At 35.6% G+C, this 72,089-nt stretch overlaps 5 protein-coding genes across 11 annotated transcripts in view; 2 read left to right on the top strand and 3 right to left on the bottom strand.

The window, feature by feature from the left end:
- LOC104085954 (uncharacterized) overlaps positions 1–703 on the bottom strand; it is a 3,136-nt gene extending 2,433 nt beyond the window's left edge. The window contains exon 1 of the mRNA XM_070196065.1: positions 1–703. This exon is cut by the window's left edge and continues 2,433 nt beyond it. Within this exon, the coding sequence (XP_070052166.1) occupies positions 1–391 (391 nt within the window). The 5' untranslated portion in view covers positions 392–703.
- Positions 704–19,186: 18,483 nt separating this feature from the next.
- On the top strand, positions 19,187–19,645 carry LOC138905535 (uncharacterized). The gene has a single exon (XM_070194059.1). It carries the CDS (start codon positions 19,187–19,189, stop codon positions 19,643–19,645), a length of 459 nt encoding a protein of 152 aa, XP_070050160.1.
- Positions 19,646–40,804: 21,159 nt separating this feature from the next.
- Positions 40,805–44,099, bottom strand: LOC104085956 (senescence-associated carboxylesterase 101-like). 2 transcript variants are annotated; one of them, XM_009590076.4, is made up of 4 exons: positions 43,915–44,099; positions 43,422–43,791; positions 41,972–42,535; positions 40,805–41,873 (listed from the first exon to the last, which is right to left on the bottom strand). In XM_009590076.4, exons 1-4 carry the CDS (start codon positions 43,929–43,931, stop codon positions 41,067–41,069), a joined length of 1,758 nt encoding a protein of 585 aa, XP_009588371.1. In that variant the 5' UTR covers positions 43,932–44,099; the 3' UTR covers positions 40,805–41,066. The 2 variants fall into 2 exon arrangements, with proteins under 2 accessions (XP_009588371.1, XP_009588372.1); XM_009590077.4 differs by having other exon boundaries at positions 40,805–41,867.
- A 4,587-nt stretch (positions 44,100–48,686) lies between these two features.
- On the bottom strand, positions 48,687–55,620 carry LOC104085957 (uncharacterized). 5 transcript variants are annotated; one of them, XM_070196064.1, is made up of 10 exons: positions 55,477–55,620; positions 54,825–54,975; positions 54,248–54,406; positions 53,182–53,241; positions 52,367–52,465; positions 51,106–51,198; positions 50,879–51,022; positions 49,650–49,757; positions 49,187–49,238; positions 48,687–49,093 (listed from the first exon to the last, which is right to left on the bottom strand). In XM_070196064.1, exons 2-10 carry the CDS (start codon positions 54,921–54,923, stop codon positions 49,059–49,061), a joined length of 849 nt encoding a protein of 282 aa, XP_070052165.1. In that variant the 5' UTR covers positions 54,924–54,975; positions 55,477–55,620; the 3' UTR covers positions 48,687–49,058. The 5 variants fall into 5 exon arrangements, with proteins under 5 accessions (XP_070052165.1, XP_009588376.1, XP_009588375.1 ...); XM_009590081.4 differs by having other exon boundaries at positions 54,825–54,978; positions 55,477–55,617; XM_009590080.4 differs by having other exon boundaries at positions 51,106–51,213; positions 54,825–54,967; positions 55,477–55,611.
- Positions 55,621–57,733: 2,113 nt separating this feature from the next.
- On the top strand, positions 57,734–68,175 carry LOC104085958 (DNA repair protein UVH3). 2 transcript variants are annotated; one of them, XM_009590082.4, is made up of 15 exons: positions 57,734–57,958; positions 58,056–58,306; positions 58,805–58,974; positions 59,106–59,223; positions 59,749–59,826; positions 59,946–59,999; positions 60,455–60,639; positions 60,739–62,419; positions 64,308–64,502; positions 64,870–64,955; positions 65,158–65,434; positions 65,529–65,665; positions 65,753–65,837; positions 66,095–66,622; positions 67,321–68,175. In XM_009590082.4, exons 1-15 carry the CDS (start codon positions 57,871–57,873, stop codon positions 68,014–68,016), a joined length of 4,629 nt encoding a protein of 1,542 aa, XP_009588377.1. In that variant the 5' UTR covers positions 57,734–57,870; the 3' UTR covers positions 68,017–68,175. The 2 variants fall into 2 exon arrangements, with proteins under 2 accessions (XP_009588377.1, XP_009588378.1); XM_009590083.4 differs by lacking the exon at positions 57,734–57,958 and having other exon boundaries at positions 58,169–58,306; positions 59,114–59,223.
- Positions 68,176–72,089: the final 3,914 nt, after the last annotated feature.

Below are 72,089 nucleotides of genomic sequence, written 5' to 3'. Positions count from 1 at the left end.
GAAAAGGGTGTTTGGAAGTGAAGAAGGAGAAAGAAAAAGTGAGGAGAAAAGAGAGGAGGGAAACGAGGAAAGAGAAAGGGAAGAGAGAGAAAGAGGAAGGAGAAGAACGGAGGAAAGGGAGGAGAGAGTAAAGAGAGCGGAGAGAGAAGAGGAAGAGGAAGAGAAATGGTAAAGATGAGGTTTTTGTTGAAGATTTGGGAGTGGGGAAATAGGAGGGAATTCGGTGTTTGGATGGAGTTGGAGTTGGAGTTGAAGGTGGGTAGTTGTTGAAAAGAGGGTAGGGGGTTCTTGTGGTAGTAGGGGTGGCGGCGGTGGTGGAAATGGTGGTGCGTGGTGGGAGCGAGAGACGATGGGGCCGGTGATGGCGGTGGTGGTGGTTGTTTTCAGCCATTGTCGAAGAGTCCAATGGAAGAATTTCCCAACGTTAATGATCAACAATGTCGGAATTACGGAATGATCAAGTCATTGACTTCCATTGGGTTGGGCCTAGCTCCGGAATTGTTTCTTGGACCAATGGGCTATTTGTAAAAATAACGGGGGCTGGCTAGATTTGTAATTGAGAAATAGTCAATATTTGCAAATGGGATTGGCCATGACAACTAGGTCCAACAATTGGCATAAAAAAATGGGGTTCGGCCTTGTATGTTAACCCAACCTAATAAATGGCATAAAAAAAGCACAACTTATTATTATTGGCATCTTATGGCCCGCATTTATATTTTAATTTAAAAAATTAATTTTGTATAAAAAAATAGGTTAGACCTTCTTCCCCTATGTCTCTCTCTTCGTATCTCTTCTCCATATCTCCTCATTCTCTCTCTTCACACCAGAAAATTTTAGAGCAATTAGCATAAATAAATGCCTAAAGGAATGGATCAACCATGAAACTGAATTCTCATGGCCCGTTTTCGAAGTTGGACAAGTTTTTTCATTCTCACTTAGCATTAATGGATGAAATCAAGAAAACTTTCCACAAATTTGCATAAAAAATTTGTTCAGAAAATAAATAGGAATGAATTTAGGTGACTATACACTTTTCAAGTTTATTGAACTTTCAAATTTAGGTGAATACACATCTCAATCGACTTTTATATATATATATATATATATATATATATATATATATATATATATATATATATCAATAAAAATATTATGTGATATACACTAACATATAATATGATATACATGTCTATGTATAAATCTTGTGTGATATACACACTGATATATGACAGCCAAAATACATATTGGTGATTATTTGCGAAATGTCTATCACAATTTTATTTTCATTCTTTGTGTATATCAAAATGAATATTAAAATTTTATTTTCATTATTTGTATATCCAAACTATGAATTTATAAATATAGTTATCCAAAATTTATTATTGTCTCTATACCAATATATATCATAATAAAAATAATTATATTATTTGTATATCGCAGTGTATAATATATTAAATAATGTGTGTATGTGTGTGTATGTGTGTATATATATATATATCATAAATTTATTTTTCTTCTTTGTGTGTATCAAAAAATTATTTTCTATCTTGGTATATCAAAATGTATATTAAAAATTTATTTACTCCCACAATTATATTTATGTCTTAGAACTTGCTCTAAACTTATATACATTGCTACAGTGGGAAGAAAATCAGAAAAGGATATAAAGAGGTTTTGGAGAAATTTTCAGATACTTTTGAAAGGAAATAAAACCTAATTTTTAGGAAGATGGGTGAAACCAATTAGAAGAGACAAGAGATTTTTTAATAAAAAAAACTAAAGAGATTAAATGAATAAGGCACCATTTGTGGAAAGGGGAGATACGAGTACTGAGTGCATTTTGGAAGAAGCTGTGGAACGTAGAAGACGGAAAACAATTGCTTTATTTACGTGATGCACAACGAAGAATTGGAGAGAAGAGAGAGCGGTTCTATAAATTCTTTTGCTATTTTTAAGGAAAATAACTTTGGTTATTTGGTGTCAATTGTTTTGGGATCCTTTTGACAAACCTAATATAAGGCCAAAAATTTGCCAATTCTCCTTATGTGTTGTCATACCATGCCATTATTTCTAAAAAAATTCTACATTTTAGAATTTGGCATATGGTAGCCTAAAATTATTCTCTCTCTTCTAATGGTTCAACCAGTGTTTTAAAAGGCGTGGCTGTAAGGCGAGACGTTTTACATATGCCTCAGCGGGGCATAAGCCCCATATGTATTTAATTTTTAATATTTTATAAAATAATATAATGATATTTAATATTTATAAACAGGTAAAATTGCATAAAAATTAAAAAAAAAAACTATATATATGTGTGCTCCATCCCATAAAAAAACTAATCAAAACAATCTATTATACGTTACTTACAAGCACAAGTAATTTGAGTCTAAAAGAATAAAGTTTTATATATGCAGGAACAAAAAGGATGATCAATCTGCAATTTGAACTTTGAATTTGCTGCTATGAAGAAAAATGTAGTTCTCTTCCTATTTGTAAAAATAATTAAATATTCGTTACTTTTGGGAGATATTAGCAGACTAGCGGACAAGATAAAAAATTAGAAAAACCATGAATTAGGGCTTAAATCAATTTAAAAAAAAAATTACTTTTAAATTTAATACTTTTGAGTTCCTTTTTAAACCTTTTGAGTTATTACCAAACTGACTTTTGAGAATTTGGGTATTATATGAAGGACTAATTCAACAAATTTTATTTTAATTTGAAAAAGTCTCTAGGGCTTACTCCTTACTAAAAATATGTTCTCCGAACGCCCGGCGTACGCCCCGAACGCCCGGGCGTACGCCCCAAATTTCGGGGCATATGCCTCTTGAGACGTTCGCCCCACACCATCGCCCCGGGGCGTTTTTGGTACGCCTCACCCCGGGGCGAGCCCCAGAAACGGCTTTTAAAACAGAGGGTTCAACCACCATCCTAAAAATAAGCTCCATCAAAATTATTTTCCTTAAAAAATAGCAAAAAATATTTAAAACCCTCTCTCTCTTCTCTCATAGCAACCATCATCCTAGAAATTAGGTTCCATTTCCTTGAATAACATCCGAAAAATCTTTCAAATTTTCTAAATTATGTTTCTTGTTTTTTTAATATGTATATCCAAATATATATATAACACCGAAATAATTATATTATTTGTCTACTAAGTATAACATAATAATAATGTATATATCAAAAAGTATATCAAAATTTTATTTTCCTTCTTTGCATAACACATTTCAGATTGAAAACACAAGTTTCAAGATGACTTCACATGTGTATCCTCATTGTATCCCGTGTATATCTCTATGTATATCAGTGATATCTCATATATATCATGTGTATCTGTGTATATCCATAAATATTTTTGTTATATACATGATATACAATATGATATGCACATGCGTCCATAAAATATTTGTGTTATATACACGATATATAAAGTGATATACACACACGTCCATAAAAATCTCTGTATGATATACACTGATGTACACGATATACAACGTGATATACACATGTCGTAATTGAATTTTTAGGTCTGACTTTCTTATCTGAAGCCAATCTAAATCACTTCTAATCTTGCTCAAATTTTGTATATAGCCCCAATTAGGTATTTTCAACCAAACTTTATTTTTCTTTTCTCTCTTGCTTTTTGCTTCTGATTTTCTCTGGTGTAGGATCAACCTTACATTTTCATCCCACTGATTTTTCTACATAATTTGCAATAATTTTCCTAAATCATGAGAGAGAAAGAGGTTAGATAGAAGAAGAAATATAAGGATAGAAATGGAGAGAGAAAAGCAAAAGATATGTAGGTTATAGAGAGATAGGGAGGGGGTTATAGAGAGAGAGAATAAATAGGAGGTATGTTTTTTAAAATTTGGCTATACAATGCCAATTTTTGGGGGGCTGCCTTTGCCAAAATAAATTATGGCCAATAATTTACCAATTCCTCTTGTTTGTGTTACCGAGTGTCAATTTCTCATATGCAAAGAAGTAGAAAAACAGTCATTTGTAAGTCAAACTCCAATATACTGTTTTGGAGTTGGAAAAAAGCGGACAAGATGAAGAAAATCTGCTTTTTAAATCAGGGGTAATTTTCTTTCATATTATTCTGTTTGAAAAAATAACTAGATTTCGATTAGTTTTAAAATTGTAACTTGTTTTTATATAGCAGTGGTAAAGTTGCTTTTTGTGAATTTCCTCCTATTTGATTAGAATAGATTGTAGGATGATGGGTTGGGACTAACATGCCTTTTAATGTGGCAAGCTACGAGCCTGAGGGGCTTCTATGACCCACCAACTAAAGAAAAATTACCAGTTATGTCTATTTATAAGTAACCTATTATAAAAATTAGTCAATTTATAAAATATTATTAATATTAGCCAAAAATTACTAATATTATCCAACTAGTTATGTGTATCTAAAAAAGGTCAATCTTTTACTTTCTTTTAAGTGGGTGTTATTAGAATAGATTGGTATATCTTACGGAGCTTTAATCTTAGTCTTGGGACGATTTGGTGAAGTTTTGAAGTGATTTGAATTGAAAATTCGAAGTAGAAGATGAACATGAAAAAAACGATATGTGTATTACACTGTGTATCACATATGTATCATATTTGTCTCAAATGTGTATCACATGTATATCCATGTATACATGTGTGTGAGATACATGCGTGATACATGTTTCATAGAAGAATTTTTTGAACTTGATTTTAACTACAGATAGTGATACCATCAGTCTGAATCACCTCCAATCGTCCTCAAATTTTGTATAGTGACTCATCTATATATTTTCAATAGATTTCAACCATACCCATTTGTAAAAAGTCCCTTTTTGCTAAATTTTTTGGAATCTTGAATATATATATATTTTTGTATTTTATCATCTTGTTTGCTACCTCATCCTTGAAATTATCTTTTCGTCTTGCATCTAGTATTGCTGATCACGCTAAAAATGTGAAAGGAGATCTTTGCGTGTGATTCTTGGAGAGAAGAACCTTATTTATTTGAATTTTTAATTTTTATATGTGGTTGGCTAGTTTTGACAAGTCTATGACCAATGGCTATACGTTGGTGGTAAGTTGAGACTTATTTGGGACAATTCTATAAGATTTCCTAACTTTTGGCCAAAAAAACATAAATATGCAAAATTTAAGAAAATTTTTCATAAACTGTCACGACCCAAAATCTCACCCGTCGTGATGGCGCCTATCTCAATACTAGACAAGCCGAAAATCTCAATAAACCACAATTTCTCCCAAGATTAAAAATATAATATTTAAATACAATACAAATACTCTCCCAAACCTGGTGTCACTGAGTACATGAGCATCTAATTATGAATACAAGTCTGAAAAATATAGTCTATAATAGTCTGAGACCAAATACAGTGAATAAAGAGATGGAGAAGGAGAGATAAGGTATGCGAAACACGGCAGCTACCTCAAAATCTTTTAAAAATTAACCGCGTGAAAGGATCAACACCCGCTATGTCCGGGAATACCTGGATCTGCACACGAAGTGCATGGTATAGTATGAGTACAACCAACTCAGCAAGTAACAATAATAAATAAGGAACTGAAGATACTAACGAGCTACACATTTATGGTTCATTTCGAGTAATTCCAGCAAAAGAATAGGCATGCTATCAAATCTGGCAGTCTAATGTCAAATCAATTTTTATACAGTTCCTGTTCTTGTAATCCGTATATCAACAATCTTTTAGAGATTTCACAACAATGACAGATAGCAACTAAGTGTAACAACAAATGAAAATCAAGTACAACCTCTTAGGACAACAATCACTCTCTCGGCTCCTAGCCCTCACCACTCACTCTCAATGGGTACCCACACTCACTAGGGGTGTACAAACTCATAAGGGGTTCCTACAGCCTAAGCGCTATAAGCACGGACAAATCATGTGCTGCACGGACAACTCACGAGCCATAATATAAATATCTGGATTCGCACGGCCAACTCACGTGTTGCACGGCCAACTCGCGTGCAATAATAATATAAGGATTCGTACGGCCAACTCACGTGTTGCACGACCAACTCACGTGCAATAATAAGCCAATAAGGCCTGCTGCAGGCAGGTAGCCCCGATCCATAAAATATCCTCACAATCAGGCCATCGGCCTCCCTCAGTCATAAATCTCTCCAGTCTCTCGGTCTCTCAATAATCATGAAATCAGCCCAAACAATAATGATATGATGTATCAATAATAATAACAGAGACTGAGATAAAATATGCAAGTAAAAACAGAGACTGAGATAAAATGTGCAAGTAAAAACTGAGACTGGGTAAATATAGCATTTAGCAGGCAATTCAACAAGTACACGACCTATGTGGGTCCCAACAGTACTATCACATAGCCTAAGCATGATTTCTAACATGATTTACAGTCAAATTTTATCAACACATAGAGGGCATATAGCTAACAATAAATTATTCAACTTTACAGTTTCTCGGGACTTACCAAGTCACGATCCCCTCGGTGCACACCCACATATTCGTCACCTCCAAAATAATCACATGATACCAAAATTCGGGGTTTAATACCCTCAGAACCAGATTTAAAACTGTTACTTACTTCTAGGCGTGAAATTCTTATTCTGCAATGTCCTTTCCTCGTGAATTGGTCTCCAAACGCCTCGAATCTGGTCATAAATAATTCGTTTCAGTCAATAAAATTCATTGGAATTTATTCCATAAGAAAATAATGATTTTCCATAAAAATTAGAAAATTAGCTCAAAAATCGCCCGTGGGGCCCACATCGCGGAACCCGACAAAAGTTATAAAATCCGAAAGCTCATTCCACCACAAGTCTAACCATACTAATTTTACCAAAATCCGACATCAACTCGACCTCCAAATCATCAAATCTTATTTCAAATCCCTAAGTTCAAAACCCCTGATTTACACCTCAAAAACATGTAATCTAGTCGGATTATTCGATGATAATTCAATATTATGGAGTAGAAATGATCACAAGGGACTTTCCTCAAGTTTTTTCATGAAAACCTTGCTCAAAAATGGCAAAAGCTCGGAACTCCTTTGTTTTTGTAATGCCCAGAGGTTTTCGCACCTTTGGCAACTTGGCAGATTCTGCGCCAATCGCATGTGCGGAAAAGGTCTCGCATCTGCGCCTTTGCCCACATCTGTGCGCCGATTTGCGCTCATGCGCAAGCCGCTTCTGCGCGCGTCCCTCCGCATCTGCGCTCACGCAGGTGTGGAATTTCCCTCGCACCTGTGACCACTGCCCCACAATCCATTTGCGTATCTGCACTTGCCATGCTCGCTTCTGCGTGCTCGCACCTGGGATGGAATTTCCGCAGGTGCGATTGTAGCAGAGGGCAAAAACTTTAGCTATTTCTTTTAAGTCCGAATTTGATCCGTTAACCATTCGAGACTAACTCGAGGGTATTCGGAGCATGGATACATGGAACACTAGATGAACACCTCATAAACTAGGTGGCAAAGCAAGTTCACAAGCCACCTCCCCAATTTTCTTAAGTATATATCAAAACGTATATCAAAATTTTATTTTCCTTCTTTGCATAACACATTTCAAATTGAAAACACAAGTTTCAAGATGACTTCACATGTGTATCCTCATTGTATTCCGTGTATATCTCTATGTACATCAGTGATATCTCATGTATATCATGTGTATATGTGTATATCCATAAATTTTGTGTTATATACACGATATACAATGTGATATGCACAGGCGTCCATAAAATATTTATATTATATACACGATATACAATGTGATATACACAGACGTCCATAAAAATATCTGTGTGATATACACTGATGTACACGATATACAACGTGATATACACATGTCGTAATTGAATTTTCAGGTCTGACTTTTTCATCTGAAGCCAATCTAAATCACTTCTAATCTTGCTCAAATTTTGTATATAGCCTTATTTAGGTATTTTCAACCAATTTCAGTCACACCCACTCATTCAATCTAACAACAACCAAAAAAATGAGAGAGAAAAGAAAAACAAAGTTGAACTTTATTTTTTCCTTTTCTCTCTTGCCTTTTGCTTCTGATTTTCTCTGGTGTAAGATCAACCTTACCTTTTCATCCCACTGATTTTTCTACATAATTTGCAATAATTTTCGCTAAATCATGAGAGAGAAAGAGGTTAGATAGAAGAAAAAAATATAAGGATAGAAAGAGAAAGAGAAAAACAAAAGATATGTAGGTTATAGAGAGATATGGAGGGGATTATAGAGAGAGAGAATAAATAGGAGGTATGTTTTTTAAAATTTGGCTATACAATGCCAATTTTTTGGGGGCTGCCTTTGCCAAAATAAATTATGGCCAATAATTTGCCAATTCCTCTTGTTTGTGTTACCGAGTGTCAATTTATCATTTGCAAAGTAGTAGAAAAACAGTCATTTGTAAGTTAAACTCCAATATACTATTTTGGAGTTGGAAAAAAGCGGACAAGATGAAGAAGATCTGCTTTTTAAATCAGGGGTAATTTTCTTTCATATTACTCCGTTTGAAAAAATAATTAGATTTCGATTAGTTTTAAAATTGTAACTTGTTTTCATATAGCAGTGGTAAAGTTGCTTTTTGTGAATTTCCTCCTATTTGATTAGAATAGATTATAGGATGATGGTCTCGGACTAACATGCCTTTTAATGTGGCAAGCTACGGGCCTGAGGGGCGTCTATGACCTACCAACTAATAAAACATTACTAGTTATGTCCATTTATGAGTAACCTATTACAAAAATTAATTAATTTATAAAATATTATAATATTACTAATATTATCCAACTAGTTATGTGTATCCAAAAAAGGTCAATCTTTTGCTTTCTTTTGAGTGGGTGTTATTAGAATAGATTGGTACATCTTACAGAGCTTTAATCTTAGTTTTGGGATGATTTGGTGAAGTTTTGAAGTGATTTGAATTGAAAATTCGAAGTAGAAGATGAACATAAAAATTCGAAGTAGAAGATGAACCCCTCTGTTTTTGTACTACCCAGAGGTTTTCGCACCTGCAGCAACTTGGCCGCTTCTGCGCCAACTGCATGTGCGAAAAAAGTCCCGCATATGTTCCTTTGCCCGCATCTGTGCGCTTATTTGCGCTCCTGCGCAAGCCACTTCTGCACGCGTCCCTCCGCATCTGCGCTCACGCAGGTGCGGAATTTCCCTCGCACCTGCGACCACTGCCCCACAGTTCATTTGCACATCTACTATTGCCAAGCTTGCTTCTGCGAGCTCGCACCTGCGATGGAATTTCCGTAGGTGTAATTGCAGCAGAGGGCAGAAACTTTAGCTATTTCTTCTAAGTCCGAATTTGATCCGTTAACCATCCGAGACTCACCCGAGGCCCCCCGGGACCTCAACCAAATGTACCAACAAGTTCTAAAACATCATACGAACTTAGTCGACCCTTCAAATCACATCCAACAACACTAAAACACGAATCACAAATAGATTCAAGCCTAATGAACTTTGAAATTTCCAATTTCTACAACGACTTCGGAACCTATCAAATTACGTCCGATTGACCTCAAATTTTGCACACAAGTCATAAATGACATAACATAGGTATTCAAATTTTCAGAATCAGATTTCGACCCCGATATCAAAAAGTCATCCCCCGGTCAAACTTCCCAAAAATTTAACTTTCTGCATTTCAAGCCTAATTCCACTATGGACCTCCAAATAATATTTCGGACACGCTCCTAAGCCCAAAATTACCATACAGAGCTATTGGAATCATCAAAATTCAAATTCGAGGTCGTTTACACATAGGTCCATATCCGATCCATTTTTCTAACTTAAATTTTCAATTATGAGACTAAGTGTCTTATTTCATTCCGAATTCCTTCCGGACCTAAACCAACTAACCCGATAAGTCATAAATCAATTGTAAGACATAATTTGAGCAGTAAATGGGGGAACATGGTTATAATATTCAAAACGACCGGCCGGGTCGTTACAGAAACATAGCAGCAATATCTATTTTACACACATGGCAACTAAATAATTATATTCCTAGCAGACACTATTAAACTATGTACCTATAATCACGCACCCAATATATTTATTTTCTTAATGAAAACGTTCCTAGTACTTACATTTTTCCCTATATTTCTCTTGAAATCAATCCCTAACATATTTAAATTTAAATGATAATTTGGTTTCCTATTTTTTGCTGGAATTAATTCATTCCATAACATATTTACTACTTTTCATACATGGATCTATTTATTAGAAAAAATTTACATGTACCTTTTTATACAACATAAACTCTAGCGAAAGTATACATCTTTATATTTTGAAAAATAAAATACATATGTTTCAAGAAAAATTTAATGTATATTTGAGGTATATATACATTATAAACCATGTAATTTTATATCATGATTATTCCAGGGAGTAATTTCTTATTAAAAAGACCAAAGGTATATTATTACCATTGGTAAACATTGTATTTCCCATTAAAATGGTATATTCTTAAAAAGACCACAAAAGGGATCTTACGTTAATATTTATATACATGGCATTTCTATAAATTTTTTTTTTTTTATACCAGATATATGTTAATATTTTACCTTAATACCATCATAACATATATTGAATTATACTATGTATATTAATACATTAGTATACCTTTAAAAATGAATTATACCAGGAATATATAATATTATACTTCAATAAAAATATAATATAATTGAGTTATAAGATAATTGCTCTAATGGTGAGCACCATCCACTTCTAACCATGAGTTTGTGAGTTCGAGTCATCCCAAGAGCAAGGTGGGGAGTTCTTGGAGGGAGGGAGACGAGGGTCTATCGGAAACAACCTCTCTACCCTAAGGTAGGGGTAAGGTTTGCGTACACACTACCCTCCCCATACCCACTAATGGGATTATAGTGGGTTGTTATTGTTGAGTTATACCATGTATATTACCTTTTCCCCCATATTAATACAAAGTATAAACAGAATTCTTCAAAAGGTTATACCAAATATATGTATAATGAATAGTTGGATATGTAGTATTAGTTTTATAATGATTAAATGAGTGTAACAGTTAAGAAATGTAATAAAAAAATATAATAGCATAACTCAATCGTTAATTTAAAATAGGAGAGAGAGAGAGAGAGTGTGAAAAGACAAATACCTCATAATTTGTGCATTTTGGCTGCTAATTAATTATGTGCATAATCTATATCCGCCATTAATATAAAAAATAAATTGTCATTTATGGAATAAACAAAGAATAGTATTATTTTCTTAAATATTTTTTAAAAAGTGATCAGTTGTGTATTTTATCCAATTTACCTTAATACCATCATAACATATATTGAGTTATACTATGTATATTAATACATTAGTATACCTCTAACAATGGATTATACCAGGAATATATAATATTATACTTCAATAAAAATAAAATATAATTGAGTTATACCATGTATATTACCTTTTCCCCTATATTAATACAATAGTATAAACAAAATTCCTCTAAAAAGTTATACCAAATATATGTATAATGAATAATTGGATATGCAGTATTAGTTTCATAATGATTAAATGAGTGTAACAGTTAAGAAATGTAATGAAAAATATGAGAACATAACTGAATCCCTAATTTAAAATAGGAGAGAGAGAGTTGAAAAGACAAATACCCCATAATTTGTGCATTTTGGCTGCTCATTAATTATGTGCATAATCTCTATCTGCCATTAGTGTAAAAATATTTGCCATTTATGGAATACACAAAGATTAGTATTATTTTCTTAAATAATTTTTAAAAAGTAATCAGTTGTGTATTTTATCCAATTTTGAATGGATGGACATATATTTAGATGTGGATTTGTTGATATGCCAGTCACACCTCACTAGTGTTTGATTCATGCAAAAATCTTGTATGGACGTTAGGTCAAGGGTCAACTAGTGGCGGATCTAGAGCAAAAGTTACGGGTTCACGTGAATTCAATAATTTTTATTTAAATTTTATATTTGTACAAAAAAAGTTATTAAGAATATTTAGCTTTAAAACCTAGTTCGTTGGTTCAATTATCATGCATATTAACTTAAAATTGTTATAGAAACACACAAACTTAAATATATAGATCCTCCTCTGGGATCAACAACTAAGAATCTTGTTTTATGATATTAAAGAATATTCATTCCATGAGCTAGTTTATGGAGTTGAATTTTGCTAGCTACCCCTGAGCTAGCTAATTGCTTTGCAGTGCAATTGTTTTCATGCAAAATCAGTACTACAAAAGGATTTGTAAAAAGAATTTTGCTACAAATCGGGGGGACTTTTTAGCATTTTAATTTACTTATTTCTAGCATAAATTTCTTTACTTGTTTTAAAGCATGTTTGGCCAAGCTTCTTCAATCCCACAAAATACTTTTGTTGCTTTTTTCCCCGAAGTTTAAGTGGGCATTTGGACATAAGAATAGTAAAATTCCAAAAAGAAAAGTGAAAAAATAATTAAAGTGGAAATGATATTTGAAAATTAGAGTTGTGTTTGGGCATGAATATAATTTTGGGTTGTTTTGGAAGTTTTGTGAGCGATCTGAATGAAAATTTTAAAAAATAACCTTTTGGAATTTTTCAAATTTTCGAAAAATTTCAAAATTCATGTTCAACTGAAAATTAAAAATTTTACGGTAAAACACTGATTTCGAAAAAAGTAAAAAAAAATCTTATGTCTAAACAGGCTCTAAGTGTTTGGACAAACTTTTGAAAGAAAAAAGTGCTTTTGAGGAGAAGTAGAAACAATTTTGGAGAAGCAGAAAAATGTATTTTCTCTCCAAAATTACTTTTTAAAAAATCACTTTTGAGAAAAATATACTTAGAACTAATTTTAAAAGCTTGGTCAAACACTAATTGTTGCTCAGAAGTATTTTTCAAATTAACTAGCCAAATATTTATCCGTAAAATGGTACAGTTGAATATATACATGGTTTCTAGACAAGTGAATTAATTTAATCCTGAAATAATAGATAAATTATATAAAAATACAATACTAGATGGAGACAAAATAGCACAAATAATAGTTCCGGGAGCAGGGCTTCCGGGAACAACAACAATGAAATCAAAAGGCAAGAAGATAAGATTATATTAAGCTTGGAATAGAGTATAGCGTATGTTTGCCAGGAAATTCGTGTCGTCTATAATGATGATAGAGCTCATCATTTATAGCTACACTCAGGGAACAAGGTCATAGAATTAAGCTCCTCTTTAATGACAATTATGAGGGCCATTGAAGGGTGTGTAACGGTGGGCAGACCATATTCTCTGTAACGGATAATGCATTTAGTACTGTAGAATATTCTTCATTGAATGCTACTGGATGACAACATTAATTGCGTCGTTATGGGCATCATTCTCTCCGGTGACAAGCGAGATCATTGCCTTCGGGTTTAGCTATTTTTTGCCTTCGGTTCCACGTGTCGCTTTCTCATGCGATCACTAAATATGAACATATTTTACCCCATACACCAAACGCAAACTGTTTCTCATCAAAAGTATTATTGTATCACGGGTTGTGCAGCTGCCCAGTCCACTATCAAGGAAGCCCACTAGAGTTGAACTGGCCCAAGTAAAGCCTCCTTGACACACATTAGTATTGTACTATTGTAACATAATAAGACCCGGTCCATTTGTTGTAATTAGAGTATCTGATTCATTTTTGTACAGATGGGTTGAATATCGAATAAGAAAAAAAAAATCATTTTCCTTTTGTTCTCTCTCAGACATTGAAAACTAGGGTTTGGCATTTATATTTTCCCTTAAATCTGCTTGGATCCTTCATATTTTCATGTACTTTTGAGAAAAATAATTTTAATAAAAAATACTTATCAAAATAAACTAATTTTTACAGCTTGACCAAAAAGGATATAAGTTAGACCTTATTGTTCAAAATCGGGACTCTCAATCGCGCCCGCAACCGCGTATTGCTTTATCTCCGTCGAGACTATCCACCGAGCAGTTCTCTTATGTGATAATAGTAGTACGCAGTACGATTTTTCGAAAACATTTTTTTCAAAAACTTTTTTCATTCTCAAACCACACTTTCAAAAAAAAAAAATTAGGCAAAAAATCTTTTTCAAAAGTAAGTCAAGTCATTTTATGAAAAGCATATTTCGTGTCATACCAATTAACTTTTGTTTCTTTGAACGTGTTTTGTTTTATTTTATGAAAAACAAACTGTTTCCACAATTCTTTTATGAATGGTCGTTTCGAAAAGGCAGTGTTGTCTTCCTGTATCCTACTCAAAGTAACCTTTTATTTATTCATTTTTCAATTAAGAAATTAAAAGTTAAGTTCTCAAATGGGTTCTTTATTTGAATCATCAATACTAAATTAAATCTTGTTTTTTAGTGATGGGAACGAAGAGTAATGTATACCGTCAAAATCGAGTTTGCCCTTCGTATGAATAATCGAGATTGGAACATGATAAGACCGAGGTTGATGCGAAGTTAGGTTGCCGAGCTCGGGACCCAGAAACTGATCAAGATAAAGACTGGTCAAAATTGAGATCGACTAAGATCAAGGTCGAGCAAAATAGAGGTCGGCCAAGATCGAGATCGGACTAAGTAGAGACCGATCGAGGCCGAAATCGGCCTCGATCGAGGACAGCTTATCGAGCCAAAAAATAGAAAACCGGAATATCCGCAATTGGGCGAGAATCTCGGCGTATATCAAGGAGGGGCAAATTAATTAATCTATCATGGGATTCCCTAATGTATTTAAAAATTGTATTAAGAATAGGACTTCTCTACTATATAAAGAGGGGTATGATTATTTGTAAGGGCCAGATTCATTCAGATTCATAAAACATAAAGCAATATGCTATCTCTTCTGTTTTTGATATTTTAACCTTCTTGTTCTTCTATCAGTTACTCTCCATTCCTTTTGAGGGTGACAAAACTTGAAGGTTTGAGCTACGTAACCCATTCTGTTTGTATTCATTTCGTTTATAGTTAACTTTGATATTCATTTATATATTTTCTCAATTTGTACTGAATTATACCACGTATCCTTAGAACAACGTATAAATTCAATTGATTATCCGTTTTTCGGATAAACAGTTTGACGCCCACCGTGTGGCTAAGCATAATAGTGGTTATTTGATACAAATCACTATAAAAACACACTATTTTACGGTTGCTCTTCGAAGTATCTTTGATTTTAGATTAAAAATGACGAACTCTCAATTAGTGCCCCTACATATCGACAACGAATCTGGCCATCAAGGTGAGAATAATAGCGTGACGCCCGGGGATAAAAGGCCACCCGTTGACCCCGTTGGGACTCGGGCCGTGGATCCAATTGATGTTAATTCACATGTGGCCATTGAAGTGAACCAATATTTCGGTCCCGAAAACAAGATCCATGGTAGAACCCGATCTGCAGTTCGAAATACCTAAAATATTGGAGAAGACGGGATCAACCTACGTATGATCTTCGAAATGCTGCAAGCGCAACATGTAGCGATAGCCGAGTTGCAGAGCCAAACCCAGGCACCAAGCAGGCCTAAGCCCGGTCCACCCCAAGAAGTCACCTATAGAACGAGGCCAGCTGTAGTAAGGTCAAATGAGCAAGAATCGGGGACTAACCCGAAAATTATAAAGATGCTCGAGGAACTGACAAAGCGGATAGAGTCAGGAGAAAAGAGGATCGAAGCAAACGATAAGAAGGTGGAAACTTATAACTCTAGGGTTGAACAGATCCCGGGGGCACCACCGATATTGAAGGGCTTGGATTCCAAAAAGTTCGTGCAAAAGGCTTTCCCCCCGAGCGCAGCTCCCAAACCGATCCCCAAGAAGTTCCGCATGCCCGAGATTCCTAAGTATAATGGAACGACCAACCCCAACGAACATGTCACCTCTTACACATGTGCCATTAAAGGGAATGATCTAGAGAACGACGAGATCGAATCCGTATTACTAAAGAAAGTCAGGGAAACCCTATCAAAAGGGGAAATGATATGCTATCATAATTTACCACCTAACTCTATCGATTCATTTGCCATGCTTGCAGATTCTTTTGTGAAAGCACACGCCGGAGCCATAAAGGTCGAGACTAGGAAGTCAGACCTTTTTAAGGTAAAACAAAAGGAGAATGAGATGCTAAGAGAGTTTGTATCTCGTTTCCAAATGGAACTAATAGATCTACCACCGGTCATAGACGATTGGGCCGTTCAAGCTTTCACTGAAGGACTAAATGAACAAAGCTCAGTGGCTTCACAATAGTTGAGGCAGAACTTGATTGAGTACCCGACTGTTACCTGTGCCGATATACATAATCGGTATCAATCAAATATCATAGTCGAAGATGACCAGCTGGGGGCTCCTTCTGGTTCAGCTACCAAAAGAGACATCGACCGAGAACTGAGGATGAACATGGATCGATACCAGCCGTATAATAGAGATCGTAGGGGCAACGGACATGGGTACCGCTCCATACGAGATGAGAGGAGAAGCGATCGAGGCCAAGGCTCTCAAGAGCTAATCAAAAAGAATGGTTTCGACAGGCACACTAGACCTAAGGATGCACCGTAATTGTCAGAGTATAACTTCAACGTTGATGCATCCGCTATCGTATCGGCTATCAGACGCATCAAAGATACTAAATGGCCTCGACCTCTGCAGTCCGATCCAGCCCAAAGAAATCCCAATCAAGTATGCAAATATCACGACACCTATGGCCACAGAATGGAAGATTGCAGACAGTTGAGAGAAGAAGTAGCCTGGTTATTCAATGAAGGACACCTTCGGGAGTTTTTAAGTGATCGGGCCAGGAATGACTTCAAAAGCAGAGAATTCAATAGGCAAAACGAGCAAGAAAAACCTCAACACATTATTCACATGATTATCGGAGGGATCGATATTCCCCAAGGGCCAGTATTTAAATGCACTAAGGTCTCGATCGTAAGGGATAAGCGATCTCGAGCTCATAACTACATACCGAAAGGAAACTTGTCCTTCAACGACGAAGATGCAGAAGGACTCATGCAACCCCATAACGATGCATTGGCAATATCTGTACTCATGAATAAGACTAAAGTTAAGCGTGTGTTAATTGATCCAGGTAGTTCGGCCAACATCATTTGATCAAAGGTGGTAGAGCAACTCGGTCTACTGGACCAGGTTGTGCCCGCGACCCTAGTGCTAAACGGATTCAACATGGCATGTGAAACTACTAAGGGCGAAATAACTTTGCCATTAAACATGACCGAGACTATCCAAGAAATGAAGTTCCACGTGATCGAGGGCGACATGAGGTATAACGCCCTGTTCGGGAGACCATGGATCCACAACATGAAAGTAGTACTCTCGACCCTTCACCAGGTTCTGAAATTCCCAACACCAGAGGGAATCAAAACAACCTACAGGGAGAAACTCGCCTCAAAGGAAATGTTTATCGTCGACGAAGTGATTCTGATATCGTCTCTATCATCAACAGAGGGATCAAATTAGAAGGGAAAACATGAGACAAAATAGCAATCACAAACGCCAGCCTCGACCCAACTAGAAAAGCAGGAGTCTGACGAAGATGATGATTATGGGATCCCTCGATCCTTCATAGTCCCCGATGATTCCGACGCTACTAAATCAACGTTCGAAGAACTAGAGCAAATTACACTAATCAAATATCTGCCCGAACAAAAGGTATACCTGGGCACGGGGTTAAATCCCGAGATCAAGAAAAAAGCTTATTCAATTTCTTATATCTAACATGGATTATTTCACTTGGTCCCATCTTGACATGACAGGGATCCCACCGGAAATCACCACCCATAGACTAAGCTTGGATCCGAAGTTCCATCTGGTGAAGCAAAAAAGAAGACCCCACTGCGAGGTCAAACATGCTTTCGCCAAAGATGAGGTAACCAAGCTTCTTAAAATAGGGTGCATCCGTGAAGTAAAATACCCCGAATGGTTAGCAAACGTAGTAGTAGTAGTCCCTAAAAAAAGGAAACAAACTTAGAATGTATGTAGATTACAAGGATCTAAATAAAGCATGCCCCAAGGATTCTTCTCCTTTGCCTAATATCGATCGCATGATCGATGCCAAGGCCGGACACGAGATCCCTAATTTCCTCGATGCCTATTCCGGGTATAATCAAATACAAATGAGCCCAGATGATCAAGAAAAAATCTCGTTCATCACTAAGTATGGTACCTACTGCTACAATGTAATGCCATTTGGATTAAAAAATACTGGTGTTACTTACCAATGCCTAGTAAATCGGATGTTCGAATAACAAATAGGGAAATCTATGGAACTTTACATTGATGACATGTTAGTTAAGTCCCTACGAGCAGAGGACCATTTAAAGCACTTGCAGGAACTCTGAGTATATTGAAGAAGTACAACATGAAGCTACACCTAGAAAAATGTGCATTCTGGGTCGGGTGAGGCAAATTTCTCGGATTCATGGTATCTAACCGAGGAATCAAGATCATTCCCGACAAGATCAAAGCTATCAATGGCATCATGGTGGTAGACAGCGTAAAGGCCGTGCAGAGGTTAACCGGGCGTATGGACGCCCTGGGGCGATTCACCTCAAGGTCCTTCGATAAAGGCCACTGATTTTTCTCGTTACTAAAGAAGAAAAATAATTTCACATGGACCTCGGAATGGCAGCAGGCCTTGGAAGAGCTTAAACGGTACTTATCGAGCACGTCACTGCATCACACACCAAGGGCAGACGAACAACTTTACTTATATTTGTCAGTATCAGAGATAGCGGTAAGTGGAGTCCTAGTCCAGAAAGAACGAGGTACGCAATTTTCCATTTATTATGTCAGTCGGACCTTAGGTGAAGCCGAAACTAGATTTCCCCACCTAGAAAAATTAGCACTCGCTTTAATAAGCGCCTCTAGGAAACTAAAACCATACTTTTAATATCACCCCATATGTGTCGTAACAACATCTCCACTTCGAAATATTTTGCATGAACCCGAGTTTTCGGGGCGGTTGGCCAAATGGGCTATAGAAACCAGCGGGTATGATATCGAATATCGACCCCGAACAACAATTAAGTCTCAAATTTTGGCAGACTTCGTAGCTGACTTCACATCGGCCCTAGTACCCGAGGTCAAAAGAGAACTATTGATAAACTCGGGTACGCCCTCAGGAATCTGGACCCTCTTCACGGACAGTGCTTCGAACATGAAAGTGTCCGGGCTCGGAATCGTACTAAAACCACCCACAGGCAACGTGGTTAGACAATCTACTAGAACTGTGAAACTGACTAACAATGAGGCCGAATATGAGGCCATGATTGCAGGTCTCGAACTAGCCAAAAACTTGGGGGCGAAAGTGATCAAGGCCAAATGCGACTCCCTCATCGTAGTGAATCAGTTTAACGGAACCTTTGAAGTTAGAGAAGACCGAATGCAAAGATACCTAGATAAGTTACAAGTAACTTTGCACCGGTTTAAGGAGTGGACTTTGCAATATGTGCCTCAGGATCAGAATAGTGAGGCCGATGCTCTTGCAAACTTAGGGTCATTAATCGAGGACAACGAGCTCGATTCAGGTCCCGTCGTGCAACTCTTGAGATCAGTAGTAGAAGAAGGTTACGCCGAGATAAATTCCACAAGCTTGACCTGGGATTGGAGAAATTAGTACATAGAATATTTGAAGACTGGAAAGCTTCCCTCAGATCCGAAAGAATCTAGGGCCCTACGCACGAAGGCAACACAGTTCACTTTGGCCGAAGATGGGACCTTGTTTAGGAGAATGTTCAATGGCCCATTAGTGATATGTCTGGGACTGAGAGACACCGAGTATGTTCTAAGGAAAGTTCACGAAGGTACTTGTGAAAATCACTCTGGTGCTGAATCATTGGTTCAAAAGGTAATCAGAACTGGCTATTACTTGACTGACATGGAAAAAGATACGAAAGAGTTGGTTCGAAAATGTGACGAATGTCAAAAGCATGCGCCGATGATTCACCTACCCGGGGAACTGCTCCATTCAGTCTTATCAGCATGGCCATCTATGAAATGAGGAATGGACATCTTCGGCCCCTTCCCATTGGCACCGGGTAAAGCTCAATTTATTTTGTTTATGACTGGCTATTTTTCTAAGTGGGTTAAAGTATATACTTTCAATAAAGTCATCATATGTTGATTCGGGATGCCATTCGAAATTGTGTGTGATAACGAGAAACAGTTCATCGGCAGCAAAGTAACCAAATTTCTCGAAGATCATAAGATCAAAAGAATCCTATCAACACCTTATCATCCTAGCGGGAACGGGCAAGCCGAATCAACCAACAAAACCATCATCTAAAAACTTAAGAAGAGGTTAACTGACACCAAAGAAAAGTGGAAAGAAATCCAATACTGGGGCGTATCGCACAACCTCGAAATCCAATACTGGGGCTACCCCATTCTCATAAGTTTATGGCACCGAAGCTCTAATACCAGTCGAAGTCGGAGAGCTGAGTATCCGATTCCGATATGCAACAAAGGAATCAAATAACGAGACCATGAATACGAGCCTAAAACTATTGGACTAAAGGCGTGAAACCGCCCTCATCCGATTAGCTGCCCAAAAGCAACGAATCGAGAGATTCTACAATCGAAGAACTAATCTTCGATATTTTAATGTCGGGGACTTAGTGCTAAGAAAAGTCACCCTCAACACTTGAAATCCTAATGAAGAAAAATTGAGTCCAAACTAGGAAGGACCATACAAAATTCTCGAGGTCACCGTAAAAGGATCTTACAAGCTCAGAACAATGAATGGGGAACAACTACCAAGCAATTGGAACATATCTCGCCTAAAACGGTACTACTGCTAAGGTACGCCATTTTCTTCATTCCTTTCCTATTTTTCAGATTAACACATGCAGGTGGTCGAAAAGAAACGACAACTGACTTTTTAGTAAACAGCACGAAATCCTTAAGTCTGAAAGCACGTGTTACACTCTTTTTCCTTCAGACCGAGTTTTGTCCCAAATGGATTTTTTCGGCAAGGTTTTTAACGAGGCAACAACAAATCGTGCTAACTTAAAATCAAGTCCGATTACGAATCGGCATCGGAGATCCATTCGACATTATCCGAGGTTCCTTTGTAATCAACCTCGAATACTGGGGGGATACCCTCGAATATGCGTTATATTCGAATTTGAATATTAACTCTATAAAGGAAACTACTTCATAAAAGGAGGATCTCGAGAAATAGGATTTATTGTAAGGGTCAAATGGTTAAATCGAACCGTGCCCATGTAGATTTCTTGAATCCTGTTTCGATCGAGAATAAAGAGAAATGTGTTCCTTACAAACATCTTACGCTTTAAAATTAGCAGAATCGTTTTCTTCTTCTTTCTTTGGAAAGAGCTTCATACTTCAGAATATAAACAAGCCCAAGGGTGATACTTAACCGGAATACGAACGACCTCTCCCTCGCTCGGGGACTGCCATTCGACTCAGAACAACCCAAGTCATCGCGCCTAGGGAGCAAAAGACCTAATAAGCAATGCCCCGATTTTTAAAAGTCACGGCATCCCACTCGAGAACTATTATCTCGGGCAAGCCCAAAAAAAATAGGAGAACAAGCCCAATGGGTAACTCCCGAACTAAAAGGCTACGACCGATTTAACACGGCTCGGAGACGTCCGAAATCCGTAAATAGGCCGTCGAAAATGTTAAAATTCTTTACAACCGGTCCTAAAGGCTACCCTCGGCAAAATCTCAAATTTAAGAAAGGAAATAAAGGCAAGATTTGTCCGAACCCTTGAACACAACCTTATTGATTCATGCTAAGGCATTTTCAACCATTGTAAATACAAATAAAGCAAAGGATAAATACGATGGCCGAAAGGGCAAGAAAAGTCATATATTTATACACAATAGTTTTTTATCTAGGCCAAATTGGCCTAAATTTAAAACGGCCAAAAGACGGCCTCAGAAAAAATATAAAAAACAAGAAACCTAATGTCCTAAGTGGCTTGGTCTGCATCGGAGGCTGCATCCTAGGGATTTTCTCCGTCTTCAGATTCACTCGAGCTCTCAGAGTCTTCCTCAGGGAAGGCCAGCCTTCGGGCCCTATCTTCTTCCGTTTTGGCATTTTCAATTTCAGCCACAATATTGAAGCCTTGGGCACTGACCCACTCGAGAGCTTCCCTTCGAGCCTGCCATTTCACATGTTCGACCATGCCTTTGGCCTGGTTGACCTCGACATCGACCCTAAACTGGGCCACTTTAGCATCGGCTCTTTTGTTAGCCTCGGTCACCTCAGATCTGGCTATGACCACCTCGGATCTGGCCACTTCTCGATCTGCACCGAGGCGTTCTCTTTTGCAGCCCGAAGCTGGGCCTCGACCAACTCCAATTACGCTTGAACGACCTCCTTTTTCGAGGCGAGGATGTCCATGTTCTTTTTGAATTTTTCTGCCTCGACTAGTAGCTCATCTACCTGCGAATTGAGCCATCCAATCTATTAGAGCCTCTGACGAACCTGCTGAATCGGATCGTTAGTGGTTATCACCAATTCATCTTCGCTATCGTGAAGAATTCGGAATACCTGCTCAGCCATATCCTCATGCTCTTCCCGAGCCATTGCCAAATCTGCCCGAAGCTTCTCACTAAGAAATCTGTAGGTGTCACTCTTCTCAGCGAGGTTCCGAACCTTAGCCTCATGCTCTTCCCGGATTCGGAGAAAAGCCTCGTGATGCAACACCGAAACTTGCAGACAAGGAAAATGGTGTTAGAATTATCTAAATCTCTAGGTAAAAAGAAATAGTAGAGAGACCCTCAAAGTTACCCGATTCAGAGCATGTTGGGCCTCGTTGAAAAGGCAAGCGGATCCTACCGCGTTTATCACGGCTTGATCCTCTTCGGTCACCAAGGACCGAAGGTAGGGAGAGAAAATTCGAGCATTCTCTGGGACGGAGAGCACTATCTTCTGCCTACGATCAGAACTAACACTCGGGGTCGGGAATCAGTCCACCAGTTTTGGGCCCGATAAATACCCGATAGCGCCCGACTATGATGCTTTCTTTGGTACCAGTAATCCACCGAACCAGATAATATCCTCCGAGGCAGTGGACTCAAGCCCATCCAAAAAGCCATGGATATAAGTCGACTCCTGAATACCCTCGTAGGATCGACTCTTCAATATGTTGGCCTCACGGATCATAGTATCCAAAATCTGAGGGGATCCAGTAATATCGATTATCCCGAGCTCGTCCCTCAAGGTATCTTCTGTTGCCCGTGAAGCCTTGCCCTCGGTCTCTCCTTCGACTATTTCAGCTCGGGACGGAACGGCCTTAGCTTTTTCTTGTTCAGGAATTATGGCCAGAGCCCCCTTGTCAACCTCCGCCGATTCAGATGATTGTTGTATCACGACATTAGCCCGTACACAGGCTAATTCCTCTTCTCCTTCTTTGGGCTCATCCTTTAATTGGCGGATCGAGTCCGGAGGCATGGTACCAGAGCCCCCCTTGGGCTTTCGAGATTTCTTCACCGGTTTTTTCTTTTCCGAGACTGGGGAACTCGGAGCATCTTTTCTCTTCTTCTCTTTAACCTGCTTCGGGGCAGGGACCTCTTCGTCACCAGATGGGGGCCTCATGGCAACGTCCTTCCCAAGGCCTATAAAGGAAAAAATGGGGGTAAGCAAGTGAAGAAGTTCAAACGATAAACAAACTAAGAAAGAGACTTACCATGACTACGTGCCTCCCATCGACCCTTTGATAGTTCCATCCAAGCGCTCGGAGTACGGTCTCTGCAACACCAGATCTTCAACCCATTGTTTAAGTTCCGGAATCAGTTCCGGTATCCGGGCCACAGATGTAATAATAAAGAAAAAGTGGATCAAGAAAATGAAAAGCAGATCCACAAAATTAAACGCTCGAAGTGGAATAGTACTCACAATTCATATTCCATTTCTCGGGAAACGGCATGTCATCAACAGGGATCAGGTCCGAAGTTCTAACTCGAACGAATCGGCCTATCCAACCTCGGTCACGAGTGTCATCTATGCTAGATAACGGTTCTTTGGTGGCTCGGTGAGCAAGTTTGATTATAGCCCTCCTCGATAGAGTCGGGGACTGTAAAGGCGCATGATATGATCGAGGGTGAAAAGACACCCCTCGATTTTGCTCGAGAAAAATCGGAGGAGAATTACTATTCTCCAAAAAAAGGGTGGATCTGGACGAGGGTCACGTCGTATCTTTTGCAAAAGGCAACGACGACAGGGTCTAATGGACCCAACGTGAAAGGATAAGTATAAACAATTAAGAACCCTTCCACGTGGGTAGTAATCGATTCTTCAAGCGATGGGACTACCACGTGCTTGTCGCCCCAGTTGCATTCTTTTTTTACTTTGTCGAGGATTTTCTCGGTGATTGTTCACTGATACCTCGAGATTGGCTCACATCCGCCCGGTACCGAAGATGATTTCTCAATCTTAAAATCGATGACAGTTGAGCACCCTACCAGAACGAATTCCTCGGGACGAGGCTTTGCCGCATCCTCGCCACCGGCGGGTCGTGATGAAGAAGCGGCCTTTTTTTGCGGCATTGTTTTGGAGGTTTTCGCCATTGATGATCAAAGGAAATGAGAATTAAGGTTGTATGCGCTGTGAGAATTATGAAGCAAAAGGATTTTTTGAAGAAGATGCGAAAGTAGAGAAGAAATTTTGAGTGAAAAGTTCAGAATGAATATGAAGGTTTGAATACTTATAGCCTGGTAATGACAGTTCAAAACTGGTGGTGGCCGACCAACGACTGACATGTATTTAATACCTTGGTAACTGAACCGACGGGATGTTTGTCACATACGTCATAATCGGGCTCTTTGCTGACGTCGTCACCCACCTAATCGGAGTTTGGAAATTCATTTCGTTTATCGTCATCATCTCTCTGAGAAACGAGGGGACTATCTGTATACGGTCAAAACTGAGTTTGCCCTTCGTATGAATAATCGAGATTGGAACATGATAAGACTGAGGTTGATGTAAAGTTAGGTTGCCGAGCTCGAGACCCAGAAACCGATCAATATAGAGACCGGTCAAGATCGAGATCGGTTAAGATCAAGGTCGAGCAAAATAGAGACCGGTCATGATTGAGGTCGGCCAAGATCGAGATCGGACTATGTAGAGATCGATCGAGGCTGAAATCGGCCTCGATCGAGGAAAGCTTATCGAGTCAAAAAATAGAAAACCGGAATATCCGCACATGGTCGAGAATCTCGGCAAAAATTTCGGCGCATATCAAGGAGGGGCAAATTAATTAATCTATCATGGGATTCCCTATTTTATTTAGAAATTGTATTAAAAATAGGACTTCCCTGCTATATAAAGAGGGGTATGATTATTTGTAAGGGGCAGATTCATTTAGATTCATAAAACATAAAGCAATACTATCTCTTCTGCTTTTTATATTTTAGACTTCTTGTTCTTCTATCAGTTACTCTCAATTCAGTTTGAGGGTGATAAAACTTGAAGGTTTGAGCTAATTAACCCATTCGGTTTGCATTCATTTCTTTAACAGTTAACTTCGATATTCATTTATATATTTTCTCAATTTGTATTGAATTTTATTACGTATCCTTAGAATCACGCATAAATTCAATTGATTATCCGTTTTTCGGGTTAACAACAGACCCAAAGCAGAAGAGGTACTAGGAATTCAGAATGTACAGACTGAATTTGCACATGTAAGTGAATAAGACGGTGTTTTGGGGGAATCCAAGTAAACCCTGCGGAATGCTATGAATCATTTCCAAGTGGACCCTAGACCTAGGGTTATGCCCTCTCTGTTTCCTGTCAAGTGCCTTTCTTCCGAACGAAAAAAAAAAAAAACAAATTGTTCCAATTTCAGTGTTTTGAATTTACTTGGGATCCTTTGGCATTTACAGTAATGCAAACGTCTGTTTAACCTAAAATTTAATTATTAAATTAAGCAATTATATTTAAAGAATTAATCCACAACAAACAATGTGACTAAACTAAGGCAATTGAACTTTTGCTAATGAAAAATAGTATAACATTGATATGAATGTAAGTAAAATAACAAAATAAGTAAAGAACAAGAGAAAGAGATTTTTGTTGATTGATTCCAAGTGAATGAGAGATTATGCAATTGAGACGATTTTCAAGAAGTGTAGTAACTTTTCTATAATTTCAACAATAGTCGTGTGTATCGGAATCACGAGAATGAAAGCGGATACAAGACGAACTTCTTGGACGGCTCTTTAGTCTTCAACTAGGTTGACTTTCAGCTAACCCGGAGTTGATTAAGGCGTCTACATGTGTTTGTTACATGTTTGACTGTTGTGCATGCCACACGTCTGAATATTTTCTACCAATAAAAAATCACAATGCAAAAGATTGTTATGCGTTGATTAATTAATAATTAAAAAAATTATTATGCGATGATTAATAGTAGAACAATATTAATAAATGAATTACTTATTTTAAAATGTTATTTTTATCTTTAAATTATTTAATAATTGGTTAATACATATAATCTTATTTCACATTTTATCCCGTATAATTTTTTTGGGATATGATGTAATGTCATCCACCAAACATTGCAATAATTTTATAGGATATGATGTAATGTCATTCACCAAACACTGCATTAGTTATGCATAAGTTTATGCTACGGTTAATTGCTCAAATTCCACAATCAATGACCCCTTTATAGTGGGGTACAAATCATTTTTCCTGTAGATAAAAATACGGTTAAGGGTTTAATTTGTCCATTTACTATCATAAATAGGTCTTATTTATCCCCCATTTAAATTTTTTATCAAAAATATCCATACCGTTATACATTAGGGTCTGATTTGCCCCTCTACTATCATAAATAGGCCTTATTTACCCTTCGTTTAAGTTTTTTATCAAAAATATCCCTACAGTTATACATTAGGGTCTGATTTGCCCTCTACTATCATAAATAAGCCTTATTTGTACGCGTGTGGAGGGTATTTTTAACGTATAAGGGGTAAACATGAACCTAATGTATAACTGTAAGGATATTGTTTTTATAGAAAACTTAAACGGAGGGTAAATAAGGTTTATTTATGATAGTAGAGTGACAAATAAGACCCTAATGTATAATTGTAGGGATATTTTTGATAGAAAACTTAAACGGAGGATAAATAAAGCATATTTATGATAGTAGAGGGGCAAATCAGACCCTAATGTATAACCGTAGTGATATTTTTGATAGAAAATTTAAACGGAAGATAAATAATGTCTATTTATGATAGTAGAAGTACAAATCAGACTCTTAACCGATAAAGATATATCATTTAATTATGCTTAAAATATATATATTCTTACTTTATTTTTTCAATCTTAATTAATGTAATTAAATATTATCGTTCCAAGTGGACCCCGGCTCTAGCTCTAGGTTTTTGCCCTCTGTTTTTGCTGTCAAGTGCCGTTCGCACATTTCCGTGGTAGGCTCCATGTTTCTTCATGTTTTTGGATGAGAGCCAAAGCTCTCTGTGTGCACTCGTTGTTTCTGCAGTGTATACGGTTCGCAGCGTGCAATACAGCCAAAGGGATAGTTAGGCGTTGGTTTGTCGGGAAATTCTTCATTCTTTGCCTCGCCATTTTTGTGACTCTCTTTTTTGCTGCTTTTACGTGTAATTGTACTACACAAAAATTATGTCAATATATATAATCACTTCACTGAACCCAAACTCTAATTACCTAACATATATTTCAAATAAGATAATCATACAATTAACTATTGTATCAGAAGTTCATAACACAAAAAGGTTCTGAATTCAAGTTTGACATATCCATTTTAAAGAGGAAAAAAAAAAGAATAACTTTATAGTTTAACATGTTTTAGCTAGCATGTTATATGTAGTACTATTTATAAAAAAATTGACATTATTTTCTTATTAGTCTATTCTGAAAAGATTGATATCTTTCAATATTTTCTTAATATAAAGTATTTATAGCCACATAAATATTATGGCAGATTTTAGACGACCACAAGTTTCAAAAATTTTAAAGTCACACGACTATTATGGCTTATTTTCATCACACTATGAGTAGAGGCTCTTTTGGCTTTCTCAGAAGACACTTCATATTCGTGTACAAGAATATAGAGATACATACATTATGATCTCGAAATCATATGATTCTGATTATTTATAATTACATATTTAAACATGAAAAATAGAGTAGTGAAAAAAGGTAAAAGCTTACCCACACCAAGTATTTATACCCAATTTAGTTACGTTAATCTTAGAAGACAAACTAAAACTATTAGAAGTCCTACTTTTAATAAATAAAAAAAGAAAAATAAAAATAAAGTCAAAATAACTTAATGTTTGAAAGTTCAGCATTAAAGTCACCGTCCTTTTTTGTTATTTTATTCCGTTCTTCTTCTAGGTTCTGGCTTAGTCCGAAGTTTTGCGTTTATTCTCCTAAACTACGACTGGTTGGAAGTTAAAAAATTAGAATATAGCATGTTGGTTAATTTTATACTTCTACAAGTGTCATGACCCAAAATCTCACCACACGCGTCGTGATGACACTTAGTCTCTAAGACTAGGTAAGCCGATTACAATTACATTTCAAGCCATTTTTTTTCTTTTTGAATTCAATACAGGTACCAAAAACCAACAGCGGAAACAAATATGAAAACCTTCCAAGACTAGTAATACTCAGTCACAAACTCTAACTGAATACATAGAATGATCACGAGAATCGAATATACAATACTGTTCGAATAAGAAATTAATAGTACAATAGAAATAGAAGGATTCCAAGGGACTTTGATGACCAAGCAGCTCAACCTTAAGTCCTTGAGATCACCCTCTAACTTCGTCCGAGTCCGATATCTCCAATACCTGACTCTGCACAAAAATGTGCAGAAGTGTAGTATGTGTACACCACGGTCGGTACCCAGTAAGTATCAAGACTAACCTCAGTGGAGTAGAGACGAGGTACAATCAAGACACTCACTAGTCTAATAACCTGCGCAATATGATATACAAAATAATAGAAAACAAATAACAATAAGGGCAACACAAATCAACCACTGATATGTACAGCAGGGCAACAAGAACACCATTAATATCGCTCAACAATTAATAAATACAAGTACACCCAATTAAATCAAGTCCTTCAAATAAATATCTTTCACATATAATTCTATCAATAAATCTCTTTCAAATATAATTTGCTCAAATAAATATCCTTCAATATAATTCTTTCAATAAATATCTATCATATATAATTCTTTCAAATAATACTTTTTGAATAAAAATCCTTCCAAATAAATATTTTTGAATAAAAATCCTTCCAAATAAATATTTTTGAATATAATTCTTTCAATTAAAAGTTACCATGTGACTCCCCATTTCATAATCATAAAAATATGGGTCTCAGCCCATTTTTATTTTTTATTTTTCATAAACACGAGTCTTAGCCCACTTTCATATTTTCACGGCACTTCATGCCCATAATTAAATCATCATATTTCCCCGGCACTTTGTGCCCGCTTTTCATATCACAACTGCACGGGCAGTTCACGTGCCAATAATAAAACCATCATATTTTCTCGGCACCTCGTGCCCACGTTTCATAACTGTTGCGGCGTGCAACCCGATCCCATATAACATTACCTGTCCGGTAATAGCCACAGGCTCACAATTTCAACATAAATCAGGCTATTATCAAGTTTACTGAAACAACAAGACAAGTTTCACAAGATATAAAATAAACACAAGGAATAACCCAACATCACATGAAAATTACCAACACAATAACTCCACATCATCACATATCATCGCCGATAATAACCACCCTTATCTCTCATATAGCCACCCTTATCACTCCTATAATAGCCTCCCTTATCCCTCCACCCTGACAATATCAATAGCCACCCTTATCGCTCACATAGCCACCCTTATCTCTCATATGACCACCCTTATCGCTCCTATAGCTACCCTTATCGCTCCTATAACCACATTTATCGCTCCGCCCAAATAATATTTCAACACACATAACAACAGTGACATGCCTCCCTTATGCCCACATAATATTAACAGTGAAATGCCACCCTTATACCCTCAAAATAATAACTCAATTAACACAATAATTTACATGAAATATTATCACGGCCACGTAACAAAATTAATTCATATCACAATTGCCCAATGGCCACAACCAATTCCAAGGATATAACAAAATCAATTAATTTCACAGCAAATAGCCCAAGACTCCACACAATTTATATAAAATCTAAAAAATAATCAACAGAGATAGAAAATAATCAGCGTAGGGCAACGCCTTTATTTATCCAAATTTTGGTAATTATATTAACACTTCTTCTTAAGCTTGTGTAATTAATTATTTGCAGATGAAAAATTCATAATAAAATTAAATTCCAAGAAATATCAAATCATCAAATTCATGGAGCCACATAATATACAAGTAATAATCACATCAAATTATCATACAAAAACAAGTTCAATAAATGTGATTTGAGGTATGGCAAATAGATGATTAAATAAATGCCAACAATTATCCAATTTACTACACAATATGCCCAAGACTTTAACTCAATAAATTTTGCACATATAGCCCGAGTACGTACTCGTTACCTCACGTACACGGCTTTTCACATTTCTCAAATGACACATACGACTCGATGCCTAAGGGGTAATTCCCCCACTCAAGATTAGGCAAGACACTTACCCTTTTGAAGTTATGCCGATATTTCAAAATCGTCTTCTTGCTTGAATTGACCTCCGGACAGCTCAAATCTATCCAAATTAGTTGTACAACTTCATTAAAATTTATCGGAAATAATTCCGGATAATAATACGTCGACTTAAATTCTATTCCAAAAAATCAACAAAAGTCAACACAGGGCCCGCCTCTCGGAACCCGGCATAATTTTCACGAAATCCGAATACCCATTCCGATACGAGTTCAACTATACCAATTTTATCAAATTCCAACTACAAATCGTCCTCCAAATCGTGAATTTTCATTTTAGGAAGATTTTTTAAAAATCTTGATTACTTCCATTTAAATCCGAATTAAACGATGAATATAACAATAGATTCATGAAATATAATCACTTTAGGATATAGAACACTTACCCTAGTCGAAGTCGTGAAGAAATCCTCAAAATCACCCAAAAACCGAACTCCAAAAATCCCAATCGAAAATGAAGAAATGAGAGATTTTCAATCCTTAAATTTCTGCCGAAGTTCGCATTTACGGACAAAAACTTCGCACTTGCGAATGAACAATACCCCCCATGAATAGTGTTTTCGCAATTGCGAGTGAACAATATTTTCGCAATTGCGATAAATGGTTCGCAATTGCGAATGAACAGTACCTCACCAGAGACCAGCAAACTCAAACTTATCCGAAATGATGTGAAACACCCTGAAACTCATCCGGAACCTCCCGGAGACAAACCATATATGAATTTCAATCATAAAACATGCTACGGACCTGCTCGCGCACTCAAAATACTGAAAAGAGGTCGTCTTGACCCGATATTGACCATGGTCAGACTCCCAAATTTCTTAACTTTACTAGTCTCTCATCGAATGATCCAAAAATACACCCAAGCCCTTCGGGGTCCGTCAAATCATACCAACAAGTCCTAAAATATCATACGAACATAGTCAAAACTTCAAATTATATCGAACAATATTAGAACCACGAATCATACCCCAATTCAAGCTTAATGAAACTAAAAAATTTCAACTTCTACATTCAATGTCGAAACCTATCAAATCACGTCCGATTGATCTCAAATTTTGCACATAAGTCATAAATGACATAACGGACCTATACAAATTTTCAGAACTGGATTCTGACCCCGATATCAAAAAGTCAACTCCTTGGTCAAACTTCCCAAATATTTCATTTTAGCCATTTCAAGCCAAATTCCACTACGGACTTTCAAATAATTTTTCGGACATGCTTCTACGTCCAAAATCATCATACGGAGCTATTGGAATCATCAGAATTCGAATCCGAGGTTGTTTACATATAAGTTAAATCTTCGGTCAACTCTTTTCATTTAAGCTTCAAAAATGAGAATTATTCTTTTAATTAAATTCTGAATCTTCCGAAAATCGAACTCGACCACATCCGCGGGTCATAATACATATTACGAAACTGCTCGAGACCTTAAGTCACTGAACGTGGCGTTAATTTTTAAAACGACAAGTCGGGTCGTTACAACAAGTATATTTGCATGTTGAAAGAATTATGCTTTTTAAGAAAAAATTGTTAACACATAGTTTAATTTTCTTCTCCAGATTAAGTTTTTTAAAATATATGTTCTTAATTTTCATGACTAGTAACCGCGCAAGTATGGAATCAAGTGTAATTCTGTGATGTTTATTTGTATAAGTTTGCCAACTTTAGAAATTTATTTTTAGAATGATTTATTTATTTAATTCAAGAAATTTTTCTTTATAAAAAAAAAAGTACAATAATATAAAATAAAATCAATCTACTTGATGTTGGCGTTTTAGAACACAACAGAGAATATATGTTATAGCAAGATAATAAGTATTTATTATATTATTGATTAAGATTATGTGCAAAACACATAAGTAGTTAACGATAGTTACGTATTAATAATTGTAGTTAAATAAAGCGACAATTGTCGTTTGCTTATTATCTCAAATAATTAAATGTGCAGTACAACTTTTCGTTTTAAGGTAGCTGAATCTCCACATAAACTTTTTGCTATTATATATTTCCGAACACCACATGCGATTGTACTGAAGAGTATCCTTTCTTTTGGCCCTATTCTGTTGTTTAGTTAGAGTAAATGTTACTAGCTGGTTTCTATTTTTCTGAATAGTTGAAGTAAATTGAAACAACTCGACGAGAAAAAAGTAAGCTTCTTTCGGAGTCCATATCATCATTTAGAAAACTAGGACAGTTTACCAATTTTCTCAGTCTTCCATTATTTCTATATAAGAAAATTATGGACTTTAAATTAGTGCCATTTCGGGGTACTTAATTAAGTAAAAAGTTCAAATACAAAAACAGAACGAGCTAGCTGTTTTGTGAAATTAAAATATTTTTTATGCAAAAGGAAAATAAAGATACTTTAATATTTTTTTAAAATGTATGTTATTGCGGAACAGTTACATAAAATAACTTATTACATATATTGACAATATAGCACTTTTTTAGACCACTAATATTTTAGATAACCAGTTATAGCAGATCTATAGTGTTCTCTTATTTTTTTAATTAAGTTTATACGTGTTGTATTATTTTTCACTTAAATTATTTTATACTGCCAGTGTATAAAATTTAAAACTTAAAATAGAAAAGATGCAGAGGATTGTTCCTTTCTTCGTCCTATTTCATGTGATATACTTTGACGAAACACGAATTTAATTTTTTTAAATTTTGTTAATTTAAACAAAGTATAAATATTTGTGTGATGATAAATTATTTTATTAAAATTAAAAATTAAAAATTAATTTATTTTTTAAATATAAAAAGTAAGTATCCTTTAGGACCCACTAAATAGAAGAGTGCATTGCATGATTGGAATACAAAGAATATTTAAGGACAATCAAACCTCCTTATAAAAGTTTCGTTTATTTTTTAAAAAATTAGTTGTTATAATAAAATAAAATTATAAAGAATACATATTAATATAACATAACATAAAAAATTAATTTTAAAAAAATTTAAATATTATTAAAATATTATTGCATAGGATGGTTATCGAGAGACCAAAAATTATACTTTATTTGTTTCAATTTATGTGAACATATTTGACTGGGCAAGAAATTTAAGAAAAAATAAATTTTTTTAAAATTTATGGTACTAAATAAGTCAAAAAAAAATCTAGAGTATTTGCGTGATTATAAAAAAATTTCATTAAAGATAGAATTTAAAATTTAAATTAAATTATTTCTAAATTTAAAAAAAAATCATTCTTTTTGAACTGACCAAAAAAAATAGTATTCGACACTCTAGATATGAATTTTCCACAAATTCTCTCTCCTTGTCGGAAGACGCTTTCTTCTAGTAAAGGGTAAAGAAAAAGAGTGCACGAAAAACATTGAGAGAAGCTAAGGGTATAGTATATATTTATCTTTCAGGCCTAGCTTTCCCTACTACTAACCTTTCAACGCCAAAAGCAATCATAATGTTCTCTGAATCATCACCACCACCGAGACCAAAACCTCACCGCCGTCATCATTATTTCCACCACCAAACATCATCATTATCATCACCACTTTCTTCAAATACTAACAAGAAGAACATCAGTAGTAGTACTACTACTCGTCAGAAAAAACGTGGACATCTTCTTTTTCTTCTTGAGGATGATGATGACGAAGAAGAAGAAGAAATAAAGAGTGTTTTTATTATTTTTTACTAGCTCTTCTCAAGACATTGAAATGAATGACTCTTCAAAAGTCACTTTTTTTCTTTGTGGGGGAATCAAGCTTCGTGGTCCGATCCGATCCGATCCTTTGCTATTTCAAGCAAAGCACTCACTTTAGTTTAATTTCTACAACTAGTTATACCCCTATATTGGTGCTATTCTCTTTTCCAGCTTCTTATAGATCCAGCCCTACGTACTAGATCGTTCTTTTGGATAACTGGTTAATGTTTTGCTGGTTGCTTTTGCTACTTCAAGAAGAGAAAGAAGACGGTTTTATCAACTGCTGCAGGTCGGTTTGTATTTAATTGTAGTGTTAATTTTTTTTTTTAATTGAAGTTTTTAGGTGTGGTACGTTTTGGTGCATCTCAATTAAATGGATCTTCTTAATCCTAATTGTAAACCTCTAGTTTCGGAATGGTATACTTTCTAATGCTTTTGATCTACTATTCAGGCATAGATCTTCAAAATATTATCATGAGAAATGAAGGTATATATTATCAAATCTTACCTTCTAGTTAAATTAGGGTTTGATGAGCAGTAATGGCACGATCTCATCACTAATTTATTTAAACTAGTTGATTAAAGGTTGATAGAAAATTTTCTAGCTGCTACTGGATACGTAGTACTCCTGTATCATTGCATTTGCTTAGACAAGTTAAAATATAGGTATCCATAGTAGTTGCAAGTGTATGAGAGCAATTACGCATCCTTTGCATCTTGACTTTCTTGTACTTGTAAAAGAATTTTTGGTTATAACTAGTCTTATTTTATTAGTAGTGATTGGTCATAAGTATTAAGGGACAATGACTTATTGGGTCTTAGATTATTTCTTAGTTTCCATGTAATACAGAAGAAGAAATGATCACTTGGGGGTATATAATGTTAGTAGTAATTATTGATGTATTAGCAAACGAACATACTGTACATCCTTGGAAGTTATGATCATGAGCTTGCCAGTAATAGTATTCTCGGACTTTCCAATAGCAGCGCCGAACAGCTAAGTTGGTATGGAATGCCAAAGACAAAACAACAGAGATCTGAACTTTCAGGTCGAGAGTTTTGCTTTACGTGCGGTTCACTCGGATTATTTGCCGTTATGTTCATCACCTTGTGAAATACCCATATTCAAGTTGAGGATCATAATGAAATTAAGATGGTAGTATATGCATATGGAGTGCTACTTAAGTTAATATAGAATTGTTGGAGGATTAGGGATAGTGTTTAGATCGTTATTTGTGCTCGGGGTTTACATCCAATAATCGTATGTTCAAGTGTTTAAATGAAGTGATATACCGTGTAATAATGTTAGTAATTAATCATGACTAAGTGATAAAAAATTAACTAGGGTGCAAACACATGTCAGTGGCGTACGGCTTTAATTTCACGAGTGTATCAGTACTCACTGGCTTACTGCTTTCAAGCATCAAAACCAGTACACTGAGAAGGAAGCATTCCTTACTTTTTTCGATGTGAACGAATTTCGTTCTCATGTATGCAAGTGTTTCCTAGTCTCTGATTTCTCTGTCTTTTTTCAAAAAAGTTGGTGCAATTAAATTCAAAAAGTTTTGCTTTTTCTGATACTGATCAAAGACATGTACCAAGTTTAACTCTTTTGATTTACATCCTTTTTCTACTTCGTTCCTTTTTACAAGATGCAAGTGCTTGTTAGCGCATATGCATGACAAATGATCAGTAAAGTATGTAGTCAAGTACATTGGACAGCTGATTCAAGACTTAAAACTTGTAGATTATATTGAACCTTATAAAGTTTTTACACTAAACTCACTGTACTTTTATGGGTTCAGAATTTAGTATTTGTGTGAAAATTAGTATTTCATTCATACATATATCTATGTTTTATGTGTTTCATCCATTCATCTACATATCTATGGTAAGTTGAACTCGTAGCACAAAAACTCCATCCGCGTTGATGAATGTGAATCTTAATTTATTAGTTAGCATGTGAAGGCTTCCATTGTCTTTCCTCGAGAGTAACATTTGAGTTGTTCATCGTCCTCGAGTCATGAAGTTTGTTCCAGTAATAGAGCTAACTGATTTCGATTTTGTGGTGGGGAGGACGCAAATTTCCAATTAGGATTTGAAATTTTTGCTATGTCCATCCCTCAAATGGTGTACATATATGGGTGGAAAACAAACTGATAGTTGGAGCTGAAGAGGAAAGCATGCCAAGGAAGCTGCTTAGAAAGTTGCTCACAACGTTTTAAGTGTGTCTCCTATTGCCCATCAGTAGTATAGCACGATTCATGTACACTCATGACTGCTCATCATTGCCTGGCTTATGACTCGCATGCAATTGTCAATATCTTTTTGTCTTTTACACTTCACAGCCTTCATATACAACTCCACATATATATATACATGTTTCTTTAGTTTAATTTCTATGCAACTGCGGGGAAAAAATAATATTAATTTATACAATTATCTAGTAGTTAAATTTCTGATGAACATTATTTGATCACCTAGTAAGAATGATAGTAACTAATTTGCTATCTCCGGTTATACGTTAGAGTATATAACTTAAATCTTACTTTACATGAAGCGTCGGAAGATTATTGAAATGAGCAGACTTTAGTGGCTCTTGACGTTGTTCATATATATATATATATATATATATATATATATATATATATATATATATAAAATACTAGGAAAATATACATTGTATGGTCTTGAATATCTCATCAACAAGGTATTATGATCGAGGTAATGATCGAAATCTCACTAGTTGCATACCGTCTTCAACAACCTATGCATGTTCATTTAGTATTGACACAGCCCCCTCCCTTCAAAAAAGGAAAAAGAAAAAAAAGAAAAATGAGAGAGGCACATCTGCGATTTGGAAGCGAAACGATTTTTCTTTGATCAAGGGTTTTTGCAAATATTTTTAAAGTATAAAATGTAAATGGGGATAGAGAACTACTCATACTTTGAATTTTTTACCAAACCGCGTTGAGCATTGGAATGAAATGTTTAAAATTAAGGGATTCATACATATAGCCGTGTTAATAGTTACTAATTAAGTTATTTTTCCAGTATAAAAATAGTAAATAGGAGTAATAATATTTTTAATAAATTTAAGAAATAATTTATACCAAATATTTAGATGCATTTGATTTTCAATTCTTATTATTCCGAAAAGGATTATTTTTCCTGGAACAAATTAAAGAAGTATACAGTATAAAGAAAGAGTCTCCTAGATGAAGACTGTCCAACCTCTGTTAGTGCATGTACGTTTTCTTTCGTTGGGCATAAGCAAATTGTAAGGCACTGCAAAATGCTATAATTATCCAACTTCAAGTAACAACATCTAAAATTCAGATATACAGACGAACTTAAAGGGACAAGGCAACAGAGCCAACGCAAAAAACAACAACCTAATAAATATTTTCTGGTGTAATGTGGTGGACGAAATTTAAACATCATTCTCAATTCAGCTTAGTTACATGTTTTGTCGTACGTTGAGCCAGAATTTCATGATGTTAAAATGCTTTTCAGGGTTTAAAGTCGTAAAACAATAAATTGTTGCTGTCAACTCTATGTAAGAAGACATAAAAAATGTCATCATTTAATCAGGAAAAGGCTGCTATAATTCTCCTTAAAATTATTACTAATGATGTGGTGGTCACTTGAAAGAAACATTTCATTTGTCTCATTACCAAACTACTGTATCTTATTACAATGGGGAGAATGTTACCCTGAATTTGGAAAAAGTAACATTCCTGGCATTATTTATACGTTTGGTAGCTATATGCACCACCATTTGGTCTAAAATTAGTCTTGCTTTTTTTTTTTCTTCATAGAGTTAATCGGAGAGCAGGTAAAAGTTTATTGAACACCAGTAATCTTTGTTTCGAACTTTTGATATAACAATCAAATTGTAACTTCTTGCTTATCTAGTCGACTAAAGAAATATGTGATATTCTTAAGCATCCATTTCATTCGTACATCGTCTTTTAAAAGAAGAGGAAATTTTGACCAAGCCTGAGGTCAGTTCACTTTGCAACTAACACCTAGTGCGGGTGAAGTTCACAAATGACCTTAAATTTTTTACCTTTGTGGCAGATCACCTGGTGAATGGATAAAATTTCAAGTTTAATAAGGGACAAAATTACTTTTAACTTTTAACCTTGAAGTTTTACTCATTGGTTAGGTGACCTGCCCCAAAGGCCAAAAATTAAAGATCACCCCTTGTTTGTAGTGTTATATTTCTGCTATTTTCTAAATAGCAAGCATTGTAAACTTGAGGCCCAAAAGACTATGGACCGAAGATATGGAATGAGTCTACCCTAGTGAAGACCAGTGGAAAAGCTCAGGTGAGCTCTATTTGTAGAGATTATAAGAGTTCAATCTCTTAATTCTCTCAGTCTAGCTCCAAGAATTGCCAGGTTTTTGCAATTCTATTTGCTGCTAAAGGATGCATTTTGCCTTTTGCTTAGCAGACAATTTCCTCGCAAAGATATAAGAGAAACAACAGCAAACATGTGAATTGTGATGCTGCAACGTCCTATATTTTGCAAATAATACATATTCCTTATGTACAAGATGTTAGAACATGCGCAGCGGAAGCAAGCAAACAAAACAGACATCAAATACATGTAAACTAGACAATGATATATTACTCGATTAGAAGCACTAACCTCTTGAAATCGTTGCACAAATCCTCCACACAGCAAGAATCCAGGGCTGCAGTCTTCTGCTATGGTCCTAGTAAGACCTTGGACAAATTTGCTTTGAGTGGGCAAGAAAAATACAACTCTAAAAAGTCAGTTATTGGGTGAAAATTGTCTTCCTTAAGTAGACACGTTTTGAGATAAAAATAAGGCTCTCAAAAACGTGTAGGATTCTACTTGCACAAGTAGAATCCTACTCTAACTCTACCGGATGACTTTTCTCCCAAGTCACTTTTTACCCAAGTCAGTCCAGATTTTTACTAGGCATAGCAGAGACCATATAAATAATAAGAGGCTACTAATTATAGTATTAATTCGAAATTTTGCATGAATTAATTCTTACTATAATTAATTGCAATTTATTCCACTAAAAAACTGCAATTGAACTCCTCAATATGAACTTCGAAAATTCACTAATACTTATTTTAACTCCCTATGTTAAGATCTCAAATACCAATTAATTAAATTAATCACTGAAAATTTAATTTAATCAGCTAATTAAATCCTTTATAATTCCGCTTAAACTTTTTCATGTGACGGATACAAAATCCACCGGGCAGGTTTTCACATGAAAACTTATAAGCTTACATGAATAGAGTTGTACCTTTTGATAAATCAAAACAATAAACAAATCACATTGATCATAATAATTATATCAAGATTAGGAGTATAAGCTCATTTTAATGAATTAGAGAAAATATTTTATATATATTCAGTACAAAAATATTTTTTCTCTACTTGGTCCGTTCAATATACACTAAGTATATTAGCACAAGAAGTTGGAGTAAAACCACTCCCATAATTAAGACAAATTATACTATAATCTTGTGCTACAATCATCAAGATATTTTGTCCAATAATATCTTCGATTGTGAACATAGTTTATTAATTATGTGAACCGACAATTTAATCTTTTGTGCATGAGCTAAGACTCTATACACTAAATCGTCTACTGCATAACTAAAAGGACATACATGTAACAAATGATCTATTTAAAAGGTACTTTATTGAATTGAATAAATTAAATAAGCAATTGTTCCATAAAGAATTAAACAAAATACTATGTCTAAACCGCATGGTTAATAGTATATCCTAACAAAAGATTTCGATGTAACATTCAACTAAAAATCCACATGCATCTAGCTCATTGGTGCATTCTAATCATATTGAATGTGAATCATTATTCTTCATATCTATTTGCATCACATCTCGATATGTTCTTGTTGATTAATGCTGAAGAGTTAGTATGACAGCATAGGTTAAGGCAAAATTTTGAAGTGATTAATCATTGATGCCAGCCGAAACTTAGATACATTGCTTTTTCGCCTTTTCATTTTTATGGACTTGTGGTTCGTTCTTAGTGCAATGAAAAGGCTTGAAGAACGGAACGAATATCAATCATATACTTGACGTTAACTAATTAAGGATATAGTTGTTCCATTATATTGATTGGTCGATTGTATTTTGTTCTTAGTGCATCCAACATTTGATTCATACTTACAACTTTATAATTCTTATTGCACCTCTGCCGCTTTCTGCTAGTGGGAACTTCTCTCTTTAAGTTTTTTAAGTAATTCAAAACTGTATATCTCAGCTATCTTCATCCATAAACTTCATGTTCCAACAGATTCTGGATTCTGAAAATTGGCATTCCTCCTTCACTTCTAATTTGGATAAGCAGTAACAAGAGAAAAATGACTAGCTACCTAGTCTCCGAAGTGAATCAACGATACATCTGAGATTTACTGATCTGTCCAGGATACAGTATAAAACTTACATGTCCAGCCACTCTTAGAATCAAAAGAGCTAGACTTGTACAAGATATAACTTATTGTTTATTCTACTTGGTATATAATACATTCTCACATGTCAATCTTGTTAGGTATGCTACTAGAGTAGTTAACACTACAAGATTGACTGATAATAATGTCACGCTCGGTTACAGTGGATTAGTATGAGCTACTAACTACCATTGTCTTGCTCAAGCATAACTTCTGTATTCTTCATTTTCCATGTAAAAGGTCAAAGGACAATTATACAAGGAGCTTAGCATATCTTGCCGATATTCCTGCCACCATTTCATCATGAAGGTACTCTGAGGCTGGAAAATCTCAGTGGATACTGAGTAGCTCCTTATTAAACTCATTACATATTCCCCAAAATTAACCAAATTCCTCCTTGAATTTTCCTTCTCTTCTGAACTGCCTTCTCTCAATCCTTTGGAAGCTATAATAGCTTCCTCCACATATGCCCAAAAGCAAGAATCCTCAGTGAGGCTAACAGCTTTCCTTCTGTCATTAGCAATTCCACCTATTTTGTCTTCGTTCATCCATTTCTCCAACAGTTTATAGTGCTCCGATCTTCCAAGATTTACATAATCTCTATTCCCTTTCATGTAGTATTCAGCTATCTCAAGTGGTTCAACCATCCTTCTATAGTTTGTTCCTCCATATAGCCAGCGAGTACGAAAAGCTGCTTCCTCTTTTTGTGGCAGTTTCTCTACTTCTGCAACCATTCTTTTCCAGTACTTGGTGAGGATTCTGTGGCGCTTGACAATTTCTTCTCTGCTTTTGACCACATCCCTACTTCCCGATCTTCTCTCTTTGAAACAAATATAGTAGCCTCCTTCATTCAAGGTGCCCTTCTTGTACCACTCTAGATAAGTCATATCTTCTTTTATTTTTTTTAGCTTCTTGCCGGGATCAAAAGCATTCATCTTCTTCGCGAAAGATGCTTCCACCCTGTTCTCCATGTTCCTAAGAAAGCTCATGTTACTTGTTTGCTGCCACTGCAAATATATACATATAAAAGTTAGAAAAAGGAAAATACAGGTTTAAAATTAAGTTCCAATCAGTTTTATGAATGTTATCACTATTTTTGTTTTACCTGTCCGCCAATTCCAATTGCTTCTAGCTGTTGAATGATGCCTGCTTGAAGTTGATTCACTCCAAAGTCACTCAGCTGAGAAGTTCCCTTACAGATTACTCTATGCTTGAGGCATTCCAGAATCGGCCCATAATTGAAAATCAAGAAACCGTTGTCCTGTTGTTGGCCATTTGAGTTCATTACCATCATAAGATCCAAAACTGATTCAGATTCCTCAAAACAAGAGTAGTCTGAATCTGAACACAGCAGAAATGTACCAAATGGCCTGTAAACACAAGACTGAGGAGTAGAACCAGAAAAGCCATTAGTAGGTGAGACTAAGAATCTGGGGATTGAATCTTGGTTTGAGACTACATGCAAAAAGCTTGAATTCCATGACGAACGTTCTGATATGGCTTGTTGCAGGCCACTGTCACCAAGAAGGGGCGAACCAAAAGTGATGCAAGTGGGACGCTTATTATTGTCTTTTGGAGAAATGTTGTCAAGTAGCCAGAGAGTGAAGAGAGATGCCACGGAAGCTCCCAAAGAATGTCCAGTGATTATTAGCGGACTGAAACTGCCCAACTGCACTCAATCAGAATGAACAAAATATCATCGACCTGAATATATGAATAACAAGGCTCTGCAGCCAAAAGTTGTTGAAATGTGTAATCATTTCATTAAAGTTTGGCTTTTAGATGAGATGGTCACACAATTAAACATAATATCATAGCAAAAGAGATCATGAATCCAAGTCTTATCATCACCCATTATCAAAAAAAGTACTGGCTTGGCCCATGAAAAATCAAAGACCTACACATGTGAGGGCGCATTGAAGACATAATTATGTAACTAAAATTGTTCTCTCCTATAGCTTAAGTTTCTAGATCAAGTGGTAATACAATTCAACAAAGTAACACCTTAAAATTAATGCTTCAGGAGAGGAAGTGTTTCTTTGCCTTGTAATCGAGTTTCAAGTTTTCAAGTTCTCTATCACCAGTTTCCAGTGTTACCATTCTAACATGTTATGCCTATGGACTCAAGATGTTGGACAAATTTCTCAGTTTGTTTATAGAAAATTGCGCAATAATGAGAAGAGTTTACAGGTGAAGTAATACAAATAAACAAGACACATATCTTAGTTGACAACTGAAGAGAAGCTCAATATTTGTAAATCCAAAAGGAGATTTCTTTAGCAGTGAGTAGCAGAATCAAACAAAATCTTCTGCACATTTTTGGGAGCCACTTAAATGTAAATCACACAGTTAGCATAGCACAGTGTATTGAAACCACATAATGCTTCTTCTCCAAACTTCCAGCTTTCTTTATTTCTTAGAGATATTATGGTCAATAATTTCCATGGCTTACTGAAACTGACAAAAAATAACTGAATAATATATACCACACAGTAAGAAAAGCTCAAAGTAAACAAAGAGGCTCAATTTTGCACAGAGAAAAGAGGTCACATTACCTGTTCTTTGAGGGGAGAGAGCTGATTCAATAATGAGGCAAAAAGGGCTATTGCCCCTTTGTGAATTGAGAAATGAGGGTTGAGTTTAGTAGAAATGAAGTCAAAAGGAAGCTGGGAACTTTTAAGATCTTCTGAAGAGACCATTTCTTTCTGAATATGATGAACAGTACTACAAGTAGGGGATGATACAAAAGCAACAATAGCACCATTTGTATTATATGGGTAATAAACTTTGAACGCAATTGGAGCTGGACTAGTTGGATTATTCAAATTATAAGCATGACTAAGAAGGTCATAAATTGTAGCCCAAGAATCATGCAGTAGATCTGAGCTCACCACCAAATTTGCCAATTCTTGGCCACAACTAAACCTGTGGAACAACAAGAATGAAAAGTTAGTCATGTAAAATCTTCAACAATAAAGCAAAAAAGCTTTGAACTTTTTTGAGTATATGCAATTAAAAAGGGAAAAAAGAAAAAGTAGCCACACTAACAAGGAATCCTGACTCATATTCTTGGCCTTTGGAATAAGTTGAAGAACCCCAAAAGGCCTAGCATCTAAATTTAAAGCATAGTAGTAGAAGATTCAGGACTACAAGTTGGTACTATACAAGGTTGACTTAAAGAAAAAACAAATGAGAAAGGAATGAGGAAAGAAGTGGTTGTTACAGACTTAGTGAGTTTTTTGCCGTCGTTATGTTTGGCGTAAGTTTTTCTTTTATCTGTTACCGTGAGCACTTATTGTCCTTTAAATTTGTTAAACTTGAGCAGATTTAGTCCATTTAAGAGTTTTTAGTCAAAATTGTGTCTTATGTCTGAGGTAAGTCTAATTTTGTCTTTTATCTCTTGCATTGAACACTTATTGTCCTTTAAGTTTGCTAAATTTGAGCAGATTTAGTCCACTTAATAAAAGACCCAAACTGGTGGGTAAAAAAACTTTCAATACTCAAATTTTGCAGAACCGATGTAGTGAACCTAAACCTGTTTAACGGGCCGGGTTAACCCGGTTCCGGACCGACCCGATGGAAGAGGGCCAGGTTGGGTTGAGTTTGGGGGTTGGTTCGTATATATTTTTTTACCGGTTAACCGGATCGGTCAAACCCGATCAATGATAGTTACTTTTGAATCGGTTAACTGGACCGGCCTGACCCGATTCAATGACTATTTTTTATTTTATTTTTTAAATTATCACACTTGTTTCTACAATCTTAAAGATGACAAAGGGGGTGGGCCGGGCCCTTAGGCCCAGAACCGTTCCGGTTCAATTTTTCATCGGATGGGCCCGAACTAATTAAGGTCGATTTTAAAAACTTGGCAACCGGCCAGGATTGGTGACCGACCGATCACTATTTTTCTCAACCGGGCCGGTCCGGTTAACCGGTTCAACAGTAATTTTCATTGATCGGTTTTGACCGGTCCGGTTAACCGGTAAAAAAATATATACGGACTAACCCCCAAACCCAGCCCTACCCGCCCCCCTTCCACCAGTCCGGGCCGGTCCGATTTACTATCGGTCTAGGCCGATCCGGAACCGGGTCAACCCGGCCCGTTAAACAGGTTTAGGTTCACTACATCGGTTCTACAAAATTTGAGTACTGAAAGTTTTTTTACCCACCAGTTTGGGTCTTTTGTTAAGTGGACTAAACCTGCTCAAGTTTAGCAAACTTAAAGAATAATAAGTGCTCAGGGTAATAGATAAATGACAAAGTTAGACTTACCCCAAACATAAGGGACAATTTTGGCTAAAAACCCTACTTATAGTCAAGACAAGGAGGAAATGAGGTAAAAGGACAAACAAGAAAATACACAGAAATAGAAGGAAACTAAAGGGATTGGCGGTCATAATCAAGGGCGGCCCAACCATAAAGCAAGTGAAACACTTGCTTTAGGCCCCAAAAATTTAAGGGCCCAAAATTACTAGTATTCTCTATATATAGTAGTATATTATTTATATAATTATCTTTTATTATTGATAAATTTATTTCTTTATTGTCATATTAATCTTTAATAACTCGATTTCATCCTCTAATTAATATAACTAAAATAGTTTTCTGTCAATCTTATTTTGCTTTTTACTTAATTATATTTCTCTATTCATTAGTTGGTCACGTAACTATATCTAATAATCTAACTTATTATTTATTTTTCTTACATAAATTATACTCTCTCCGTCCCAATTTATATGAAAGTGTTTGACTGGACATGGATTTTATGAAATAAAGGAAGGCTTTTGAAACTTGTAATCTTAAATAAATCATAAAAGTTTTTGGGCTAGAAATCATCTCATTAATGGTAAAAAGAAAAAGCTAAAGTTGAATTGTTACCAAATATAGAAAGGGACTTACTAAAAAAAAGGAGTCACTTGTGTTTTCTGGATTCTTCTATTTCAGTTGTGATGCAATCAACGTTAAATTCATTTAATTTTCTGTATTTTATAAAACTAAGTTCTCATTTTTTTTAATTCTACATCCTCACTTGTCAATTTTTTTTAAAAACGATGTTCATTAAATAATATATATATATATATATATATATATATATATATATATATATATATATATATATATATATATATATATATATATATATCAAGGGCCTCTTATTAAGATTTTACTTTAGGCCTCCGATGAGGTTGGGCCGCCCCCGGTCATAATCAGTTAAATTTCGAAGAGATTTCCTTCTAAGCCATGCTTCAGCTTCCATCTTTAAAGACTTTTTCTTCTCAAAGTTGAAAAAGTCCTTTAACTTGTTAAATTAATGCTTATTGTACTAAATAAATTTAAAGGTGAATATGATAATTTAAGAGCGTATTATGAGAGAGGGGTTGGTGGGAAGAAGAGGATTCCATGGTTTCAAATAAGAGTATTATTTATTCAGTTTTATGCAGTGACTCTATCCGAATAAAAAATATATAGGTGTAGTATAAAGTTTTGGCATACCTGATAAAAAAGTTATTTGGATTATTTGAACTAAAATAATAATATATTAATGTTAAACAAACATCTTCGCCAGGAATAATCTTTATTTTGTGTGTGTATCTATTATGTCTCTTTTGTTATTCTTGCTGTATACTCAATTTATGTATTGGTGTTTGGTTGTATATAGTTTAAAAGAAAAGAAAGAAAAAAGACTTTTAAACAAGCTATAAGCATTTATAATTTAAACAAGCTTTACATGACACGAAACCGGAATAATAAGGGTCCCAAAGAAAATATTAAGTATCGGGTGAGAAATCAAAAAACATAAGTATCTAAAATAAAATATTGATTGGTTACATACATTAACCGTGTAAAAAAATAGATTATTATTATTATTTAGCTTATTTACTTTTATCAGATTGCACGTTAATGTTTTGTCGCATAAATTTGTATGTTATTTAATAAAAATAATTTGATTGTATAAATGTTTTTTTTATATAAATGGCTCATAGATTGGTTGCAAACTGTTGTGGCTGGTATTAAAGATTGAAATTTCCCCAGCTCAATGAACAATCTAAATCTTGGTGTTTCATCGGACATTTCCTGCCCCTATAAGTTACGTGAAAAAATATCCGAGTAGAAATGACACCATGTAACCACTTTAAAGGGTTGGTATTTAGGAATTAGTCAATACGTTCTGAATTTCAATTTTTTCGGTTCAATTTTTAGGACAAAAATGTCCTGAAGTTAAGATTTTTAGTTTAAAATTTCAGGACAAAATAAGTACTGGTTAATCTCTAAATAGTATCCCTAAAAATGGCTATATGTGCACTTGCCCCTCTTTTTTAAGTAGTACTATTATTATTTGAAGAGTCAGCGAGATCTTTTGTTGATCATATTTTTTAAAATATTATTTTAAATTATTAACTATTTGTGAATTATGTTACTGTGTACGTGTCTTTTTCTTCTGGTTTAATACGTGCTGTTGAAATTCACAAATTTTATTTTATAAACATGGAAATCCTATATTTGAATCCACACCAAAAATAAAATAGTTTGACTTTTATCCTCGATATCTCGCCACATCAAATGGAACTAGGAAGCAACTGAAAATTTGACAAAGAACAAAATAAGATTGAGAAGAGAGACATGTAAGATTTATAAAATACTATTAGTAAAATTTTGAAATATAGAATTAGGAGAGCAACTTGGATGAATTGCTCGTTTATAACTTTGTGCTATCCTAAAAAAATATTTAACTTTCAACACGGAGGGTGTTCTCTGAACATCCATCAAATAATTGATTATGGGAGAATCATTTAAAATATTCAATTTTGAAAGGAGAGGGTAGTTGTAGACTCGTAGTAGTTTTAGTTATAAAGTCAGGTATCAGAACTATACTCGTTGTGAGTAACATAAAATTTCTAGTTATCAACTTCGTCAAGTTTGTCAGAAAGTCAAAAACTTAATGACCATTTGGACAAATCTATATGTTATGTCATATATTTCGAAGAAATTGCCTACGAAGTCCTGTCTGCATCTCACGTTATAACAGGAATGGGCCCAGTATGGCAACATTAACATATGACAAAATCACGAAATTTAACACCAAATTATGTGAGTGTCATGATTAAGTGATGAAATACAATATAGTAATAATTGATCATAGTTTAGTGATAAAGTGAATATGGAAAACACAGGTCATGACTTCATTAGTTTGCTACAAGCACCACTTCCCTTCAAAACCCTCAGACTTTGGACGCAAGTATATACGAGTTAAGTAGGGTACCAATGAAACAACCATAACGTAACTAAGTATTGTTAATTATTATTAACAAAATACAAAAAAAGAATGTTAATCGAAATATAATATGCCATAATTAAGAATTCATCGCTTTTTAAAGATTTTTTTGCTGATTGTTCATGGTCCTAAATGAGGTTGAAAGGTGAAAGAATACTCATAGAATACTAATAAAACATATACAGTACTACTTCAGAAATTGACAGAAACAAGGCAGACACTGTAACTTGCGATTTGCGAAGCTTTGAACCTCAAACGACTCGAAAGAGTGAAGTCATAGATACCAACTATAGTACGTTGGGTCATTTGGGTTAATAGCCTTGGCCCTGCGTGCAATTTTTGGTCAAGACACAAACGATGAATTGCAAATTGTCTGTGACCAAGCTTATCCAAATTCCAAACATCACTATATTTGAAAATGAATTAATAGCTCTCTAACATGATAACTTGATCGTACTATCTTCGTACGAGGGCACAGGTCTCAAGTTTGTAACTAAAACAAAGATGATTGATAAAAAAATAAAAGATTCATAAAGCCGATTCCAACTTGTTTTGAACTGGAATATAGTTGATAGATTAATAAGTTATAAACTACAGTAGTTACATCCATACTAGGTGAACCAATTACACAGTTGCTCATTCCAGTATCCAAGTTGAAGCGGTTTAAGAGTAACCCTAAATAATCCATCAACTGATAGTTACAAAATCAGGATGATGGAGTCGTATTACTTCAGTTTGCACAATCTTAAGCAACAGAGTAGTTGGTTAGTGTAAAGCCGAACATAAGTTAGCTAATCCAGATACACAATTAGGTTACATGCAACAATATCCAGATCATATATCTGGAAGGAGAAATAAACTGTTCAGGGCCCTCCAAAATCCCAAAAGCTTCAACTGGTTCATGACTTCACAGTATGACTTACTTCATGTCACATTCCACTTGAGTTTCACCATCTGCAAAAGCATCCTGTTTAACACATTTTCTCACAAGAGAAAAAAAGAGAAATGATTTAAACCTCAAGGAAAGGAGCTTAGGAAAGGCCTTACTCTTAAGATACACCGCTAGATTTGCCTGGGCATCAGCTTCAGTGTTGAATTCCTAAGATATTAAACAAGTACACCTCAGAATGGAATGAAACATGGGTATAACAATAACCTGAAGAATTTTTTTTTTATGCAGAGATGATGACTCATGTCGAGCAATGCAAAAGTCAAAATCTATGCTTAGGGCGCATGCATTCACATCCGCAAACAGATTAATGGAATCATTTTCAAATGGAACAATAGCAACAGAAAAGAAAATGTTTATTGCATAAATCGAACACGACCTCCCAGTACCCACTGCTTGCACCTCTTTCATTTCAGTCCTTTTCAGCAGATTATACCACTCATAAATTCAGAAATATCATGCAGCACATATCCAAGTCCTCAGCACATCATATTTCAACTAAACACACTCTTTTCAAGCAAGAAGCTTAGAATTAGTAAATATAGTAAGAGTTGTCCATACTCTTTCTATATGGCTGATCTGGAAAGACATAAACTGATCTTTAAGCTCTTTGACGATCTTGCACAGTTCTGCCATGTTTTGGTTCTTACATTTCCAGATTCCCTGAGTCTGTTACATGATAAAATTTAAAAAGTATAAGTAATTGGTGACAGCCGATCATGACCAACAAGTAGATCTAGTTAAAAAATAAACGTCAATGAATTGGGAAATTAATAAAATCTAATTGAAAAAAATAAGGCAGGCATAGTGAAGAATAACTTGATCTCGATGTAAGTTAGGAAGCACATGGGTCAGATAACATTCCAAAAAAGCAAGGCCGAACATAACCCATTATTTCATGAAAATCCCTTTATCCACCATTTCAGTTAAACTTGATATGGCTAATGGTTTAGTTAATGCCTTAACGGTCCAAGATCCTAACCCATAATTTCAGTTAACTAGTTATGTTATGCCTCAATGCATCTTAAATCTTATAGGAATTTACAATCACTCCCAAACATGTTACAGTTACACTCTTCTTCTTTTCTCTTTTTGTTAAGTCCTGTTACAGTTAATCATTTACGATGCAATATTATAATAATATTCAGACTAGAATAATAACAACAATAATAGAGAAAGTAAGCTTCTTAAACTAACTGTAAAACTACATTCTCTTTTCCCGCTTTCACATTAGGGAATCATCGCAAAACAATGTGTGTCCCACAGTGCTCCGCTGAAGCTGCTCATTCTTCCACTTCATTTTCTCGTGTTGTCCTGTTGGTGATTATCTTTGTTCCTAGTGGTTTATTTTATTCATTACCTGACAATATAGGTGTTGAATGCATTTCCCAACGTTCATAAGAGACCAACTTCATACTTTATAGGTTACCTTGAGACTTCATGAACAAGATTTCTCATTGCACTTGGCTCCTTATTGTACTTTCGGGTAATTCTAAAACCAAGTACCTTTTACTAGCCTTTTAGCCTTAAAACAGTTAATTGTCTTCACTTTAGACAGAATAAAATCGCATGAACAATTACTATGCCGTCGTTAAGCTATATTTTTAAAGAAAGCTTATCAAAAAGGGGCACGCTATATCATATATCTATATAAATGGATAGATGGATTCACACCTAAGATCTTTCTTCAGATAGTAGGGGTATCCACCCCTGTGGCCATGTTCTATTTGGAGGAATAAAAAAAAAATAGTCCTTCGAAGAGATGTCTACAGAAGAAAGAGAAACATGACCTGCATGCAGACAAGTTTTGAGTCTCCTTGAACTCGAATGTGTTTAAAACCTTTCTCAAGTGCATATTTCAGGCCTAAGATTACACCTCTGTATTCAGCAACATTATTAGTTGCAACACCCAAACCTTCACGCAGCCGGAAAACCTAGAAAAAAGAGAATTAAAAGTCGAAAAACTATAAATTTGTAATGAGAAAGTGATGTCTTCGAACCAGAAAAGGGAGCATACCATACTTCCATCTGCTGCTCGCAGAACAGCCCCTGCACCAGCTAGTCCAGGGTTTCCCTTTGAAGCACCATCAAACTCAAGAATGCATGTAAGCTGCATGTCGGGGAACTGATGCTATCAGTTAAAGAGGTATTCCAAGAAGCTTTATCAAAGCACATAAAGATATTAACACGTACAAGAACACGGATGTTCATATCATTAAGAGTAAGACAATTTACATAACTCCTTTTGGCAGCAAGGAAAGTCGATTTATTACCTTATCCATATCTTTAGAAGATAATGCTCTGTCATTTGGAACCTAAGCGCAAATAGGATTTAGTCGCTTTCAAAGATTAAAAGTAATATAATGTACTCACTCCGTTCACGTTTATGTGAACCTATTTCCTTTTTGGTCCATTCCAAAAAGAATGACCCCTTTCTAAATTTGGAAACAATTTTGCTTAAACTTAGAATTCTACCCTTAATGAGAAGTTTTTATAACCACACAAATACTCTAGGGCCCTTTTTGACTTGTTTAGGACCACAAATTCTAAAAAAATCTTCATTTTTTCTTAAACTCCGTGCCCAGTCAAACAGGTTCACATAAATTGGAACGGAGGGAATAGCTTATAACAGAAGTCCAAAGAAAATATTTGTTTTAAAAACAAGGAGTTCCTTGAAGTGGAGTTCTACACGCGAATCATGTGATTGTGCTGCAATGAAGGACATATTTCGCATAGAGAAGGGAACTCTCTCTGATTTATTTAGTTAAGGAGTTAACCTCCAGGCCAAATTACTCATCCATAAGCATATATTCTCCTCACATACTGTCACTGAATTGTCTCACCTATCCTGACATCAAAATTCAAAGACAAACATAACTTCCATCATCCAATAAGAACTAGATATTTTAGTACTTGCACTGAGGCAATGCCGTAATCAATAGCCGCTTAACAATTAATGGGACTCATAAAAAGAGCTGGCAGGAACTAGTAACTGGACAATGTTTATGTATTTTCATTAGTAGCTGCGACGGAAAGGTTTCTCTATTTCAAGCAACACCACCATTATACAAGAATATAGGGAAAGTGTGGCAGAAGAGTACCCTGAATAAATAGAACATGTCATGAGTAACCAAGCAGTCCTCAAAGCCAAACTTTCATGCATTCAGTTGACATATTGAACAAATACTAAAAACCTTGATCTATGTTAAGAAGAAATTGTACACTGAAACCAGAAAAGATGTAGCTACAAAAATAATTGGCTATAAAAAGAAACTTACACAATAAGTAGATATTGGGGGATCTTCAAGGAAATTGTCCAATTTGGCATGCTTTTGCTGAGCAGCAGCTGAAAAAGAAGCTGATGGAACCACGGCTAACTGAATGAAAGACAGCATACTTTAACCTCTTTGAAACAAAAAAATATCAAGTAAACTTCCAAAATATACACAGAAACACATAGAATCTTCATGTATTCAATTACTGATAAAAACAATTTTGTTTCCATCCCATAAGGTATTCAAAGACATTAACCACGAGCATCACTGCACTCATCTGGCTTAAATTCTTCAACAGGTAAAGCCTTTTTCTTATATAGTAGTCTAAAGTTTTAATTTTTATACCAAAAATTAGAGGAATCATGAAATTTTCATTAGCCCAAGCCCCGATTAACTAGAACTTCCGTATGGCATGCATGAGAGTTGAGTTCTGATGATATCAAAAACTCATTATCAGACTAAAAGCAACTAATGCTAACTATAAAGTTGTTACAAGATGCTCTACAGGCTGCAGACAAATTTAAGTGAGCATTTCCCATTCTGGTGGGTATAAACCTCATTCTAGACCTCTCAGTGGACCATCTCAAATGCATTTCACTAAAACACAACAGCTAGAGAATACACAAGTAAATCTAATTATCGCCATCCTATCCTACCAAAAAACGTTTTAAAGTGACCAATATGAAATACCTTTTTGATGACAGAAGCTGGGTGACTGGGTCTTAAAAAGAGAAAGTGGTTGTGAAAGTTCAGTTCAATGAAGTATTTCCCAAACAATAAACAAAAGAGTAACCTGGATAGACAATTCAAGATCTTACCTGCATACTCTTTTCCTGATAATTCTTCCCAATAGGTTTATCTTTGGAAGAACCTGGTTGCTACAAAATAAGTAGATTCATAATTTCAGTTGAATGACATAATATTTGATGTAAATTGTAGCCGTTGCAGGACAAGTAGATACTTTCTTCAAATACATGATCCATAATACACCAAATATAGCTAAAACAGACCAAAAGATCTGAGGCCTCCATATAAGTGCAATATATAAAAGCCGTATTGTGTAAAATATATCATGATCATCTAGTGACCAAAAGAACATAGATTGTGGGATATAATTACATGATGTCAATTGACAAAATAAGAAAAAATAACACCTCCATTAGTAATAGAACCTAATTTGATATTCATTCAAAGCCTGGGTATCTGAAACATACAGCTATAACCAGACTTTTATCAACTTAACATAATACTTGTAGAAAGGAAGATGTGCGGCGAGGAATATACATCTTTAGATGTAGAAAGCCAATAGTGTAATCATACCAATGGGTTGCCTTTTACATAGTTGAAACATCAAAAGACCACGCAGTTTGACCTAGCAGAAATGATAGGTTAAGATAATCTATTATGGGGTCTTTGTTGAGACCTCAGATCGATTCTGGATTCATTCAATAAAGAAAAATGGAAAATAACCATGCATCAGTTAAGGCCTATAGCACCCTAAAATGTGTCTACACTCTACAGAATAATGTGAAAGGATAGATTACAAAACTAATAACTGGCATCTAGACAGGTGGAATAAGATAGCAAATTTGGTATTGGTACAATCCTTATTAACCAAAACTTGACCCAACCATCACCAGTTAAATGAGAGACAATAATCATAAATAAGAATGAGGACATGAACTTTCTGAGAAGTTGATACATGAACAACAAGATCAGAGAAGCAGTACACATTCTTTGAGTTATAAACCTATAATGATAAGAGATGATAATCTATGCTGCCAACTCAAACTATTCAAGTGAGCAAGTGGGCATACAACGGTCTAACATTACATAATGAACTGGCAAAGGTAGTCAAATAACAGGCCAAGGATTATTTCTAACCCGAAAAGGACAGGGGACAAGTATGCCAAAAAGATCATCTCGGACGTCGCTGGAATCAATAGAATACATTGCATTTTTAAGTCCATGTGAGGCAAGATACTCTTCGGATTCTTTAGCCAGGCGATACCCTTTAAAAACACTTATGACAGGTTCACCAACCTGAAATGAATGAAAATAAGTCAAATGATATTGAAAGAAAAACCATAAAAAGATAATATTTCATCAGTAAACAATATGGGGTTAGGAGTATGGGGATCAAGACATCTATCTTAGGTGTGAACTAAGTTTTAATTGATTATATACATATTTAAAACCTTCATAAAAATACTATAAATCATACGAGTAATTTCTTTCCAGCAAAAACTTTATAAAACTGTTTTAAAACGTAGTAAAAAATAAAATTGAATGAAATTAAACAATAGTTGTGCATTCTTTCTGGGACAGGCGAAGTAATAATAAATAGAAAATTTGCACTCGTGGATAAATACCATTAGAGAAAACAGGCTTTTAGCAAATAAACTTGACATGCTCAAGGGCTGAGCTACTGGAAAAACTGCAGAAGGTAGAAAAAACTTACAGAAGATCGGAGAAGTGCTTGGAGATCGCTCAAGCTCTTATAAACCCCAATGACGTCCCCCTTACGAACAACATAAAAAGCATCCTTTTCATCTCCCATTGACGCTTCAACTACAACCCTCTTACTTCAATGTGCAAGTTACCCTACCACTCTACTGAGAATATACAACCAAGTAAAAAAAAACCAAAAATTCCATAAGCAAAGAACCATTTCGCGACTGAATAAACAATGTTTTACTTACAGATTAGCTATATGTATGAACAAAATGGATGAATTTCAGCATAGCCAGATCAAATATTTTAAGCAGAGTACCACCCATCACTACTACTTTGTGACAATACTTTCAAGTTAAAATGAAAAATATATAATCAAATTATAGAAAGTCATCATTTTTTTAGGACAGACTAAAAAGGAAAAAGTATATTATAAATTGAGTCGGAGAGAGTAATTTCTTAAAAATGTTCAACATTTCAACTTATGGAGTATAATTTAAGGCGAAGACAGTGGATGCATCATACAGCTGCATCCGCCCATGTAATTTACTACTCATAAATTACTCTTAATGATCATTTAATTCAGCAGACTGTAATAAAGAAAACCCTAGAGAATGGAGAAAGGTATTGAAAGCAAAGATGAATTAGTGGAATCTTACCGAACAGAGAGCGGAGAATGATACTAGGGAGAACTCCGTGCCGAGTGGTAATGGAGGATCTTAAGGAAAGAAAAAGAAGGGAATTTGTGTGTTGTACTTTTGGCTATCATAAGTGCACTTTCAGTTTTGGCAGTGAACTGTAACATCGGAGGTGACTTGTCGAAACACGAAATACAGAAACCGGAGCCATTTTTTGGGCTTGTTGGCGGGAAAACTTTGTGGGCTCTCCAATTCGGATGGTTTTTCGGCCCATCGGACTTGCTCAAGTATGTGATTGTAAAAGTCAATTCGTTGCCTCTCTTTTTAGTTTGTGCAATTAGGGGTGCTTATCGGGCGGATCAGGCAAATAATTAAGCTTAACGGTTCGCCTTATCGATTATCGAATTATAAATATAATAATTTGTTAGCCATCCAATAAAATAACTGACGGATTGATATCGGATTAATGATTATCGGACGGTTACATGACAGTTTATCAGTTAAATTAAATAAATTTTTTTTGAACAATCCTAGTCTTGTGAACAGACAAAGCTGATAAAGTGACTACTGACTCGACTATAAGTTCCATCCCCTTTTAGTTTACCAAGTTTGTTAACATCTATTACTATATGATAGAATCTGTTAACACTATGTAATTTGTGCTGCACTTATTATAAGTATTTCTTTTGGTTGCATGGTTATCCTATTTCATATATATATAAAAAAAAGGGAAAGACTGAAAACTGGTCCAACTAACTGAAAACTTATATACAATCGGAATCTCCTACACCTATAAAACTTGACCGGAAACTTGAAGGCATTTTCAAATTTATTTTCTAATAATACTCATGTAACTTTTGTTGATCACATATAAAAGTGTAAATATAAATATTCTTAACGGGTTAACGGTTTATCCGATAAAATAATTGAGTAATCCGCCTCCAAACTGTTAAGCCGTTAATTATAAAATCTCAATCAGTTCACCAACTATTAACCCAATATCAATAAGCTAATAAGTTATCGGTTCGATTTGATTAACAGTTACGGTTCGATTTGAACAGCCCTACATGCAATCACTGTGTTTCAATTAAACTCTACCAAATTTTCTTTTCTAATTTTTTTACAAAAGCTCAAAAGCTTTTCTTCTTTCTTGTGGAGTTTGGTTGAAACATACTTTTGGCAAAATAGAATCAAACATCGCCGTCGTTTCCTAACTGACAGAATAAATTATTTAGTTTATCACTTTTCTTTTTACATTTATTTTTGGAGCGGGGTATTGGTAATTGTCTTTTCAAAAATTCAAGACTTCAAAGTTTGTTTTTTGAATTTTTATGTTACATTAAATTTTAGAGATGCCTTATCGGGCTTGAAAATACTGCCCTAATTCAACTTATGATGAACTTAATAAGTTAAGGTAATACTTGAGTAACATTCCTATTCTAACTAGCAAGTATTCCCTTCATTTCAATTTGCGTGAATTTATTTACTTTTAAATTTGTGTCAAAAAAAATGATCCATTTTTATATTTAAAAATAATTTATATTTGTTCAATGGTTTATAACCATACAAATTATATATGCCTCATTTTATATTATAAATTCAAAAATCTTCTTTTTTTCTTAAACTTCGTGTTCAAATGAGTTCACATAAATTGAAACACATAGAATACTATTTACATAGCTTGAGAAGTAATATAACGGAACACCTCTTTTTTAGTAGGATCTTTGAAAAAAAATCAAGAAGTATTCTATAGGCATTGTAATTTTATGTCCATAGATAGTAACAAATGCCTGATAAAATAAATGAGAAAAAAACTACACACATAATATTTGCACAAAATTGTATTAGTTCATTATAATTAAGTGATGTTTACACAAAATTTTACTCTTGAACTTATTATAACTAAGTACTAGAATAGATAGAAAAGGAAGGGGAAAAAACTAAGTTCTAGGAGTAATAGATTGAGATGATAATACATACTTATTTAATCATGTTTAACGATAAAAATATATACAAAATACACAATGCTTATTAAATTTGGTGTAAGAGCATAGTATGTGTAAAACGAAATTACATGGTTACTTACAAGTAATATTATCACTTTTAGTTCGCTCCATAAACTATTTATATTTGATAATCGAAAAAGTATATAAAATTTATATATAACATACATATATATATATATATATATATATAAATATAATTTTATATATTTTTTCTGTTATTATATTTACAGCTATACCGTGTCATGTATCCCGCTTATAATTCATTCTGGAAAAAGACCAGGCTACCCAATTTGCCCCTGCAACGACCAACCGACTTCCCGTTCCATTTTACAACCAATTTGTATCGACTTGGCGGCAATACTTCAAAATTCTACGCAAAATCTTTTGACAGTTTAGTGGACAAACTGAAATGGGTGTTCAAGGTCTCTGGGATCTCCTGGCCCCCGTGGGTCGCCGCGTCTCCGTCGAAACCCTCGCGGGAAAAAAACTAGCAATCGGTAACCTCAGTTCTTTTAACCCTAACCCTAATTATATATACAACACTCACTGATCATATTTATACTGATTACTGTGTGGAAATTTTTTATTTATCAGATGCGAGTATATGGATTATACAATTTATGAAAGCAATGCGAGATGAAAAGGGGGAGATGGTGCGGAATGCTCATATTTTGGGATTTTTCCGTCGAATTTGCAAGTTACTCTACCTTCGGACCAAGCCAGTATTTGTATTTGACGGTGGCACACCTGCCCTCAAGCGTAGAACGGTGATCGCGCGTCGCCGCCAGCGGGAAAATGCTCAGGCCAAGATTAGAAAAACTGCTGAAAAATTGCTCCTTAATCATGTTAGTCTATCAATTATTTAGAGTTGTGTGTTGCGGACCTAGAATATATTATATATTACTGTAACATTCTTAAAATTGGTTAAGTTTTTAGATAAGACACCACACACTTCTTTATGGTATAGGTGTTATAGTTACCAGCACACTGTTTTTCAAGGGATTGGGAGCATGTTACAAACCTAACTAAATAAAGATTTCTTCTTTCTTATATGTTTGATCATGAGATGGTTATTGAACAATAAGTTTGTTGTCTATTCTTGGTGACGTTAGTGCTTTTCATCAATGCTGTCGTGGATAACCATGCAAGCAGATGAGAGAACGTGTTTGGTTTACGTGCCAGGCTGTTGATAAAATCACTATTTCCTCGATTTACCTTTTTTTCTTTAAATTGGACATCTTTTATCTAACTTAGAGTGCATTCAACTTATCATCATCGTCATAGTGTGGTAAGAATTTGACAATACGCATGATGCTGAATTATTTCATCATCTCTACTTGCAGCTTAAGGCAATGAGGCTGAAAGAGCTGGCTGGGGATTTGGAGAACCAGAGGAAGCAGAATGATGCAAAGGGTAAAAAGGTTAGCTCAGAAGCAACTGGAACTGTGAAGAACGTGGCCGAAGGAAATGGCTTGGCTGCAGAGAACTATGATAAGGAAGCACTGGATGAGATGTAAGTTATAGTAGTCAGTTGTATGATCTTCTTTGTTTTTTGGATATGTTATACATTTGTAGGATGTTGCCGTTTTCTACTTGAATGTGGACATAAAAGATTCTGACACTCAGTTTGACAAGTTAATTAAGGTTGGCAGCTTCTATTCAAGCAGAGGAAGACTGGAATTTTGCTGATGATGCATCAACATCTTGTGCTGGGAATCCTGCTGAAAATGATAACACCGATGAAGACGAAGAGATGATACTGGTTAGCATCAACTGCTTGTTGATTTTATTTTCATTTTCACATGTCAAATTCAGATTGTGCATGATGCTAGTGACCAATTCATTTGAGTAGTAAAATGATTGTGACGTTCTTGGTCCCAGTGCACCTTTTAGTTGTGTGCAATAAAGGTAACATGTATCAGATCTGTTGATGATTCTGCTGCTGGGAATCTGAATAATATTTGCATTAAGAGTATGCTTTTCCTTATGGCTTAAGGAATAATTAAACTTCTTTTGTATGCATGTATCTGCTTTTCTTGAAGTGCATTAATGAGTAAAGAAATCTTTGTCTAGTTTGGTCCTTCCATTGTTTGGAAGGAAATTCTAATTGTTATTTGCTGTTCTATTAGATGCAAGTATGTGGACTTTTTCTATCACAATTTCAATCCGTGGACTTAATTACCTCCATCTAATTGTGATGCTTGTGAATTGTGATATCTCTTGACTAGTATGAATAGATTTTTGTCTCTTACTAACCATGCCGCCAAACTCTTTATGCAATGTGCAGCCAGCAATGCAAGGAAAAGTTGATCCTTCTGTTTTAGCTGCTTTACCTCCATCGATGCAGCTTGATCTTCTTGGTCAGGTAAAGGTGTTTCTTTTACATATGGAAGCAGTATCCAGTTAATGCTCCCTCAAAAGGAGACAAAGAAACTCTGGATGTAGAAGTTTCTCTCTTTGTTTGATCAATAACTTGTTTGCCAGATGAGGGAGAGATTGATGGCAGAGAACAGACAAAAGTATCAGAAGGTCAAGAAGGTACACCATTAAGCCTGCTTGCACATCAGAACACAATGATTTGTCTTTCTGCAATTGCTTTTTGGGTTTTCAGGGCTCTGTATCTTCTTAAATATGTATATCTCTTTTGTAGCTTAAAGTACGTTATTTATAGTTTGTGCACTGCTTTCATGTTTGCAACACAATATCTTAATCTTCAATGCTGGTCCTTCTTTGTGAGTTAGATTAGACGGATCTTCATGGTGATGTCTTTTAAATGATGTATCTATCATTAAAAAGTGTATTTGTCAGGTTGATGGTTTAGTTAGTACATCTTCAAACACTTTCTTGAGTCGTTTTTAGAACTGCTTACAACTTTCCCTGTGTTATATTATTCAATTATGTTACTTGTGTTTGCAAGGTTAAGAATTCAATACGTGTCCCTGCGCGTACATTTTCTATTTTTTTCAGTCTAATTCTGTAGATGCATCTCTCAGGTTCCTGAAAAGTTCTCAGAACTGCAAATACAAGCTTATCTGAAAACTGTTGCTTTCCGACGCGAGATAGATGAAGTGCAGAAATCTGCTGCTGGAAGGGGAATAGGTGGTGTGCGGACTAAAAGGATTGCTTCTGAAGCAAATAGGGAATTTATTTTCTCCTCATCGTTTACTGGGGACAAAGAGTAAGTAACAATCATTTGGTTTTTTCTTGTGATTCTTTTTCCTCTCTTGCTTAAATCATTATCTCCTACTAAAAAAAATTGCATGTTGGTATTTATTAGTGTCCTTGCGTCTGCTGGGGAAGATCACACCAGAAAGAAGCCAAGTGAAGTACAAACAGAAAATAGTTTGCCAAATTCTGCAACTGCAAGTGATGCTGCAACAAAGAAATCTAGTGTGCTAGAATCAATCGTGACTGAACCTGGAAGTGCATTTAATGATGACGTGGAGACGTATCTGGATGAGAGGGGTCATCTTCGAGTCAGCAGACTGAGAGCCATGGGTGTTCGTATGACTCGAGATTTACAGAGAAATTTAGATATGATTAAAGAGATTGAGGAAGAGAGTCTGTCCAGAAACAAAGATTTTAGTGATGTGCCTACTGTCAGTGACACTGCTGTACATTCCCCTGGAAATGTATCTGATACAATTCCGCAGCTGAACTCATCCAATCCAGATAATGATGGGAAGGTTTGTTCAAACAACAAAAGTGAAGAGTCTGAGTTGAAAAGCGGGACTTCAATTCAGATATCTTTTGAAGATAATTTTGCACATGATTGTGCCAATGATGATGATGATATATTTGCACATTTAGTGGCAGGTGATCCAGCGATGGAATTTTCTATTGATCATTCCCTCTCAAAAAAGCAGTCTCTGGATTCTGCTTCGGATGTTGAGTGGGAGGAAGGAGTGATTGAAGAGAAATATGACTTGCTAAGCAATAACTCTCAAGGGGAAAGCCAGGCTACACTGGAGAAAGATGGCATAGATGATGAGGTTGAAGTAGAATGGGAAGAAGAATGTGTAGATATTTGCAAGGAGCCTTCCTTATTTCCATTTGATTCAAGAATTGCTTCTAAAGGTGCTTTGGAAGAAGAAGCGAATTATCAGGAAGCAGTAAGGAGGAGTCTTGAGGATTTGAGAGATCATAGGTGCATAGATAAATCTCATGAGAATGAGATGTCTGAAGAAGCTGTTCAAATGGTTACTCAGGGTATAATTATTGGATCTGATGGTCAAGATAACAATTGTCCAAAGTCGTATGAAATTCTTCAACAGAAAGAATTACCATCTGAAATTCAGACTGCGCACTTGCATGATACTGTACATGAGACGGATATTGCGGAGGGTAATAACTGTTTGGGAAACCAGTTAGGGGAACAATTTCAAGCTAATTCTGGTTATAGAAATATGCAGATTGAAGAAGCAACCGATCAAGCTGACAGAAATTTGCATTGTGATATACGTATGGGGCCGACTGCTCCTCTTGATGGGTCAGAGGTTAGCATGATTAGGAAGAAGATAGCTGATACCACTGTTGAAGTTTCGAGTAACACAAAAAGTGCGCCAGATGTTACTTCTATAGAACAAGCAAGATTTAACGAATTGCCCAATGCAAGAACCTCTGATGCTCAACAATATGAATCTGGAGCTGCCTCACATCATTATACACATGAGTCCACAGAACTCGCCAAAGCTTTCACGGAGGGTTTCATAAGTGATACAAATAGTGCACAAAAACTAGATGATGAAGGTACTTGTGATGACCCATTATTGGAAGGGAAGGATCTCTTTGGCAATTTGGATTCTGCAGGTAGCAAAGAAGATCAAAAGGTTATGATGACTAGTTTGGAGGAGGAGATGCATGTGTTGGATAAAGAGCGTGAAAAACTAGGAGATGAGCAGAGAAAGCTTGAGCGTAATGCAGAGTCTGTAAGCTCTGAAATGTTTGCAGAGTGCCAGGTAGGTTTTAGATGATATTTATTTTTTCTGATGCAACTTTAGGCCTAATTTATTTCCAAATATCAAATTTTAGTAGTTGGAAGTTGTTCGCGCACTAGGGAGTAGGGATCCTTGTCGAGGTGTTTCTTGGCGTTTTATCTGGTTTCTCTCAATTTGCTGGTGTGCGTGTGATTACAAGTTGATTCTCAGTGACCCCAGTTTAATTTTGTTATTGCCATGCCGTACAGCATGTTCTGTCTCGACGCTATTGACACCCTATAACTTTGGGAAAAATTCTTTGTGTGGGTGTTTATTCCTTAAAAACTCTTATAGTATAATTTACATGCACCCTCATCAACAAATAATTGCTGGGGGCACTGGTTGAGTGGGTTGCCTAAAAATTCCATGTGTTCTTCGTGACCCAGGTTTGAATCTTTACTGCAGCAATTTGCTTATTTGACTTCATACATTCATTTCCCATTTTTCCATGTGTAATAACTGTAGCGACTTTTTTATTTTGTGAGTACTTCTTACATTCATTTCCCATTTCTCGTTTAAAGTCCATCCCTCAAAATCTCAAAACCCAATTCCTCACAATTAAAAACATAAACCTTTGCCCAGTTAACCTAGCCCCTAAGATACATTTTCTTCTACTGGAAAACTCTCAAGAAATTGAATTGGCACTTCCATATACCGGTTCATAGCAACAACAATAACAACCCAGTAGAATCCCACTAGTGGGGTCTTAGGAGGGTAGAGTGTACGCAGACCTTACCCTTACTCCGGAGGGATAGAGAGGCTGTTTCCGGGAAACCCTCGGCTCAGAGACAATAGATCCGTAACAACAACAGTAACCAGAAAAATAGTATCAGCATCGTAAAAGACGGCAAATAAATGGAAAGGCCAAAAAACAAAGTGTGAAACACAACAAAAACCGCTAGCAGTCCTAGACAAAACACTATTAGACTAGCCAGCACAACGAGGAGAAACCCTCGACAAAAGTTTAATTTAAAGTTGGTTCCTTTGATTCCAATCACACTCCACTAATCTTTCGTAGCAAATGATTGACACGAACATGACCGGATCTAGCGCTTCGGCAATAACGAATCCATTACTTTTAGCATAGCAGTAATATATATTTGAAACTCACTAACATTTGAACAAATATTAAATTTGAAACCATAATTTTAAAAATACAATGAGTTCAATGCTAAAATCTCGGTAGCTAGTATTGGCATTAGTGGTGCCCCCGACGCCTTGAAATCCTGGGTCCGCCTATGCTTTTAGCTGTAATTTTTCTAGACTAAGATCATGCTTTGTATTGGAGTATCTCATCTTATTTAAATCACATAATCAATTGGTGTATCCTGGTTAGTTTATTAACTTGACATCCCAATATGCGTGATTGTTTTTTTCTTAGTGACCTTGTGAACTTTACAAAATTAGAAACCTGCATGCTTAGGGGCTTAGGCTTATGTGATAGATGTATCTTTGTACAAACTCTTTTAACCCTTTTGCCCCTTCTATTTCCTATTCCACTTACTAATCCGAAGTCATCTTCGTTCTTTATGTCTTTATTCCTTTTTTTTAAATAACCGTGGTGTCCGGGCTAGCTTGCGCGCACTTCGACTAATTCCACGAGATACCTGTTACCTCCCACACACAACAGGTACCAGGTAGCTCTATCCACTAAAGCGTGGACAGATAAGAAGAATTCACTTAGTGTTTTTTGTCTCCACTGGGATTTGAACATGAGACTTCATGGTTCTCAAACCACTTCATTAACCACTGGGTCACACCCTTGGGTGCATGTCCTTGATTCCTTTTCTCTGATGTTTCATGATGTTTCATGGTGATACAGTATAACTGTTAGTTCTATTCATCTCATTTGCATCTTGCTCTATGTCAGGAGTTGCTTCAAATGTTTGGCTTGCCATATATAATAGCTCCAATGGAAGCTGAAGCTCAGTGTGCTTACATGGAACTTACAAATCTTGTTGATGGTGTGGTTACTGATGACTCTGATGCGTTCTTGTTTGGTGCTCGAAATGTGTACAAGAACATATTTGATGATCGCAAATATGTGGAGACATACTTTATGAAGGTTCATCAATTCACCGTGTCCTGGATACTCTTCTTTTCGTTAAGTTTGTCTTTCTGCAAGCTAGGTTTCTACAACTACACCTTTTTAGGTTTTTCAAATTAATAATCAAAAACTTTGTTTACCTCCACTGCAATGGTTAAATGATGCTTGTAGTAAGAGCTATTGTTTTTCTTTTTGTGATCACTATCAACCCCCCCCCCCCCCCCCCCAAGCAAAAGAAAGAAAAAGAAAAAATAAAGAGGGAAAGGAAAAAAAAGGTTTTGAGGTTGGTGGTACACTGCGGGGTCAATGTCTCATTTCTGACAGAGTATTGTAGTTTCCTTTCATTTATAGTGCCTGTAGTTGATGACATATCTGCTGTTTATAGGATGTGGAGAATGAGCTTGGGTTGGATAGAGAAAAAATAATTCGTATGGCATTGTTCCTTGGGAGCGATTATACTGAAGGAGTGAGGTAAGCCTGCTTTTGTGGCTCTTTTACAGAGTGCCGTATCCTGCTAACAGGTGTATCTGCCTCTCTTTTTTACTACAGCAATTAGTCTTGTTTGCATATTCTCATCAGGGAACTATAGATACTACAGTTCTTATATGTGGAGCAACTTTGCTTTGTCTGAGATATGCAGAAGTCCTGATCCATTTTTTTTTCCATGGTGCAGTGGGATTGGTATTGTTAATGCCATTGAAGTTCTAAATGCATTTCCTGAGGAAGACGGTCTTCAGAAATTTCGGGAGTGGGTGGAATCGCCAGATCCGTCCATTCTTGGGGGGCTTGATGCACAGGCAAGTTCCAGCACTAGGAAGAGAGGGAGTGAAGTTGGTGATCCTGATATGAGTTGCTCAAGCAGCAATGTGGAAGGCAATTCCGCGTCTGATGAAAATGTCAAGTCTGAGGATAGAGTTCAAAAGTTGAAGCAGATTTTCATGAATAAACATGTAAAACATTGTGTCCTTTTGCTTCAAATCTGTTGTCTATTTGATTGGAAAAGCATGATCTTACTCTTTCTTTATATTGGCACTGTGTTCACAGAGAAATATTAGTAAAAACTGGCATATTCCTTCCTCGTTTCCGAGTGATGCTGTGATTTCAGCATATGCTTCTCCACGGGTTGACAAGTCAACAGAGCCTTTTGCATGGGGGAAGCCTGATGTTTCTGTGCTTCGCAAGTGAGTTGTATTTGATTTTTTCTTCTAATGGTCTAGTGAGGATTTGAAATTTATATATGACTCTAAATGAACATTTGTTTGTTGCAGAGTTTGTTGGGAGAAATTCGGTTGGAGCAGCCAGAAGGCAGATGAATTGCTAGTACCGGTTCTGAAAGAGTACAACAAACATGAGGTTGATCCTTTTTCATCTTCCCCTACCTGTCACCAAAATTTAAAAGCAAATGGATGTACACTAAGCACGTTAATTGGCATGTCTCTCTTGATATAAAGGAATGACTTCTATGATAATACAAACATGAGTTCACTTCTATTCTTTCTTATGTGCTCTGCACTTACTGTTTTTTCATTTTGTGTTAATTTGTCTGATTGGAAAAAGAGGAAGCTGATGCAGAACTTTTCTCTCAATGTTCCTTTGTTTACTTGATGTAGACACAACTTCGACTGGAAGCCTTCTACACTTTCAATGAGAGATTTGCAAAAATTCGTAGCAAGAGGATAAAAAAGGCTGTTAAACATATGACAGGAAACAAATCCATGAATTTAATGGATGCAAGTGTACAAGATGCTCCTGGCACCTTTAAAAAAAGAGAATTAAAATTTAATAATGTGGAGGAGGAAAAGATAGAGGATCCTTTGATGGGACTAGAGTCTGCTGGTGCTGATTATGAGGAGACTAAAACAAAAAGATCAGTTGGAAAGCAGTCAAGAAAAAGGAAAGGAGAGCATTTGCAGCCTGAACATTTGGAGCCACCAGAGGGATCAGGAAGCAAGCAAAACACCAATAAGAAATCTAGTGGTGGTATAGGAGGAGGAAGGAAAACAGCTCGATCTGCGGGGAAGGCAAGTAAGAAATCCTGTTCCAGATCCTTCAAAACAAGCTCTGAGGGGGGAAAAGATAATGATATAGAGCAACAATCACAAATTGAGAAGCTTGAAAAGCCAAAGCAAGCAAGAAGAGTAAGTCCTTTTTCTTGCAACACTAATTGTATTTTAACTCTTCATGACTGCACCTTTTAGCGAAATTGAAAAACATTAACACTGTCTTTCCAGAGCTCATTGAGATGCTATATATTGAGATAGTATAGGGAAGATACTCATTGCGCTGGTGCTAATGTCAAGTCACCTTTGCCTTGTTTACTGTTTCTCTAACCTCTACTGAATTCCTATGTTTCTGAGAATTCCAGAAAGAATTAGAGCTGAATTATTCCATCCTCTCATGTCAATAGTAGTTTCCAAGCTGCTTCTGCAAGTCCTAGCTTTATGTTTATGATATTCTGCTTCTGCAAATCCTATATTTATGGTGTTTATAAATTATAATGTTTTGTTACATGTGATGTATGAAAAATTACTCATGGTTCATATTGCATGTGAAAATTGTTGATGATAGTGGTTTGATTGCCTGTTGTCTTAAATTCTTGCTTCATTTTGCTATCTCGATAATTTGCAATTTCAAAAATCTCTTCAGGTGTCATTGCTAGTATATGCACGTATTTTGAAACAATATCCACATACTTCTAAACTAAATGACTCATTACTTTTCACTTTGTACATATTCATGGTTCAAGGGAAAATGTCAGTTTCTGTTGTGTTTTACTTGAGACCTCCAGTTCATGACTTTTAATATTCTCTCCGCTTCGTTCTAATTGAAATTTCAGTCAGAGCGTCATCGGAAAATAGTAAATTACAGTGAGGTAAGAGATGATGACTCTGATAAAGTTGACAAAGATGATGGAGATTCTACTACTGACAAGTTGGAAAGGAGAGAATCAGGAGCAGATGTGGGCATAGCTGAGCGTTGTCCTGATGATTCTAGCAACATGACTGAGAATGATGTAAGTAATGATTACTGTCCAGAAGGACTGTCAAACCCTGAAACAAGTGCTGATGTTGACACGGGTGGGGCAGAGATGGAATCCGCTGTTCAGCCAAGTTTTGGTGAAATGGACGATCCTGTTCCTGGGGATCTTTTGTCTAATGAGTACCTTAAAATGGGGGGTGGGTTTTGCTTAGAGGAAGATGATGGAGCTATGGAGCATGAGATAAATGCGTCTAGTCCTATCCTATCAGTTGAGTGTTCTGATATTAATAATTCCTCTCAGCTTTTGGGAGATGAGATTTGTGGTACTGCTTCAAACCAGTTTGTTTCTAGCCCCTCAGCGAAAACAAGTAAGAAGCAATGTGATGCAAGGATAGGTGCATCTGAAAACGAGCAAGATTTAGACAACGCGACTAATAGTACTTGTCACAAGGTATCATCGTACCAAGAAAATACGGAGGACAATGATTATGTTCTTGGTTCGGTGTTTCTTCGTGCAATGCCAAATTTGAGGAAGCGGAAGAAGAATAGCTGACGGTGTCCGTGCTGCTGTAGGGTAATCCTTGTATATGAAGTAGCTTAGCATGTTCCTATTAAACGTTTCGCATTAAATGCCTGTGACCCGTGGGACTTCCCACCTTGTATAATTTTTGTATAAACGAATTAATTATTAACTCCATCCTTCTTGCAACAATTAAGTTTGCGAGCTTGCCCCTGTGCGTACTGCTTAGTGATGAGCTAACATGGATTCATGAGTAACAAACAAAGTGTCCATATACATGCGTTTTGTGGTCTGCCGCTGAATAACTTGGGCTATTAGGACATTGGCCGATATTTTCTTCTGAATAGTTAGAACATCAATAACTTCTTCCGCTAACCCTGGGAGTAAGAAGAACTAAAGAATTGAGGGGGTTAGTTTTTCTCATAGGGTAACATATTAGTCAATTGCGTTGGTTATAGTTGACAGAACCGTGATGAGGACCTGTTCCAAGTGGTCACCCTACATGAAAAGCTATAAAAAACGAAGGCTTATGTTGGGACATGCATCGATCAACCAAACTCTACTTGGAAACAAAAAACTTGAAGAATTTTGTAGTTCTGTTTTCTTTTGCAGTTCTGAGATTTATTTGATGAAAGGTAGTTTCCTGTTGTAAAATGATAGTTCGAATCAACTAAGTACATGAATTCTAACCACTTGAATTCAAAATGATAGTTAGAATTCATGTACTTAGTTGATTCGAACTAGATGTAATTAAGGCAGGACAGTAGTTACTTTTTGGTGTAAGGTTTTCTATTGTATTTTGAGGAGGTTTGAGGGTGTTGTTGGTGGGACGAATGCTCCACTCCACCACTTGTCTGCGGAAAAATCAACTTAATCAATCCTAGAGTTTTATATAAACGAATGAATGCAAGATGTATTTTGTTTTTGTTTTTTACAGAAAGCTATCACTTACGTATCAGTAAGTGATTTGTATTCACTTTAGTATATATTTTTAAAGTTAAATTTTTTGATCTGGTGCAAAATACTTGGTGCGCGTAAGTAATTTTTCTCTGTTCTGGTGTAATGTGGTGGGTACAGTATTGAGGATAACCCTTACAATTAGGGGAGTTCATAAAAATCCGAAAAATCGAACCAAACCGAAAATCGAACTAAATTGATCAAAAAAACTGATATTTTTTAGGTTTGGTTTGGTTTTGGTTTTGAATTTTAAAAACCGATCAAAGTTGGTTTGATTTTGGTTTAAATAAATAAATAACAGAAAAAATCGAACCAAACCGACTATAGAAGTAGCTATTTAAATTATTATTTACACCTATATATATATGTATATTTTTATATAAAGTTTTTAAAATTTTATGGAACAATTAGTCGTTTGTATTTTTAGTCTAGTTCTTTGCTATTATAATAATCTAATTCTTTACTTTTACATTCTAGTTTGAATGGTAGTTTTCTTTTGCTAAATACAAGAATTTATTTTTTGTTAAAAATAATCAATTTTTAATTTAGTAATTAAATTATTCATCACTATTTTATTCAATTATCATTAATACATCTTGGTAAATGATAGATTTCTCAAAAAACAATTGATTTGGTAATGTTACGTTGAAAATGTAGTATGCGACATATATGTTTGGTAGTGTATGTCTCATATTTAAGGGAAAAAACCGATAAATAACGGAAAAAACCGAAAAACCGACAAAAACCGAATCGATTTTTTAATCGATTTAATTGGTTTGGTTTGGTTCAAATATTTGAAGAACCGACTTACTTGATTTGGTTTCTTTTTAGGGAAAAATCGATCTAAACCGAACCATGAACACACTTACTTACCAGGGACAAAATATTGTGCAGAATTATAATATTCATCGCACTTTGGATGGTGCAAAAACTCCTCAAGCATGAAAATTAGATACCGCAAACCAAATTATGGAAGCCATTCGACAATGTTTTGGATGCAGAAAAAAGATTATTACTTGCGAAATACAACTTAATCATCATATATGTAGTGGCGAAGCACGTGCAACTGATCAGGACCTGAGGTCAAAGGGGCTTGGTGATAAACTTATCAGCACTAGGTTGGTGGGTGTACTAATTAATTAAATCTATATATTAAATACATTCGATTTTAAATAATGTAGCATGAAAGATTCTAGCTTTCTAACATTATACATGCAAGGTGTAAGTTACATAAATGCAATTTTTCTTTTTAAAAAAAACTACACTGATTGTGTAACACTACGATTTTATTTTATTTTAGAAAACGAGTGCACATAAAACTCTATTGTAAGCTTAGACTGATTGTTCAATAAGTATTTTGCCTTGAGTAATTAAAGTATATTGGTATAGTAAAAAAATTTTCCCCCTGTTTCTCTAGTGCAAAACACTTTATAATAAATTATTAATATGCAATCTGGTAAAAATAGTAGTAATTGACTTGGTTCGTATATGCTTTGCTGATGATCTACTTGGGACTGATCAGGATTCCATTCAGGCAATGTTGAGATCTTTTAATCACTTCTCTGCTATATTAGTGGTGTTTTATACGTCAATACCACACAAGAGGGGCTGATTTGTGTGGTGTCCAATTTTTCGCATGCACATATTATAGAAGGATCTGGTTCTTCTATGTGTTCCAACTACTACTTTTGCGGAATAATAAGTACAAAAAATAAAGAACACAAAGATTTTTACGTGGAAAACACCTGGCTCAAAAGGTGAAAAAATCACGAACTACTTCCCAGTAGAATTTTCCCAAAACTCTTTACTAAATTAGTGAGCCAAAACAACATTTACAAAAACTCTTTTGTAAACCTAGGATTACCTCTATCCCTTTGTAGCAAACTAGCCTCTAGCTATTTGCGACAAACTTCAAGTTAACTCTAACTTGAAACACAACGTACCTACTACAGACGCTTCTAGATAAAGCTGAAAAGGTACAAGTTAAAACCACCTACTACAAATAACTAGACTAAAAGACAACAGTTGAACTGGTTTTTCTAGCTGGTTCAAGTAGCGTCAGATTCGCACACTCAAATATCACTCGAACTGCTTGCAAAATTGCCTCGCTATTTTGTTCTAAATTCTTGCTTAACTTCTGCTTTTGTGCATTACTGTACAATAAGAACATTCTGCAATATATATGAGTTAGTAGATAGAGAATTAACTAGAATCCTAATGCTACTCTTCCTTGGTGGAAGAGTTCTAGTTAAACTCAACTCCTAAATCCTTCCTTATCTTAGATATTGTTCTTACTGAATAAGGAGTCCTTCTCCTTATCGTTTTTGCAATCTTTTCGATCAGGAGATATCTCATTCTACCAGAATACGCTTATCTCCTACATGTTCACCTCACGTGCCTTGACTCTACCGGTGTCTATGTCTGCCAGTGATGGACCTGGTTCATATCGGAGTTCCTTTGTCAATCTTCAAAACTATTCTCTTTCTTGGGCCAACAAATTCCCCCTTTTTGATGATGACAAACTTTGTGCGTCCATAAGCTTAGGCCTGTTTCAACTTAATCCAATATTGACACATATTAGAGTATTAAGCACTTATCATAAAGAACCAGGGTCATTTAGGTTATAAATATCACATGTTCAGAGCACATCTTCCCCCTTTTGGCATCATCAAAAAGTTGCAAAAAGATGTGTGAGTCCCAGATTTTATAAAAATTACTCATGGCCACTGGGGCAACTGCAAATGCATTCATGGATCAATCATCAGTAATCAACTAAGAATTCAAACTATCAAGGAAATAGAGACAGTGTATAAGAACAAGAGCAACAAATTTCATTGATAAAAAGTACGGCTCTTCCACAATCCACAAAATGAAACAAAAACATTTAAAGCATGAGCAACAAAAAAGAAAAAGTCCCGAATCTGGGTCACTAAATTTTTAGGCAACTAAGGCTTGGAAGAACTAGGGGCTTGGGTTTTGGCTTAGAGAAGATTCAACATATCGTGACGAATTCCCTAATTCTTCTCCCTTTCCTTTGTAAGCTCAACTATGAGAACATCCCTCTCAGATTCAACCTCAGCCAAACGAGTCTTCAGCCTTGCAATCTCAGCATCCTTTGCCCCACTCTCTTGCACTAGGGCTCTGACCTT

The sequence above is a fragment of the Nicotiana tomentosiformis genome, chromosome 2 (genome assembly GCF_000390325.3).
Source record: "Nicotiana tomentosiformis chromosome 2, ASM39032v3, whole genome shotgun sequence".
Classification (NCBI taxonomy): domain Eukaryota; kingdom Viridiplantae; phylum Streptophyta; class Magnoliopsida; order Solanales; family Solanaceae; genus Nicotiana; species Nicotiana tomentosiformis.
Note: the sequence above shows the minus strand (reverse complement) of the source record. Positions and strands in the feature narration are given on the sequence as shown.

Bases quoted from the DNA above. Each gene is read 5' to 3' on its own strand.
- LOC138905535 (XM_070194059.1), top strand. From the start codon at position 19,187: ATGAAAGTGTCCGGGCTCGGAATCGTACTAAAACCACCCACAGGCAAC.
- LOC104085956 (XM_009590076.4), bottom strand. The intron at 42,536-43,421 runs GTAATGTGACCT...GATTGAGTGCAG, and splicing joins TCTCTCCCCTCAAAGAACAG to TTGGGCAGTTTCAGTCCGCT. The intron at 41,874-41,971 runs GTAAAACAAAAA...ATATATTTGCAG, and splicing joins CAATTGGAATTGGCGGACAG to TGGCAGCAAACAAGTAACAT.
- LOC104085957 (XM_009590080.4), bottom strand. From the start codon at position 54,923: ATGGGAGATGAAAAGGATGCTTTTTATGTTGTTCGTAAGGGGGACGTC. The intron at 53,242-54,247 runs GTTAGAAATAAT...CTTATTTTGTAG, and splicing joins TTGTCCCCTGTCCTTTTCGG to CAACCAGGTTCTTCCAAAGA. The intron at 49,239-49,649 runs GTATGGACAACT...TTAATATCTTAG, and splicing joins AGATCAGCCATATAGAAAGA to GAATTCAACACTGAAGCTGA.
- LOC104085958 (XM_009590082.4), top strand. From the start codon at position 57,871: ATGGGTGTTCAAGGTCTCTGGGATCTCCTGGCCCCCGTGGGTCGCCGC. The intron at 60,000-60,454 runs GTACACCATTAA...TGCATCTCTCAG, and splicing joins AGTATCAGAAGGTCAAGAAG to GTTCCTGAAAAGTTCTCAGA. The intron at 60,640-60,738 runs GTAAGTAACAAT...GGTATTTATTAG, and splicing joins TCGTTTACTGGGGACAAAGA to TGTCCTTGCGTCTGCTGGGG.